Source organism: Pinus tabuliformis, chromosome 8 (assembly GCF_031772625.1).
Source record: "Pinus tabuliformis cultivar Carrire ecotype Pingquan chromosome 8, CPIR1, whole genome shotgun sequence".
Lineage (NCBI taxonomy): Eukaryota > Viridiplantae > Streptophyta > Pinopsida > Pinales > Pinaceae > Pinus > Pinus tabuliformis.
The window spans coordinates 777,651,197-777,723,285 of record NC_142294.1 but is presented as its reverse complement, the minus strand read 5'-3'; positions in this window follow the sequence as shown (position 1 = coordinate 777,723,285).

Below are 72,089 nucleotides of genomic sequence, written 5' to 3'. Positions count from 1 at the left end.
AAATTACTTTCATTTAAAAGTATGCAAAAAATAAACCAACATATACAAAAACACATACACATTATAACTAAAAACACATGTATACATAAATGCCAACATCATATTGTCTAACAAATATATCATAATATAAAAAAACACAATTATTCATACATTTATGAAATTTTATATAAATATAATTTTTATATTTAAATAAGAAAATAAATTTATTTCAGTCATTTAAATAAATAAAACAATTATATTCATAAATAAATTTGTTTGACATTTAGACAAATTTAAAGAGCATCACATTTTACCACAACGTCTATAACACCGCACCTCTATATATATATATATTCGTGGAGAGGAATCTATTTCCAAACATAAAGATTCCCTCCCTCAGTATCTCAAAAAAAGCTTAATCGACCGTTAAAGGAGCGGATCACAGCTTATCAGTAACAAAAAAGAATTCTTGAGATGTTTTTTTAAATTCTCTCCACATCAGTGCAAAGCAGTCTTAAAATGCATAACATGCTTTTCAAGAAATTCTCTCACATCCACGTCATCTATCCACGTCGGTGCGAAGTCGTTGGGTTTTCTTAAATTTGGAATGTTCATGCTTGAATTAAAGGTGGAATCTCTGATACTGGATAATAAGTACTTTATGTAATCTTGGCCCAGGCGGTCGTTTTCTAATACTCTGCTTTCGGCAATTAATATTACAAGGTTACCAGGAAAGCAGTGAATATTTCTATCTTAGCACATTCAATATAATTCACCATATTTATTCACCTTCAATATCAATAGAATTGAATTACTCTTTCGGTTATATTAAAAATGTGTTACAGAAAAATAGTAAATATTTCTATCTTAAAGGATTCATACCAAAAGAATTGAATTACTCTTCAAGTTTTAGATTTAAAATGTGTTATTTTTGAGGCATTATCATTTACTTTCAATACCAAGTTTTATATTAAAAATAGGTTACCTTTATTTTTTATATTCGTAATTTAATTTATTCATTTGTAACATTGAAATGAAATTAAAGTTATTATTTTAAAATTTTTATGGGGAATACATATTTGAAAATACATTTTAAATATTTTAAAGTTATAACCTTTTAAATATTTGAAAATACATTTTAAAGCTACCTTAATACCAAAGATTTTAAATATTTGAAAATACATTTTATAGAGAATTACTAGTGTTTATCTTTTTGGTTAATCATATGGGAAATGAGATAATTTACCTTATTTTGTTTATTGAATTTGTCAGTTTAAAAAAATTTAGTATAGAGTTTTTTCTCAAAATAGCATTCACACTTTACTTTGTATAGTTTGAAGTGTAGAAATTTTTTTGATTGTTCTTTGCTTTTTTCTTTTTCTTTTTTTGTTTAGTAATCTTAGATATATTTTCTTAATGTTTTTTAAGTTTTTGATACAATATTGAACAACTAGAATTTTATCCTAGAAGACGAGAAAGACAATTCATAGTTAAAAGAATGTATTCCTTAGACAAAACTATTTTCCAAACTTGCATCCTTGTATTTTCCAAACAACTATAATTTATTCTAGAGCACTATATGATTTAAAAGATTATTCAATGCCTTGATTTGACCATTAGTCTATGGTTGAAATGGAGTGGAAAACAAAAGCTAACAACCTTTTTGCTTCACAAATCTTTTCAAAGGTGGCTGAAAATCTGGATTCACAATATAAAATGATGGTCAATGGTAATCTAAAATGGCTCCAAACACATTGGATGAAAAGTATTGTAGTTGTAGGTGTAACAATAGTTTTGTTGAATGCTATGAAAAGTTAAAACTATCATCCTAGAAAATTTGCATATTGCCACAAATATGCAATCATGTTTCCATTGAATAACAAAATCCATGGTGAAGGAAACTTAAACCCAAATGTCAACATTTTTGGATGTAATTTTCCACTTGTTTCCACATGAAAAGCCAAGAGAAATACCTTTGCAAATGCAATAGAGTATTTTGCACACCAAAAATCCCTCTGTAAGATGAGGGTGTATAATCTTGATAATAAGATAAGAATCAAGATGACTCGGCTAGAACAATCATCTCATTAAGCTTGTAAAGAATGCCACTGTTGACTGTGTAGTCTAGGAAGAGTGATAGTTAACCATAGTAGATTATTGGGTGGATTTTATCATTGGACAAAAGCCCATTAAAAATTGGGATTTTCCATCCCCATACGCGGAAAATCTAAAGCGACATAGTTACCTTCATGTTAGAAAGCCCTAGTAAGTTGAAAGGACCTCAATATACCTAGTGTGTCATTTCTTTTTCAATCATTCAATCTTTCATTTTCCTTTTAGGTTTTGTAAATGATGGGTTTTGTCTTCCTATGGGTTCAGACTGTGATAAGATTTCAAACTTCGAAATGAAGTTAATGGACATTGACAACAAGAATCTAGGCATTCTAGTGTGAGAGTAGCATGCCATTGTGAGGATGCCATCTTAAGAATTTGCTCATATCTGCAAGGATCTTAGCTCCATTGGGGACACTGATGGGTAGCAATCATGCTACTGATTTTTTGAACAAAAAGCTCTCGTTTTGTTGATGCTACTCATTTTTTATATTGGTGCTTATTCAAATGCAACCACACTCAGTCACAAACCTAAAATGGTGGAGCAACTCAATTCCAATTATGAAGTATATTATATTCAGCATGTGTCCACTAATGGATGCATGAACCATTCTATGTATCGTGGCCAAATTCTGCATGAAAAAAGGAAAGCTTTGACTAGCTCATTCTCATGGTGGGATGTGGTGTGAACTGGGAGAACAACTTGAATGTCATAAGGAGCAAGAAAAAAAAGCCAAAACATAGGTCAAAAGAGAGTGTCCTGTAATCTGGATTCACAATAAAAAATGATGGTCAATGGCAATGTAAAATGGCTCCAAGCGCATTGGAAGAAAAGTATTGTAGTTGTAGATGCAACAATAGTTTCGTTGAATGCTATGAAAAGTTGAAACTATGCAATCATGTTTCCATTGAATAACAAAATCCACAGTGAAGGATTCTTAAGCCCAAATTTCAACATTTTTGGATGTAATTGGTCAATACCCATCTCTAAATCAGATATTATAATATCCAACAGTGAGCTCAGGAGTATGGGGTCTGGTTCCATAATTCCAATGTATTCCAGCCACTTTGCTAGAAAGCTTGACACCAATGCCACAAAAAATAGTTTCATTTTTTGTTAGATTCTCTCTCCATGATCAAGAAGCATACCAAAATACCACTCAAGGAAAAACTCATGATAAGGAGTATTCTAGCCAGCATCTCTTTTGAAAAATGGTGTGTCCTTAGGCCAATTGTTGTAGTGGCATGTGTCACTTGGGCCCCCGTTACTCCATTCCTTCTTGTCAGCAACTTCAACTACGACTTTAAGATTAGAGATCCTATACTGCAATACAAGGATATTCAAATTAGTTAATAAGGTACATTGACCCCAACAACTTTAAAAACTAATATAGCAGCTATACACATGTAGATATATAAAAAAGGTTAAATGCAGCTATGCTCTGTAGAAAGTGATTTAATTTTTTTTTTCTTTACCTTATCATAACATTGAAATGCTCCAATCCCTGGGAATCTCCACATACCATTACTCTCAGGATAAGATGGATACCTCATCTCTCCCGTAGGACCCATTCCCACTTGAATTTCCTGTATTATCATGGACAAATCACATCGATGTAGAAATATTTGTTAGAGGTATGGCTAACAAATTTGCATATAGGGTGATCGGATTTGGGTTCAGTGAAATGTGGAAATATATAGAGAAAATTGCAGTGAAAAAATTGAGTACTTCGTCTCAAAGACTCAATGGTTCTTAGAAAAAACCTCAGTCCCAAAATACCCTAAACCAACAACACATCGAGAGGATGAAGCTGCAAAAAGCAAGGGCACTAGCCAAACAGAGTATGAAAAATCAATCAGAGGGAAGCCATAGTGAAGCATAGGTCAAAATATTTTTAGAAATTGGAGGGCTTTCCAAGAAAGCCAAACGCAAAAAATGGTGCAAATGGAAAGAAGCCATGAGAATATTGGAGAGACAATATGATAATCCTAATTGAGAGGGATGAAAAGAAAAAAAGAGGATGAGAAAGCACTGACAAGGAAGCCAGAGAGAGTCACAGGTCAAAATAGGCTCAAAATCTGGAGGGTTTTTTGAGATGTCCAATTGCAGAAAACATGTAGAATTGAATGAAGTGATGAGAATGTGGGAAGATTAGAGAAAACATCTAGAATGGAAGAATATGATGAGAATGTTGGAGGATCATTCGAAGGGACACATTACATTATCCAATGAGTAGATGATAGTTTTGAATGCTATTTCAAGAGGGGAATATGTATTTCTTACAGGCTCTGCAGGCACATGCAAGAGCTATCTTCTTAATTTTGTAGTAAAAATATTGAAGAAATTGCATGGTATTGGCTCCGTCTTTGTAATAGCCTCAACAGGGATTGCAACATTCCATTTGAGATACGTGATGCTACATTCCTTTGTTGGAGCTCCACCATTTGCTGTGACTGAGCAAGGATTGTTGACACTGATTGAATAGAAAAACATAAATGTTAACAGATGGAAAAATTCCAAGGCATTGGTTATAGGTGAGATAAATATGATTGATGGAGAGTTTCTTGATCAATTGAATTATGTCACCAATAATTTGAGGCAGCCATCAAATGAGAAATGGGTGTGGGGTGGGTTGTAGCTGGGTATTGGCACAAAATTACTTCTTAGCCATTGGACCAAAACCTGTATTAATACATAGAAAAAGAAGCCCTAATCATTGAGACTCGACCAAAATAGATTATAGTCGAATAGAGCTCCTCCTTGGAATCTTCTTCATCATTCCACTTCCTAGATATTTGAACCCTCATCCTCCTGGGCACACTCCTAATTCCCCTGCTCCATACAACCTTATTAAGTTTTGCATCAAGCCTCACATCGGTGGTTCCCATAGCCTTTTGAGTAAATTTCCTGATCTCTTTAATGACCTTTGGAGCCATTTTCTTAAAAGTACAACCATGGAGGCGCTTGTGAAGATTGATGGTGTACTCCCTGGTCATGACCTCGGCCCTGTGGGTCTTTCCCTTCTCCACCATCGTGCCACCTGCTCATGGACCAAAAATTTTCCCTTCACCATCACCCTACAACTCTTGACCTTCTCCACCATCGTGCCACCTGCTTGCCATTGCACCAGAACCTTTCCCTTCTCCACCATCATGGCACCTGCTCATCATTGGACCAAAATATATATTAATACATAGAAAAAGAAGGCCCGATCATTAAGGTTGGGGCCAAAACAAATTATAGATGAATAGAGCTTCTCCTTGGAATCTTCTTCGTCATTTCACTTCCTAGATATTCGAACCCTCATCCTCCTGGGTGCACTCCTGATGCCCCTGCTCCATACATCCTTATTAAGTTTCAAATCAAGTCTCACATCGGTGGTTCCCATAGGCTTCTGGGAAAATTTCCTGATTTCTTTAATGACCTTTGGAGCCATTTTCTTAAAAATGCAGCAATGGAGGCACTTTTGAAGATTGGTGCTGTACTCCCTGGTCATGACCTCGACCTCGGCCCTGCGGCTTTTGCTCTTCTCCACCATCGTGCCACTTGATAGCCTCCACTCTACTTCGAGTCTTCTCTAGGTTCCTCTACTAAATCCTAAAATCTACAAAGAAGCATAATAGATGGTCTGAGTTTCAGTTATAATGAGAGGTTTATCTAATGGTGGAAAACATTTTAATTGTCTAACATCAAGATCAGACAAATCATAGTAAGACAGGTAAGATAAGGGGGGAGTTGATTTCAAAGGGGAAAGCCTTACGACATAATTAATAGTATATCTCCTCAATACTTTTAATGGAATTGAGAACCCTAGTTCATTTCATCCATAATATGGTATCATTTTAGTGTGTTTGACATCATTGACAACTATAGGTCATTTCATTTATAAGTCATCATATTTTGTATGCAACAAGAAACAACACAACTTCGCTAATTTGAAGAAACATAATTGCCACATATCATAATTAACATAATGACCATAGACATGTGCATACATGATTAAAACAACAAGAATAAATTCTCAATTATAGTTTGTTTATCTCTCTCTCGACAAAAAATATAGAAATAATTTAGACTTCATTGTTATCCACTAAAGATAAAGGAAAAATAGTTAATTATAAGAGTTCAATTTATGCTAAAATACACTTCCATATAGTTCAATCACAATATTTAGTCCAATAATCATGGTATTGTATTTTGAAACCATTTTTGGGCATTTTGTCTTTTCATGACCACAATCATTTGCAAATATTGTGAGAAGACAAAATGTTGAAATCCAAAATTTTGGGGTTTGATTTTTTATCATTGTGTTGGGTATTTTCTATTATTGCTAGCTCTCCTCTTTCTGTTGATTTTTCATTAAAATTAAGCCAAATTTCATGAAGTACTCGGAATCATCTAATTGTTGCTTATGGTGATAAAATAAATCTTTCATATACTTCGTTAAGGATTGAATTGTCTAGATGTTGCTTATGGTGATAAAATCACTATATCTATGTTTGGGGCTATTATAACAAAACTTCCATCCCATGTGAAGTGTGAGCCCATTCAAAATTCAAATTTGAGTGTTTTTTATACACAACATAATATGGTGGTATGAATATTTTGTTACCTACATAGATTCTAGTGTTTTTTTAATGGGATTGATTTATATATTAGCACAAATCTATGTTAGTTTAGGATTTATTAAGCATTGAGAGAGATTAAAAGAGAATGACAACACAATTTCATCAATGCATAAAATATCTCAGTTAAAGTGGATATATATTGATTTATTATTTTATTAGAGATTAGTATTAATATGTTGGGTTCTTATTTTAATTTTATTTTACATCTGTGTGGATTTGGAATTTCTTCAATTTAGTTAATTAGCATTACATGTGAGGCATTGTATTACTACATTCCAAATCTATTCCATAACTTCTTTTTCTAGTCAGGAGTTCATTGTTCTGGGATCAAGTTCTATAGCGAACCCATGCTCCTTAAAATTTTAGAATCACTTATATGTGGGCCATTAGAGTAGGTTACTTGTGTCTTGCGAGTGATAAGTATGTTTGTTTGTTTGAACATGCAAGGTTTACAAAATTTTTACATCTTTGGTGCAATAAGAAAACACAAGCTTTGGTACCCAAGTGATATGATCTATAGCAATAAGGACTATCCCTTATTTCCATCTTTTGTACTCGAGAAAGATCCATTTTTTAAGCATTTCATTGCGAGGATAAATACAATGTATATGTATATGATATTAAGATGTCATTGTTCAAAATATGGAAATTGAGATGGTTAATTTGCATATGTGTTAAATAAGAACACAAAGTTGTGTTTTCAATTCTATTAATTTCTTGTAGTACATATATTTGACATATCTTGAACGATGTTGGAGTGTTATAGCATCATGCTACTTACCTTGATTTTTTTAATAGAGAAATGAACACAAGTGGTTAGAAGTATAATTATTTACGAATTACAATTTCTATCTATGGATTTTCTTTTCTCATATTTTGTAATGAGCATTGAATAACACAACCACTTAGAGTTGTGTTTTCAATTCTCTTAGTCTCTTATAATAAACATATCCAACATATATAGAGGGATGTTGGACTGCTATAACATTGTGGTACTTATCTTGATTTTTTAACGAATAAATGAACATAGGTACTTAGAGCTATAATTATTTACATTTTCTATCTAACAATGGATTTTATTTTCCCATATTTTGTAATGAGCATTGAATTTACTATGATTAATGCAAAGAGTTTGTGAGTTTTCTCCTTACCTATTATTGTGCCAAGACTTTGTACAAAGTGATCTTTCATTTTATTTTTTAATTTCACATTGGTTCACTTTCTATACTTTGAAGTAGTTGGATTTATTAGTTTTTTTTTTAATATTGTTCTTAATAGGATTCCCATCCCACTTCAAACAATATAGTATAATTATTACACATATTGACATGTGAAAAGGATAGTCTCATAATATTTCTCATTATAAGATGCAAACCAATTATGTAGCTAATTAAAAATTCCTTTTGTACAATGTAGAGTTACATTTGGGTTACGAGAATTATGTTATATGAACAACATTAGGTTCATTTCGAGCATTATTGGACAATACTTTTTGGTTGTAGTATCAACAAACCACTCAACCATGGCCATAGATTTACTCTACCACCATAGGCATTTCTCATTGAACCCTATTGCTAACAACACAATGTATATTTAAATAATAATTTCATAGTTGAGGTTATAAAATCTTTCCATAGTTTCCATTAGAAATACTACTGGATACTATCAAGAAATTTCTTCAATGTGAATAATCAACTACTATTATTGGATTTTTTTTTTCATATTTTGACCATTAAAATGTGTTCCTCTTCAGTACCACAACATGATCATTCATTTAGTTATATTTCAGGTCAAGATGCTAAACAATATGGTAAAATTAATTCAATGTGTGGACATCTTAACCACAATTCAATAACAATTAATATCCACACATAAATCTTATCAAATCCTTTTTATTTAGAATGTTTCATTGCAATTCATTTTAATGAGATGTGTGTGTGTGTGTGTGTAACTATCATTATGCCAAATGAAAATTGTTCTATGTTCTCTTTTTATTTTAGTTTCATTCAAATATACCCATTCAAATATGACATGAGAAAATTCCAACATACCCATTCAATTTGACTGCATGTAACTAAAATAAAAAGAGATCTTAGAACAATTGTCATTTGGCATAATGATAGCTATATATACAAATCAATTCATAATAAATCAAGGGATAACATATTAATGGTTTTGCCCCTTTTTTGGCTCATTTAACAAATTAACTATAAAATATTGTTCTTGGAAGAATCATATACATTACACAAGGATTACTATTAAATAAATCAAATACAACTTTACAATTAACCAATTACAATTTATCATTTCAAGAGCATCATTTGCCAAGATTGAGATTGGAAATGTATTACCACCTCCTCTCTATAAATTGATGAAGACCTCATCATTTGTTGGAATTATTTGTGTGGTTACCAAACATTACTGACCCACCAGTAATCCTCCTTGTCTGCTCCTTGGGTACTCTTCATTCTCATGAACTCTTGATCCATGCAGGTGTTATAGGAGAGATGGATATCATAGCACTATGGAGGAGAGTTACATGAGCCCAAGAGGTTCTCACTCAACACAACCTCCATATGCACCAAACTCACAACAAAATTAACTTATTCTCTCAATATAATTATGCATTAGGACAACTATCCAACATTATGGTCTAATAACAATTGTTAACATTAGGCTTGTGTTGACGCAGGTTTTATGACCTTTTTCAACAAGGGAGAAGTGACCCTGGCCAAATCTCTTTAAATAGCCCTAGCCTTTGGATTCCTCCTCCTGTGAAGAAGAAATGAGGGGAAAACTAACTCTATCATATACTTTCTATTTAAAATATAAACTAATGTTAAATGTATCTAAAAGTAGGTGTTAATGACTAATATAGTACAAAAAAGATCAGATTAGTGATACAAATGAAATAATGGAAATAAACAGTCAAAACTTAGTGTAGTTGTTAAGAGGACAAGATTGTATATATCCTTGTGAAGGTATTATGATATAATAACAAATTTTAGTTTATATATGTTATTCATAAATAAAAATTAAACTCTGAATTAAAATATGATACAAGAATATGCTACAAGAAATATGTTACAAATTTTGGGTTGAAATCTTATAATACAGGGAATGTATAAAGTTATATTACAATGGTAAAATACTAGAAAAAACTGTAAATGGCTTCATGAAATGCAACTATATTTTCTGACAGAATATCAAAAAGGTTAAATATGAAAACTAATATTTAATCAATAAGTGCAACCATGAACTAAACTAAAAGAAAATAATCCTTAATTTGATTTAAATGAAAGATATGAAACTACGTAAAAGTAAGCTTCAACTCTCTCAAACTAAAAATGATCAAACACTGTTGGTTTCAATAATACACATCAAGAATAAAGAAAAACATATATATTATAAGAAATTATAAGCTGAGACAATTAAATGAAGGGAAAGAATGATGTTGGGCCAATTAATTATTCCTAAAAAGGACCAACTAATCTGCTACACTTTAATCTATCAACCCGAGGTTTCGTTTTGCTATTTCAAGGTCATCGACACTATTTGTGCAAGAGGAATGCAAATATGACTAGTTGTTATGGTATTATGGAAAAGCAAGACTACAATATTAAAGGAATCAATTCAAGATGCAATCTCCAATTATCACAAACTATTCAAATTATTAACTTCTACAGATCTCTAAAGGAAACAACAAAAGAAAACAAACTGAACAACAAGTTGTTTCTTAGGGAATAATAACTAAAGAGTGAAAATATAACACTCCACAATCACGCTATCTAACAATGATTGATCAATTGAAATAGAAATATAGGAAATGAAAGAAAAGAATACTACTTCTTAATGAATTGACCACAACAAATCTATTCTTATAACAATTCCAATAAACCTAATTCAAGACAGAGCATTCAATTTAACAAATCAACAATGAAAAATTAAAAACCATTACACATATGGAAATAGATGGAACAAAGAAATCAAATGCTAGTTTTAATGGTACAAGAGAAGACAATGTTGTTTCCAAGATGGGGCCCAAATCCAGAATCGAACTGCCTTGCAGGAAAATCAACACAATAGACTAATTCTTAATAATAAATACCATTCAAATTGCAGAGAAACAAGTTACAAATAATCACAAGTCTGAGTTTGCATCAAAAAATAATATTACAACTTGAGCAACCATTTTGAGGTTCAACACCAATTTTTATATCATAACAACAAAGGATAAAGACCAGAGAATCTATTTTTAATCATGAGCGATCTTAAGAATCTAAATATTCTCAGGATTTCTCGTTTAAGTTACAATGATTTTAATGCATCTAAGAAGCCAGGTCAAGAAGTCATCCTCAACTAATTTGTTCCAAACACAACGTAACAGTTTGAGGCTTGTGCAATATTCTCCGACCATTCTAGGATGTTGTCATTTTGAATTTTTGAGGTTGAGGGAGTAAACACATAGGACAACATCAAAACCACTTTGGAAGCTGGGATCTAGCCATGCCATCTTCAGAGAGGGGTCTCTCCGCAAAATTTAGCTATGTTTTAGGTGAATTTTAGGCTAGTTATTATTGTAGTGATTGTTTTTTATTGGATTTCGTGGTTGATTAAATTGGTATAATTCCATTGGGATATGGATTCTAAATATTAACTCAATCTACATCAAACTCTGAAGGAGTTTCACAGGGCAAGCTAGGTTGCACTAGTTGGATATATCATAATTTTAAATGGATTATGAAATAGAAGAAATGTAAGATTTAGTAGAATCTGAGCAATGAAGAATTCCTTAATTTGACCTCAGAAGAAAACATATAAATCACTAACATCAAGAATAGGGTGTTCCGTATAACATATCCTATTCGTCACAGTTTCTATTGTGTAATGGAGCTTTTTCAGAAATGACAGAGAAAAGAGACAATGATTAAACACAAAAACATCACCAATTTGTACACCACATGAATTGTGTGAAGAATGTCCTTGTATTATTGATGCTTCTAGCAACTAGAAAATTACAATTCACAGAGAAAATTATATTCAACAATCAACATCTATTACTTCAAACTATGAAGTATTTATACAAATTCTAAACTAAAATATCTTGAAAAAATATCAAGATTTGTTTACAAATATATCAAATTGTCTTACACAACTAGAACTAAAATATAGGACATTCAAAACTAATGAATCTACTTGGCACTATCTTTGTGGATTTCTGGTGACAAAGAAGAGCAATTCGAATTTGATAGCAACTCTTATTTGATGAGGTGGCCTCAAAGTCACTAACTATCTTTGAGCTTTTTCCTCCCAAAATTATGAAAAATAGGGTCGAGTCATACCTTTGAAGATATCAATATGAGCTAGCTGTTAGAAAACTGAGAGAGGTTATTGTAGAATAGCATATGGGGAAGAAAAAACTCCTCCAATTTACCAAAATTCAGTTATTATTATCCACAATATGCTCTTCAAAAAGGTGACCAAAACAGAACATTGCGTAGTCGGAGAAAATAGGATAAAATGATGAGAGCGAATATCCCAATACCTGATAGATATTAAAAAACTGAGAGGTTTTTCTACAAGCGGAGGTTATAAAAAAAACCTCTTTTCGTATTTGAAAATAAGTTCTCAGGGGTGTGTAAACCATGTTTTAAAGTACTGTGATGTATAGGAAAAAACATAGTTTTACTTTGCCATTGAAACATACATATGACAAGGAGGCAGGAGGTGAAATGGAGGTGGGGGATAATGTGGAGACACATGGTTGGAGGAAAGATGATTAGGTTGAAGAATAGGAGTGTAGGATGAGGAGGGACATGGCGGGTGGACGTTGGTGGTTTTCAGAGGGGGGTTACGGCGGTAAGTTGGGGGGGGGGGGGGGGGCGTGGTTGGCTCCGAAATGGTGAGGTGATGACACGTAGAGTGGGTCTGATGGGGAGGAGAACATCTTTTTGGACCCCCACCACCAATAAAGGTAGGATGGTTGGGGAGGGGCACAAAAAACGATGTTGACCATTGATCTGACAAGGTGACAATTAGGCAGCTGGATGGTGCATGGGACTTAACCACAAGCGACAAACTCCTTTTGCCGTTTTCGACCGTTATGACATGAATGAAAAACTTTGGTTATTGTTATCACCCCAAGAAACTCCCCTAGGTTGTATATCAAAGATGCTCGGGAACATTACAAACTCAACAGAATGTTGGATAAATGGTGGATGAATGAAACAAATGCTACACATTCAAGCCAGATAACCACTTCTACTATGCTTAACCCCAGACATGGGTGAACACCCCCAAACTACAAGGCTTTAGACCACCAATTACTCACAGCTTTAAGAAAATGTGATGATGGAGAATACCAATCACACTAGCAGATGCACAGGACCCTGTGATGGCCAGCTGCAACTAGTAAGAGGTCTGCAAATCTATTTCCTAATGCACAGACAGGATGACAGCTCTCTGGCATTAAAACAACAGAAACCTGCATACAGATTCAATGATACATGCCAAATTCAAACATAGAGGTGGGATGACAGCCCCTCTAATGCTAAACATCAACAACACATGAATAAATACATGACAGGCACAGCCTAGAACAAGAAGAAGAAGTGGAAAGTGAGCAATTAACAACAAAAGAAGCTTGTATTAGCTGGAAATGATGACCAGAAGTTGTAGATTACATAGTAGTTACAGTCTCCAGAAGTTGAAGCTTACAACAGAATGACATTCATCAGCCTCATTACACTGTTTTTCTGGGTATATATAGAATTTGTTTACAAAATTGCTCTGCTAGGCTATGCGTGGAGGTGTCTTAATTGACCACCAACCGCATTTACAGTTAGATATGGGTCTTCTGCTACAATCTGAATGTTTTAATGAACAAAATGGCTCTTTCTGTACTCTGGTGTACTCCTTGAACAGGTGAAGTATTATCTGCATGACTTTCAATAACTGCTGCAGTCATTTATCTGCTCAAGGTGGTCCTTTTTGTCCTTCGGAGGTACACTATGTTGAATGCAGTAGCTGAGGGCTTTAATGCACAGGTCGCTGGATTGTGGCTTCCCTCCTTCTCTACATGCACAAGACAGGCCGAAAACACTGAAAATTGCATGAAACTGGACGATGACCTGCAAATGAACACTGTCCGATGGATAGCTCAGATGGACGGCCAAGATCACTTGGCGGGCAGTGTTGGGAGAAAATAGGAGCGCGATCAAATATTAGCCGTGGATCTTACAAAATGGATGGCAGATATTGGATCTAAGGAGCTATCGGGCGTAAACAAGGATGGGTGAACGATGGTTGTTGGATCATGACGGGAATGATCCGACGACTGGCGGGAGGAGGAGATGATCAATGGTTAATGAGCAGGTGACAAGCGGTTTCGCAGGCGGGTAGTATTCCCCGCACCACTTTCAGGTTATAGTGGTTTATGTACAGGGCGGTGCGATGCAGTAGTATGATGACGCATGGCAGGCAAGAAACCACTTCCCCGCGGGCTATCAGTCGGGCATGTTCACAGAGCGGGGGAAGCGTCGATCGTTGGATTCATCAAACGGAGGATCGGATGGTCAACAGGTTAATACATACGTTTGGGGGTGACGTGACAGGTAAAGGGCGGGCTCGGGCTTTATTAAAGCTTAGGGATATGAATTTTATGATATGTGTGGTGTTATACGTTAAAACTTTAGTGCCGGGGTAAAACAAAAAACATATGTTAATATGGTTTATAAAGGGTTATCGGGGCTTAATAACGTTAAACACAAAAGTGCCTGGGGACTAAAGGGAAAAGGGGTAAACGGGTTTTTTATAGGTTTTAGACAAAAAGAAGGATAAAAGGGTTTTTAATTGAAATAAGGTGGATTTATGGGAAAGGAGGGAACAGAGGTTAGTGGGAGTTATAAGGGGCATGAAATAGAATAGTGTCCCTTTTCTTTTATTTGATAAATGATCTTGCATGTTTCAGCTACAAAGGTGTATTTCTATGTGCTACCCTTCTCCATCTCCTTCTTCATCATCATGTAATGGTGTGAGAGAGTACATGCATGTGAAACTCACTCATAACGAGATGACATCAGTCTCAAAACCCCTAGCCTAAGATAGGGAATTTGGATTCATGAACTCAGTCGGAACTGGGTAAGAGGTCGGGAGAGAAGGCCCACTGACTGCGCAATTTCATAGTACAAGTAGCCAAGGATCAAGCTTGATCATTGAGACTGTGAAGTGTGATCCTTAGGCCAGACTCAGGGAAATTTCTCCGTAGTCCTCATTGAGGCAAAAATTTTCATAATGCTCACTAAGGAAAAATAATTGCGCACTCGTTACATAGTATTTTTGCACAATTTTGGTTCACTTCATATTCCACATCCCGAAGTGCCAAAATTTTGACAACTATGAAGTTTAATCATCATCATACAAATACAAAAACATCCCTAAAGAATAGAAGAAAATCCGCCCTCAGTCAATTCTGGAGAAATTTCCCTGAAACCCTAGATTTTAGGACCCACACTCATCACTCCACTCGTATCCCATGTTAACGGAAGGTTATATAATACTAACCTAGAGCTTCCATCGCTAGTTTCGATATGAAAACCCATGTTAAACCTCTTCTGGAAGATTTTCCCAAAATGGAGGAGAAGCTTCATATGCTAGAAACTTCGAGAAAAAACGAGTTGGATGTTGTTGGGTAGAGATATGGCCAAGCTCTCGCATTTGGAGTTCTCCATCCTACCTTTAAGGGCCTTCCCCTTGAGGTTTGGACCTTCCTCCCTCTTTTGTGGATCCCTAGCTTCCTCTCCCTTCCTATAAATAGAATCCCCTCCATCCCCAAATGGTTAGTTATTGATTGATTGCTTTCTTATGTTGAGATTATGCCCAAATGTTGCCCATCTAACTTGGAGATGGAGTGCTTGAAGAGTCTTGGATTGGATTTGTAATTCCACCCAAAAGGAGGTCTCCAACATCAAGGCAGTGGTTGTATGCTTCCCTTTTTGATTCATTAATAAATACATCTAATGTTCACTTTCCATAAATGTCTAAATAAAAATGCATTTAGCTTGATACTCCTTACCTGTCAAGTAGTTTATGTTTGATATATAGTATGTATTCTCTTGTATCTCTTATTGTCTTTTAATCTCTCTTACAAGTATTCACATGCTAGGAATGGGAAGGAGCGAGCATGGAATCTAAGGGACCAAGATAATCATCAAATGATTGAGTGCTTAACATCAGAGTGAGGTATGTTTCTCTTTCTCTATATTTTTCAACATAAGCTAGGAATGTCTACATTAGTTTGTTTGGTTTGTTGCTATACCCACTCATTTGGCTAGAGAGATCGATTCTATCCACTAAAAGAATTTTTCTTCAAAACAAAATGGCGACCCCACTGGGGAAGCTATAGCCTGTTCAATCTCTATTTTTGATTTGGAATTTTGATCATTTTGAACAACCATTGAATTATCAGTTAGTGTGAGTTTGTATAGGTATGCAGAATGAATGATCACTACTTTACAATGTTAGGTTTGGACTGTTTGCTGAAATTCTTTTTATTTCTTCCCAACTTTCTTGCATAGCGCATTTTTCCCTGAAGATTCGCGCTGCCAACGCGCTTTCCCTTAAAACAGCCGTGCTGAAACCACTTTCAACATGAGTTTGGCTATAACAGCCATGCTGATCATAGAGATTTGAGAAAAAATTGGGTTTCTTCCCTATGGTCCAGTGTGTCTTGACCTCTAAGGCCTTTCCCTATCCTGTATGATTAGGTTTTTCAGTGTATTATTTAATTCTCTTGATTAATTGGCAAAAAGTTTCGCTTTGGCTTTGAAGTACTAGAAGTGGAAATTTGATTGAGTTTTAAGGTTTTTAGGTCAATTAGTTAACTCTTGTTGCTTGCTTGTTTTGCTGAGATACTAGATTACTGATTGATTGAGTGTTGTTTTATGTGGGAATCATTGAAAAAACATCATTTTGCATTTGCTTTAGCTTGTTTGTAAAAAATGTCTTTTCAATTTCATTGGGTAATTTTGCATTTAGAAACCATTTCTGTTGTTAATCAAGCATATATTACGTTGTTTGATTTTCAAGATGAAAAGAGTGCATCATTTATTTGTTCAAAAATAAAAGTGAAAATATTTTCATTTAAGTACTTTTGAATTCAATTTTGTGTTTCTTTGATTGATGCATTAGTTGTATTATACCATTTGAAATCAAAGAAAAAAAACATCATTCATATAAGTGCATCTTAGTAAAAGTGAACATCATTTTACTTCTGAAAGAGTTACATTTAAGATAGTTAAAAGTGAAAGTCATTTGTACTTTTTGGCATTACATTTTGAAAGAGAAATTAAAAGCTAGTGGACAACATTTTGTTTGATGCATTATTGATTGGAACTCCTTCCCTTGATTAGTCTATCTTTCATCGAAATGGAAAGTTTTCCTTTTCTCATATAGTTGCATCTTAAGCATTCAAGTGACATCGTTCCAAGCCAAAAATTGAAACATAATTCATGATAAACATTAAAATTTACTCAATTAACCTAAGGAGCATTTGGAACTTAACACAAACATTTAGAGGTCTAGGCTACAAACATTTTCTGTCATCTATAAACCTAGCACCTGCCATCAACTACCAACATTGTATCGCACGTGTGAAATCCCATTCCACGTATGGAAGTATATAGGATCGTTTTGCCGTACTCTCGGGTATATCGGAGGTACTCCATGTATGGCAAGCATATGGGAATGCTCTCATTGAAGGGTTATGCATTAGAAAATGCTAACACAAACTTGTGGTCCCCATACCATCACGTATATATTGGGAGACCACACTAGGTTTCTATCCTTTACCCACAGGTAACCGAGTCAGATTCCTTGTAAACGTGATACATCAAACACAACATTTGGGGATATTGGCCACCATATGTTAAGTCCTTGATTTCGGCTAAGGTGTATAAAGCAGTTCATGAATACTTGGTAAAGCCTCTTGCCTATATTACCCTTTTTTATTTATTTTTATTTTCATGTTCTAAAATTTACTACCCTCGATAACATGTCTTACCCATGAAGTTCTCCTTGGCCTTATTATGCCTTATTAATGGTAAATTTTAATTAAACCTCAAATATATCACCTCCTCTCCTTTTGATTTTGAGGAAAGGTCATCGTGGCAGAACTGTCAAGTCCACCTTACATATCCCCTTCACAATCTGACATTGAAGGGTCACCACAAGGCATCCATCCTGAGATTCCAGAGTCACTTCAAAATCAAGGTTTTGATCTTGGACTTGTCCAAAGAATTCAACCTCTTTCTTCTCATCCTCCACCTCGAGAGTCATCTTTGTCATCTCAAGAATATGATCTAGAAAGTCTCGAGGTTTCTAAATAGTTCTTGTTGTTTCCCCTAAATATTTTTTACAATCCTTTTATGATATCTCCTTAATGCCCATATAGTCTATTTGATAATCCCGGTGCACCTTTGGAACTTTCTCCTCGTTCATCGCAAGTTCTTCTTCGCCCACTGTTTCCACCCATGCAATTACAAGGTGAGATTCCAACCTCTCCTTGAGATCCTCATTCGGAAGTCTCAACCACCCATACTCCAAGTGCTTGTGATGAATCCGAATGTCACTTTCTGCCTGAAGGCTTTCCATATGTGTCCTCTCCTCATATGGGGACTGGGCTAACTCCACCACCTGAAAGTAGTCTTTACTCCCACCAGGTTATACCTCTCTTCGTCATTTGGTTTTAGGTGCTCCAAGCACATCATCACTTTATCGTCATTTGATATGGTCCTATGGCATTACGCCTACCATTGACCCATTCATTTCGAGCGTGGATTCCCAAATTCCTGTTGAAACTGCGGTTTATTCAGTTCATGTTCAACCTATAGTCACAGTTGGGACAGTTAATGTCCCTATAGGTTCTTCAAATCCTCTTGTGACCTCTACAGTGGTTACACCTCCTCTATTTATTGGAAAATATGTACCACCCCCTATGCCACTGCATGGGGGGAAACCACCTCCTCCATATTTACCTCCTGTCTCTGGTGGAACCTATGTGAGTGGATCCCAAACTCACGTTATGGGAGCAATTCAAACTATTGGTAGTATTCCTTAACCTAGTGGAACCTCTACCCCATTTGGACCTGGTCAAATTCCTTATCAACAACTTGTTTCAGCTAAAATACCTTGCCAATACTATACCCTCCATATGGTTCACAACAACCTCACAATCCACCCTTCAATCAATAGGCAGGATTCCAAATGTAGTGTGGTAGTAATCCCTCATTTGGGTTGTTTGGTCAGTTTCAGTCTACTTCTAGAACTTATCCTTTAGGAGCTAGTAATCCTTTGGAACAAGGCTCACACCAACAACAAGGAACCTATCAATATCAGCAAGGAATCTAGACCTAATGTGTAGCAAGGGTCTTATCAACAACCATTGCAACAATAAGGGAAACCATTGCAGTAGCAAGGTCAACCATTGTAGTAGCAAGGTCAACCCTTGTACCAATAGGGTAAACCATTATAGCAGCAAGGTCAACCATTGTAGTAGCAAGGTCAACCATTATATCAACAAGGTCAATCGTTGCATCAACAACCCTATACTCAATAATCCTCACAGGCTTTCTATCCCCCTTATGGTTCTCAACGGCCTATATTGGGTCAATATCAAGATTTTCTTGGTTAGAACCCACCTCTTTGGGGACAAACTCAACCTTTTTATGGTCAAAATTCCTCCCAATGGGGGCAGTATCAAAATCCCTATGGTCAAAATCTGCCACTATGGGGGAAAAGTTAGTACCAACAAAGTTGGAATACTCAACCTAGACCTTATCAAAGGCGTTTCATACCTTTTAATCATAAGTTGTCATTTTTAGCTACATTGGAGTTACCATATGTGTCGCGACTCACAAGGACCCAATACTTCATTCACCGTATTGGTCTCTGGTTCCTACCAAAATTCCTGGTGATTATCCAAAATTCGAAGGGAAGTCTAGAGAAGACACCCAAGCTCATATCATGACTTACCATTTATGGTGTTCATCCAAATCTTGGGTCGACAATTCCATTTGATTGCGTCTTTTCTAGTGAACCCTAATGACTGTTGCTGCTAATTTGTACATCAAGTTACCTCGAGGTGCCTTTCAAGATTTCAACACTTTGGCTATGGCTTTTCTTACTCACTTTCAACTACCAGTTCTATATGAAACTGGTACCCATCTCCTAATGTCTTTGAAACAAACGACTACTACTCACATCTCCAATCACATCCATGAATGGAGGCATCGACACCATCTTATTAATTTCGAAATCCATGATGATATTTTAACCGAATGGTTTACTAACTCATTCGTTAATGAAATCTCCAAAGACATTGCTATGGGTGGCTGTATGACTAAAGAAAAAGCCATCACCCTTGCTCAATATCTAGATTTTGTATATTCACAATCTGGCATGCTTTATGATCTCTTACCCAATGCTCTGCAACCTTCAACTAATCGGCATCTTCGAAACCTATGGAGACACCACCCGTTGATGGTATTATTGGGTCAGTTTCTCAAACTTCTAGTAATCTTCTTCTTCTTCTACGAAGTAGAAATCTGGTTTCGCTACTGCACCTTCTCCCCCTTCAAATACTCCGAAAAATCCTGGTAAAAATTCTGAGGTGAATGTTTTCCAATTTACCACAGCAGAAAAAGCCTTGAAAGGAAAAAGGAAGGGTAAATGTAAGGCTAAATTTGATACCCCTAAACATGATTCTCCTAAACCATCTGCTGATGATACATCCAATAGCAAGCTGAAATATCCTTGTCATATATTTGACGAAGATCATTATACCATGCTGAGGTTTGTCATCTATTAAAAGGTACCACAGGGACACCGACCATTTTGAAAGAACCCTTTACCTCATATCAGACTCAATTGGTAGATCAACCTCAATCCTCTACATCTTCAGGCTCTCAATTTTTTATGAGTGGTATGACACCTCCCTCTATTGCTACTCGATCAAAATAATATCAAACTCTTACCAATCCGATTGTGGAAAATGATGCCACCAATATGCCTTCTACTTCCACTCTTCCCAATTATGGTCCTCTTCATACTGAACGACCTAGTAATGATTCCATTATCTAACCACCTCCCAAAGGTGTTCTTCGGAATTCATTGTATAATCTGAATGTGTGAGCCACTCAACATTATAATATTATGGAAGATTTAGCTCAAGCATGTTCATCGACATAAACTTTGGAAGTCCTCCAAACTTGTCCAGCGCAAAGAAAATCATTACTATCTGCCATAGGAGGCATTGATCATATAGATTCAAATCTGATTACTTTTGATCTTGAAAACTGCATTCCTCATCTCCCGCATCAACTTGCATTTATTATACAAGTTTTTATCAAAGGGAATACTATTCATCTGACTATTATTGGTGAGGGTTCTCCTACTTGCATCATGTGCCTTTCATGTTGGAAACGTATTGTCTCTCCACTGCTCAACCAGTCCCCTAATACATTGGAAGCTTTTGATGGTAGAGGTTCTCGTCCATATGGTATTATCAATGACTTGCTAATTCAATTGGAAGGAAAAACTATTAACGTAGAAGTAGAAGTTGTCAATGCCAATCTAAATTACAATCTTCTACTCGGTCGTAGCTGGACCCATGCAATGTTCTGCGTGGTTTCTACTTTATTTCATGTGCTCTATTTCCCTCATCAAGGGAAAATAGTCATTGTTGATTTGTTCACCTTTTTCTCTTCCAACTCCTCAAATGGAAATGGGTCATATGTTGGGAATACCAATATCCTCTACGAGAGTGTTGGGGTGGGTCTTTTCAAATACTCTTCCCTTATGAGAACTTTTTCCCTTCCACCTCTGAACATCACTTCAATTAACATGCTCTTGACTCATCACGATCCTTGGGTCATTCCCCATCCTGATCAGACTGACAGTTTTGGCTATGTTATGCCACTTAGCCCTGTAGAGAAGGCATATTAAGCTATCATTTCGGCTTCTGTGGAAACTTCTAAAATTCATGATCATTTCAGTATGAATTTAGACGTATATTCACAATATACCTCACTCGGTTCTTGGGATTATCTAGATCATTTGAATGAGACATTTCTAGCTGAAGAGACTATCACAAAAGTTATGTCTCTCAAGGAAACCCCATGGAATGATGCCCATAATCATTCCTCGTTTCTCCGAATTCTTGGTAATATTTCTTCTTTGTCTAGAAACCCTTGTTTCTGACATACCGACTCATCCACTTCTGACACCTATTTTGGTTCACGAAGTATTGTCTGAAGGAAACATGGGAAACATTTCAGCTATAATTCCCATCGACATCTCTGTCAAACCAAGGATTGTCGAAAATATCCATATTGGGGTTTCTTGTTCTCCAAATGAGATCAATATTTATACTGCCCTCTTCAAAGAATTATGTGATTTCTTTTCTTGGTCATACGAAGAGATGCCTGGCATAGGTCCAAGCATAGTAGTGTAGGAGATACCTACTTATCCGAATGTGAAGCCTGTTCGTCAACGTATTCATCCCATGCACCATAGAAAGGCAACTGCCATAAAGGGAGAAGCTGAAAAAATTCTTAAAGCTGGTTTCCTTTATCATATTCCATTGACAGATTGGGTCTTGCATATTGTTCCTGTGACTAAGAAACAAGGAACTATCTGCGTTTGTGTTGACTATCGTGATATCAATCAGGCATGTCCTAAATATAATTATTTGATTCCATTTATAGATCATATCATTGAAAAACATGCCGGAGTGAGATTTTTCCTTTATGGATAATTTTTCTTGATACAACCAGATTCACATTCTTCCCACTGATCAACATGAAACTGGTTTCATTTGTCCTTGGGGAACCTTTTCTTACAAAAAACTCCCTTTTGGCCTAAATAATGCTGGTGCTACCTTCCAATGCATGATGTATTATGCCTTTCATGATATTAAGAATATCGTTCAACCATATATCGATGACTTACCAACACATTCTGCTAAGCATCATGACCATCCTGATCACCCTCGAGAGATATTTCTTTGTTGCCGAAACTACAATATTTGATTCAATCAACATAAGTGTGTCTTTTGCATCAAATATGTTCATCTCTTAGGGTTTTTCGTATCCAAGGAAGGCATCTACATCAATCCTCTTAAGGTGGAGGCCATTATGAATTTCCCCCTCCATATTCTTTACATCAGTTGCAGAGTTTACCATGGAAAGCGAATTTCCTTTGTCATTTTTTCCCAAATTACTTTGAACTTGCAAAGGGATTTACTCGTTTATTCAAGAAAGTGATCCCATTCATTTTGGATGAAGCTGCTAAAAAATTCTTCGATGCATTAAAGAATGCCCTCATTAGTGCTCTTTTACTACATCCCCCAAATTATCATCGCGATTATTTATTGTACTTGGCCGCCATTGATAGTTCTATTTCTATGGTACTTGTTTAGGACGATGATGATGGATACAAACATGTGATTTATTACTTGAGTCAAAATATTTTTGGTGCTAAAGTCGATATGCCCATGTCGAGAAATTATCTTTGTAATCCATTCACGCTATTCAACACTTTCACCACTATATTCTCTTACGTAAGACGATTGTGATTTTTGATTGTAACCCCATGCAATACATTCTGACTCGTCAGTTGCTGGGGAGAAAGTATTATAAATGGATTGTTATCCTACAAGAATTCAATTTTGAATTTGCTAAAGCTAAATCGAAGAAATCATTGGTTTTCACTAAGTTGATTTGTGACCTTCCTTCTGTAACCATGTCTACTACATTCGACGAGCTCATTCCTGATGAAACTCTCTTCCTCATTAGTACTATTGACCCATGGTATGGAGATATCATTGCCTATCTCCAAACCCAAACCTAAACATTTGGACTGAAGTTATCCAACTCAGAATGTCATCGGATTTGACATTAGTCCCCACCTTATCAAATTATTAGTGATACTTTGTACCGTGCTGGTGTCGATTCCACCCTTCATCGATGTTTAACACTTGAAGAAGCTGAGAGAGTCTTAAATCACTGTCAGTTTGGGGCCTGTTACGTTCACATGTTGGGATATGCTACGGCTCAAAACATCCTCTGCACCGATTATTTCTCACCTTCGATCTTCAAAGATTTCATTTTAGCAGTCCAAAAATGTCATTCCTACTAGATTTATAACCACAAACAACGCTCCCCACCCATACCCTTACACCTAGTTGTTACCATCAGACCCTTTCAAAAATGAGGTATTGACTTCATGACATGTAGCTCTCACTCAGTTGAGGGGCGTGGTTATATCATTGTCGTCGTTGATCATTTCACTAAATGGGCCGAGGCAATGTCCACATATACTATTGACAGTAAAAATGTGGCTCAATTCCTCCTTAATCACGTCATAACTTGATTTGGTGTCCCTCAAGCCATCGTCACTAACGATGGGTCTCAATATCTACATTATATGATCATAGAGCTTATTGCTCAGTTGGGTCTTTGTCACGACAACTCAACTCCTTACTATCCACAGGCCAATGACGAAGTTGAGGTAGTTAAAAAATTCTTAGTAACAATTATTCAACCTACTATTGGGATGCATAAATGAAAATGGCACCTTATGCTATTTTTAGCTCTGTGGGCATACCGAATCGTAGCTACGACAACAACTAGATGCACACCCTTTCAGTTGGTGTAAGGTTTGTGTTAGCGCTCGAATCTGCCTCAGGCTGAGGAAGGCAAAACTCAAGGCAACATCATACCACGCTTAGCCTCGTAGCTAACCCTACGAGGACAGGAGAGGGCTCTCTCCGGGTCTATCTCGGCAAAGGTTTTCAAAGGGGCTGAGATGACTCAAATTTAATATTGATTTTAGGCTAGTAAATAGATAGGAAGGTTTGTTTTAGATTTTTGAGGTTTTTGCTGGAGAAATGGGAAAACCAATTTTGGGTGCGGGGATTGAGGTCAGATTTTTGCAGAGATCGAGTTGGGGCGAGGTAGGCAATAGTTTTGATGCCTTTTGATCAGGTGAATGGATGGATCAGAATGACAAGAGTTGAAGAGGGCAAAAGAGAATATGGATCCTCTTCAAACTGATGAAAAACATGGAAAATCAAACAAATTTAAAGGCAGAACATAACAATCTATGGATTCTACCTTAACACTTCACTTGTTCAATTGCAGAAGATGAAAGAAGGAAATGATACACATTAACAACTTACAATTACAGAAAGAAACACATCATCAACACACAAAGCCACAAGGATCCCAATAGGTGCTGCAAAATCTCTGATCTTCCCTTAGCCAAAATATGAAAAATATGTACAATAGTGTCCAAAAGCTTCCCAAGAGTCCAACCTGTGCTACTGAATGAAAATTTACATATATAGATCAAGCTAACCTCATTCCCTAACCTCTAGGGGTCGAGCTCCTCCTTCTGAGAGTGGTTTCAACAAATTCTAAACATGGAGCAGGAATCTAGGTGACCAAAACAACCTGCTTCTAAAAAGAAGGAAACTGATTCATTACATTAATTATTTGCTAATTTGTGAATGAATCATCTAGAAGAAGGTAGATAAGTGCCATGTTACCTTACATACATCAATTTACATCATGGTGGGTCAAAAATTACATCAAGGAGTAAAACTGGTGAAAACTGGCCGAATTCCTGAGCTGGAAGGTGAAAAATTGGCCAAAATCCTCAATGCGCAGCGCTCTGATCTCTACGCGCAACACACTTTTCAGGCTGATTTTGAGGCACTTTCTGGCATCCAAATTGAGCTTAGGTTGGCTTGTTGGAAAGCCCTGGATGTCTACTTTCCAACACAAGTGGAATTTTCCCATTTGGTGTCCATTTTCCCCTCCAAAAGTTCATTTTCCCAAGACTGCTTCCTGTGTGTCCAACAAGGGGCAGTGAGGTCATTTTTTGCATGTTTTTTGACCCTTTGGGGACCCAAACCTTGATGAAATTCCTTGGCAATAGCTGATAAGGTATATTTCGTCATGAAAAATACAAAAATGCAAACCATTTGTGATTTGGACCTCCCAATCTTATGGGTAGCGCGTTGCGTGTTGAGCCAAAAAACCTGTTTTTAGAGCCAAAAAATTCAAAATTGACAAAATTTTCTCCAAATTCCTTGAAATTTGGGATGGGGGTCCCCAATCAAGTATCATGCTCAACCAAAGAGGCCTCAGCCAAAATCCGAAGAAGATCAAGCTCTTTTTGTCTTTTTTTCTTCTTGACTACTTTCTTCAATTTTGCCTTAAGACTCCTAATTCGCACCTTGCAAACTAGGTTCCGGACCTTGTAATGCATAGCCATGTGTTTCAATAATGCATTGTCTCTATTGGCCTTTTTCAGCCATTCCTCCAAGTAGATGTTAACCCTCTCGAGATTAGCCTCTCGATCCTCATTTACCTGCTGCTCCAGAGAGGTGAACTCAATTTCTCTATGTTGGGCAGCTTGACAATTCTCACAAAAGTTCTGTAGCTCTATGATCATGTGCTGGTCCTCAAGCTACTTATTCCGCTGTTCTAGATACATGATATTTGACTTTGCCATCTCCAGCTAAATTTGCAAAGCTCGAATGTCCGTACTTTGCTCTTTGATAATCCTGATATATTGGGTCTCCTCTGATTCTGAAGTTGTCTCATCATCATTAATAGTGACAAAACCTGATGGCTCACCTAAAGGCCTCTCCTCACGCTTGGGCTTCTTTCCCTTATCCTGTACCTACAGTGCTGCTATCGAAAGTGAGGCCCCTTCCACACGAGGTGGAGACAACACTCGCTGTGCTGATGAAGTCAATGAGACCCCTTCCACCTCGGGTGGAGATAGTACTCGTCGTGTAGATGCAAATAAGGCCCTGTGGCCTCGCTGGTATGTCACATATGGAGGATGAGGGACATATTACTAAACCACCCACATATTTTTAAAACAACTCAAGGGATACCTTTGTTATGAACCTAGGGTTTCATTTTCCCAAAACCCAATACATCAAATCCCATCTTTGAAACATATATCAAACACCCTAACATTACTAGGCAGCAATAACATACATATTTGCAAGTTTGGAATGAATTTTGTTGTGTTCCGGGCGCATATACCAAATTTCTATGTTGCTGATATTCAATGCGCAGTGCACAACCCCAATGCGCAGTGCACCACCCAACACGCAGCGCTTGTGTAATTTTGCACTAGCTCAAACTGCCCAATGCGCAGCGCACCACCCAACGCGCAGCGCGCACTTCCTATGTCCAGCGCACTTTTGCAGGAGGCTTTTGGAGGCCTTCCCGGCGTCCCAATTAGGTGTATGATAGCTCGTTGGAAAGGAATTTGATTCTAATTTCCAACCCAATTGGAATTTTTTAATTTGGAGTTCATTTGCCTTGTTAAAAATCAAATCTCCCAAGACTGGTCAAAATGTGCCAAATGAGGCTGCCTCAAGGAAGAGTGCTGTTGCAGTCAACTTTTGAATGCCTTTATCAACTCCAAATTGAGCTCATGATAGCTCATTGGAAAGATATTTTTGTCTAGTTATCCTTTTACTCATCAAGAAAGTTATTTGGCCAACCACACTAGGAGGAAAATTGATTTTCCCAAGGTCACTTCAGAGGTGCATCAATTCTCCCGAGGCGATTGTATTTTTGACATTTCTCCAAAACCATTATACCTGTGTAAAATGTGAAGGATTGTTTACTTCCTTAGCATGTTTTGGACAAAAACCTCTCTCAGTTTTCCAAAATTCATCTTTTATTGCTCAGAAACATCTTTTGAGTGAAACTTATCCCGATGTGTGAAACAAGGGATTTTGTCGAAATGAAGCGAAATGAAGGGGATAAGCAGATTCTAAATTCTTGGAGAAATTTTTGGAAGTAGGGAGGGATGTTAGAAAGTAGGGGAAAGTGGAATCTCAAAGATTGAGTAAGGGTAAGGGGTCCAAAAGGGCAAAACACAGGCCTAGCCTAGAAAATTGCCAAGTTGTGGCAAGAAACTAGGGTTTGTGCGAAAATAAAGAATTTGGGGGATCTCAGTGATCGGAAGTGTTTAATAAGGTACATTAAGGATAGGGGAAGGTGTATGAACATCAGGATGCAATTTTTTCTGATGATTTGGCCATTCAAGAGAAATTTCCTTCAAAACCCTAGGAGAGGGAAATGAACTTACCTAGACGCAACTGAAGCATGAACAAGGTGTAAAATGACCCAATGGAACCTGACATGATGATGAAAACCCTCTGAATGATGATAGAATCAACTGAATAGTGACATATACTGACATTTGGGCAACTTTGAAAGGAGTGAAATCAAACCCTAGACCTAATGCCTAGTGACCAAATTTTGCTTGAAGACTCTTTGAAATGACAAAATTTGACCTTGAAACCTTAAAATCACTTTGTAAGAGCATATTTGATCACTGGAGGAAGGTTGGAAAGACTGACACTAACATTGGCTCCAATGGGGATGGTAGCTCCTTGGAGGTGCCAAGAACGACAGATCTCTGGAAGAGCTAGACAGTGCCTTTGTCCATTGGGCTGTGGAGTCCATTATTTCGGAAAACGACACAAGACTTTGACTCATTTATTGACTGAAACCTGACTCAAGCCGACACAATTATGAAACCAACATGATTGAAAACTGACTCACAAATGACTCATGACTGACTTAACTAAAACAAGAACTTACAAAGCTTATTGAAGGGCAGCAGTCCATCAAGATTTGAAATCATGATGACAACCACCTGTGTTTCTTACAAGACAATATACCATAAAACTATATCAAAATGCCAATGCAACCAATCAAGCAGATGCCTTCTTGATTGATTCTCCTGATCAGATCTTCTGGTCAACAATGAATACTGGTAACTGGGCATCCAAAAATATAGTCGACCATAATCTCCTTCATCACTCAATACTGCAATAATCACCTTCACTGCTGACTGCAACAGATCTGCCATTGGATCCTGAAAAACATGAAGTATTTCCTCTTGCTGAAAGAGCAAGGTGTCATTTTCTCTTGATTCTGATCTTCCTTCATCATGTACTCCAGAAAGAGTATGTTCCTGGTCCTCAAAAAATTCTGAACAAGTAGATGAGCAGATCTCCGCTTGAAATAACATTTCAAAACATGAGACATATGAGGAAGAATCTGAAATGGAATCTTGAATGGTATGATCTTTTGTAGTTTGAATATATGGTAGGTCATCCTCATATGATATGACAGCCATATTCTCATTACATTCATTAATCATGAGAAAAGAAATTTCAGATGTTTCGTGAAACCCAACACTAACATTTCTATCATCTACCATAGATTCATCCAGAGAAACCTTTTCACTTACTTGAACAAATACCTTGTCTTGCTTTTCATGAACTGACTGAATTACCTCCTCATGCAGGCTCTGTTCTGATGGCATGAGAACATTTGGATCAAAAACTTTGTCTATGATCTCAACAACAAAACTCTCCTTTTCAGGATTCAGCACAAGGTATGCTTGGTCATTACAATTTGAATCTAGTTCTGAAAAAGCTGACTTGACTGCATCACATTCTGAAATTGAATCTTGACTACCCTGCACGTTGTCTTCTTCTGTGGGCAGATCTGAAACGACACTTTCTCTTTCATCATTTTCAGCCATATGGCCATCTTCAACCTACTGATCTTGATTCTGCTGCAAAATTGCCTGATCATCTTGATGGGTATCCACTAGTTTCTCTTCATGTTGCTGAAATGGATTCTCATACAGAGCCTCCATGATCTCATCATCCATAAAATTATCATCTTCATAATATTTCTCAAGGCTTTCAATAAAAGTAGAAGCATGTTTGCAACAATCATGAACTAAATTTAATGATGGATAAGATGCTTGATATCTTTCAATGAACAAGGCATGAAAATCCTTTAAACAGTAAATACAGGCCAGCGGCAAATTTTCATACTAGGATTGGGCTTCACCTTCCAGAGTGGCCAGGAATATCTTCATCAAGCAATCTTCAGGAAAATCCACCTTCAACTTGCGAATATGCATATGAAATCTAACTAGATGTAAAGCAGCATCCTTCTTACCATCATCGTTAAATGTAGGCAGATTCCTTGACCAATCTACCTTGGGCATCTTATTCAGAAAACCTGGAATGTGATCTCGGCTCATGGGAGCATATCTTCTTGTGATTCGGTCCATCTTGAAAATCTCACAGCCACTGATCTCCCTGTAGTGAAGTCACCATGAAGCATTGATTTCTGAATTTGTCAGTGAATGAAGTCACCAGGTGAATGATTTCAGCCTTGCCAGTGTCTGATTGTTGTCCACCATCAACAATCAGATCTGACCTTGATACATGTACTGGGGTAATTAACAAGTTAAATGTCACGTTTACAAGCTAGACCGGAGATTGACTGAAGCAGCGTTTATCTACTTCCGCTAATGCAAAGCAAAAGCGTTTCGAAGGCTACCTGGCATAACTTCAGGCTCCGTCTGTAGCTATAAAACAAATGACATCAACAAGTAAACCATTTGTTCTTCCCCAGTATGGTCGCCACTATGTTAGCGCTCGAATCTGCCTCAGGCTGAGGAAGGCAAAACTCAAGGCAACATCATACCACGCTCAGCCTCGTAGCTAGCCCTACGAGGACATGAGAGGGCTCTCTCCGAGTCTATCTCGGCAAAGGTTTTCAAAGGGGCTGAGATGACTCAAATTTAATACTGATTTTAGGCTAGTAAATAGATAGGAAGGTTTGTTTAGATTTTTGAGGTTTTTCCTGGAGAAATGGGAAAACCAATTTTGGGTGCGGGGATTGAGGTCAGATTTTTGCAGAGATCGAGTTGGGGCGAGGTAGGAAATACTTTTGATGCCTTTTGATCAGGTGAATGGATGGATCAAAATGACAAGGAGTTGAAGAGGGAAAAAGAGAATATGGATCCTCTTCAAACTGACGAAAAACATGGAAAATCAAACAAATTTAAAGGCAGAGCATAACAATCTATGGATTCTACCTTAACACTTCACTTGTTCAATTGCAGAAGATGAAAGAAGGAAATGATACACATTAACAACTTACAATTACAGAAAGAAACACATTATCAACACGCAAAGCCACAAGGATCCCAACAGGTGCTGCAAAATCTTTGATCTCCCCTTAGCCAAAATATGAAAAATATGTACAATAGTGTCCAAAAGCTTCCCAAGAGTCCAACCTGTGCTACTGAATGAAAATTTACATATATAGATCAAGCTAACCTCATTCCCTAACCTCTAGGGATCGAGATCCTCCTTCTGAGAGTGGTTTCAACAAATTCTAAACATGGAGCAGGAATCTAGGTGACCAAAACAACCTGCTTCTAAAAAGAAGGAAACTAATTCATTACATTAATTATTTGCTAATTTGTGAATGAATCATCTAGAAGAAGGTAGATAAGTGCCATGTTACCTTACATACATCAATTTACATCATGTTGGGTCAAAAATTACATCAAGGAGTAAAACTGGTGAAAATTGGCCGAATTCCTGAGCTGGAAGGTGAAAAATTGGCCGAAATCCTCAATGCGCAGCACCCTGATCTCTACGCGCAGCGCACTTTTCAGGCTGATTTTGAGGCCCTTTCCGGCATCCAAATTGAGCTCAGGCTGGCTTGTTGAAAATACCTCGATGTCTACTTTCCAACCCAAGTGGAATTTTCCCATTTGGTGTCCATTTGCCCCTCCAAAAGTTCATTTTCCCAAGACTGCTTCCTGTGTGTCCAACAAGGGGCAGTGAGGTCATTTTTTGCATGTTTTTTGACCCTTTGGGGACCCAAACCTTGATGAAATGCCTTGGAAATAGCTGAGAAGGTATATTTCATCATGAAAAATCCAAAAATGCAAACCATTTGTGATTTGGACCTCCCAATCTTATGGGTAGCGCGCTGCGCGTTGAGCCAAAAAACCTGTTTTTAGAGCCAAAAAATTCAAAATTGACAAAATTTTCTCCAAATTCCTTGAAATTTGGGCTGGGGGTCCCCAATCAAGTATCATTCTTAGCCAAAGAGGCCTCAGCCAAAATCCGAAGACGATCAAGCTCTTTTTGTCTTTTTTGCTTCTTGACCGCTTTCTTCAATTTTGCCTTAAGACTCCTAATTTGCGCCTTGCAAACTAGGTTCCGGACCTTGTAATGCATAGCCATGTGTTTCAATAATGCATTGTCTCTATTGGCATTTTTCAGTTGTTCCTCCAAGTAGATGTTAACCCTCTCGAGATTAGCCTCTCGATCCTCATTTACCTGCTGCTCTAGAGAGGTGAACTCAATTTCTCTATGTTGGGCAGCTTGACGATTCTCACAAATGTTCTGTAGCTCTATGATCATGTGCTGGTCCTCAAGCTGCTTATTCCGCTGCTCTAGATACCTGATATTTGACTTTGCCATCTCCAGCTAAATTTTCAAAGCTCGAATGTCCGTACTTTGCTCTTTTATAATCCTGATATATTGGGTCTCCTCTGATTCTGAAGCTGTCTCATCATCATTAATAGTGACAAAACCTGATGGCCTCTCCTCACGCTTGGGCTTATTGCCCTTATCATGTACCTACGGTGCTGCTGTCGAAAGCGAGGCCCCTTCCACATGAGGTGGAGATAACACTCGCTGTGCTGATGAAGTCAACGAGACCCCTTCCACCCCGGGTGGAGATAGTACTCGTTGTGTAGATGCAAATAAGGCCCTGTGGCCTCGCTGGTATGTCACATATGGAGGATGAGGGACATATTACTAAACCACCCATATATTTTTAAAACAACTCAAGGGATGCCTTTGTTATAAACCTAGGGTTTCATTTTCCCAAAACCCAATACATCAAATCCCATCTTTGAAACATATATCAAACACCCTAACATTACTAGGCAGCAATAACATACATATTTGCAAGTTTGGAATGAATTTGGTTGTGTTCGGGGCGCTATACCAACTTTCTATGTTGCTGATATTCAATGCGCAGCGCACAACCCCAATGCACAGCGCACCACCCAACGCGTAGCGCCTGTGTAATTTTGCACTCGCTCAAACTGCCCAATGCGCAGTGCACACTTCCTATGTGCAGCGCACTTTTCAGGAGGCTTTTGGAGGCCTTCCCGGGGTCCCAATTAGGCGTATGATAGCTCGTTGGAAAGGTATTTGATTCTACTTTCCAACCCAATTGGAATTTTTCAATTTGGAGTTCATTTGCCTTGTCAAAAATTAAATCTCCCAAGACTGGTCAAAATGTGCCAAATGAGGTTGCCTCAAGGCAGAGTGCTGTTGCAGTCAACTTTTGGATGCCTTTATCAACTCCAAATTGAGCTCATGATAGCTCATTGGAAAGATATTTTTGTCTAGTTATCCTCTGACTCATCAAGAAAGTTATTTGGCCAACCACACGAGGAGAAAAATTGATTTTCCCAAGGTCACTTGAGAGGTGCATTAATTCTCCCGAGGCGATTGTATTTTTGACATTTCTCCAAAACCATTATACCTGTGTAAAAAGTGAAGGAGGTTTTTCTTCCTTCATATGTTTTTGACAAAAAAATCTCTCAGTTTTCCAAAATTCATCTTTTATTGCTCATAAACATCTTTTGAGTGAAACTTATCCCGATGTGTGAAACAAGGGATTTTGTCGAAATGAAGCGAAATGAAGGGGATAAGCGGATTCTAAATTCTTGGAGAAATTTTTGGAAGTAGGGAGGGATGTTAGAAAGTAGGGGAAAGTGGAATCTCAAAGATCGAGTGAGGGTAAGGGGTCCAAAAGGACAAAACACAGGCCTAGCCTAGAAAATTGCCATGTTGTGGCAAGAAACTAGGGTTTGTGCGAAAATGAAGAATTTGGGGGATCTCAGTGATGGGAAGTTTTTAATAAGGTAAATTAAGGATAGGGGAAGGTGTATCATCAGGATGCAAGTTTTTCTGATGATTTGGCCATTCAAGAGAAATTGCCTTCAAAACCTTAGGAGAGGGAAATGAACTTACCTAGACGCAACTGAAGCATGAACAAGGTGTAAAATGACCCAACGGAACCTGACATGATGATGACAACCCTCTGAATGATGATAGACTCAGCTGAATAGTGACATAGACTGACATTTGGGCAACTTTGAAAGGAGTGAAATCAAACCCTAGACCTAATGCCTAGTGACCAAATTTTGCTTGAAGACTCTTTGAAATGACAAAATTTGACCTTGACACCTTAAAATCAATTTGTAAGAGCATATTTGATCACTGGAGGAAGGCTGGAAATACTGAAACTAACAGTCTGGAGGCAACCCTTTCAATTGAATGTGAGATTCCTTTATTCAAAAAAGATGTCGAATTACTCCCTAGCACTTCACCAGGTGAGGAATGATTACCTTACCTCGAAATGCTTGATGAAACTCACTATATTTCTATAATAGTAATTTAAGCTCAAAAGAAACGAGTTAAAGCACAATACGATAAAACTGTTACTCCCTGCATTTTTGCTAAAGGTTACTCGGTCTTGTTATACCATCAAGACAATGATAAATTGGGATCTGGGAAATTTAAACCAATGTGGCATGGGCCTTACATTGTTAAACAAGTATTGGAGAAAGGTTCCTATGAGTTGGTTGACCATGAAGGAAATCAGTTGGCTAAGCCTCGAAACAGGATTTACCTCAAGAAGTATTATGCATGATTTCATGTAAATAATTAGTACATTAGTGTGCAGTTGGTTTTGGTGTGTTTGTTTTCTTTTGCAAGCATGGTTTCCTCTACTTACCATGTGTTCTACTTGGTTTTCAAATGTCATCGAACCTTTATGTCAGTTTTACTGATGGCGCTTGTCGTAGTACATAGAATCTAGGTTCCGTCGCATGGGCAATCTATGACCTTAATGGCGAGTTAGTGAATTTACAAGGCATATGTTTAGGTCATACCACCAATAACATTTTTGAATATAGTGCAATTATTGAGCTTTTTTCAAAATCCATTTCTCTTGGCATTAGAGAGTTAGTCGTTAATATTGATTCACAACTCATTGTACTAAACCTTAATAGACAATATTCATTCAGAAACCCTCAGATTTTGAGAATGTATTTGCGAGTTCATCTCTTGGAAGCGGACTTTGATTATATCACTTACCAACATATTCCGAGATGTTTGAACACATTAACAGATACATTGGCTAATTATGTATTAGATAGACATATGTGGCATATGTAAAACAAAAACCATCAAATAGTAGAAACAGTGAATAGTAAAACCATCTATATATATAGAGAGAGAGTGTGTTTGCAAAACAAAAGTTTATTACATCAAAAAATCAAAATCTTTGTTATGAGACCCAAGGCTTCTCAAGCCCACATAAATGCAAAAATATAAAATCTAGAGATGGCTATCCACCAACATGGTGTTCATGATAGCACGACACAACTATGATGAGTCGGTTCAGCAACCGACGCAGTCTGGTGGACACCCCTACATTATGCCTATGATATCGTAGTGGCACCTCATCAATCAATGCATATTTTGAAATGCCTCTTGTCAAGACTTCCAGGTTGTGTTCCACCTCTACAATCGGGTCAACCCCCACCTCATAGGGTGCCTCATCCTTGATATGTCATGTCACCCACATGGCTATCGAAGAAATCACTTGAGGTCCCTCTGGTCCAACATCGACAAAAATCACAAGTATCAAATTTTAGTGCACATGAAACAAAAAATCAAAAACTTCAAAAATTTAAAATTAGTTTTTACCTGCATCAGTCCACAATGTACCAGGTGGAAGTGGAAGGTCAGGATCTTCTCAGAAAACCATGCCTACATATGCCCAATCATCGACCATGATTAGCTACTGATGTAGACATCAAAAGAATGCTGGAGGGAATGACATTTTCTGATCACCTCAATGTCAAGGCATCAACTCACCCTATCTCAGTAATCATGGATCTTTGGGTGCTCGGGCATCCATTCTATCCATCGATAACAAAAAAATGGTACACGTTTGTTGTTGGGAAAAGTATCCAATTCGGAATGCCCCTATCCCACTCTAAGAGGTGATAGTGCCTTAGCAACAAACAAGGAAAACTATCTGAGTATTCTTCTTTATGATATGTAAATAGAGAAAGAAGGATGTAACTAACCGGTGTCTTCCGCTAGTTTGTCGATCCAATCACTCTCTCTTTTGTTCGCTTCCCGCTGCCTGCTCTTTCACTGGTCCAGCTTCACCCAGTTCCTGCAAGATCACAAGAGAGGAAAACTACACAAAAGACATAGATTCACATTCATAACTAGTTTAGGATCAGATATAAACTAAATATGCAAATATAACAAAACATCATTGAAATACAAGCATATAGGAGAAACTCAAATAGCTTTATTGATATGATAACAAGGTTCAAGAGGAGATACAACCAAGTGGGTCCCGATCCAGCATCTACCTCCCAGCAAAGGAATCCCTTCTTCTCCTCCAACAAAGCATAAATCACCCAATGTACTAATCTCAATCTCAAACCAACAACAATTCTCTGCAAAGTACAAAATTCCAGCCTCCTGAACCTCTGGGTGAGAGCTGCATATATAGATGTAAGCAGAGAGGATGAGTCAGCTTATGTTTTGACTTGTGGCTTCCCTCTGTCAGTTCTTGCTTCCACTTGGAGGTTGAGAACCTCTTACTCATCACTAGTCGAATTCATTGAGGCAAGTGTCATTGAGGAAGATTCTGGAAGCTTCCAGGGTCTTTCCACCTCGTTGAATGAACTTGCCATTTGTCATTTCCCGCTCAGTGCACCCTGGTAGTGCTTCTACCTGCGTTGCAGTGCACCTAGCCAGTGTAATCTCTGCATTTCAGCGCAGACAACTAGTGGAGCTTCTGAATTGATCCTGAATTGACTGTTTCTGAGTGGTTTTTGGTGGAGAACTTCTGGGAGAAGCTGTCATTGGTTGACCTTGTTCTTTTAGGGGTAGGAACAACTCATTTAGGGACTTTGGATCCCTTGGATTATGGACATTTCATGCTCAATGCTGTAAGGCACAAAAATGTCTATAACAGTTGCCCCCTAAAGTATGAGGCCGTTTATCGGGTGAAATGCTTTATTAGGAGGATCCGAAGTTCTTCCAATGCTGGGAGGAGACCTGTAATAAGATACAATACAATACATTATTTTTCATACTGCTTCCATGATCTAGCTGAGGCGGGCATTCCCATGCTCAGCTTTATAAATTCATTTTTCTGTACATAGAACAGACAATCGTCTGATGGTAGAATGATGATTTTTATGAAATCATCATCCTTTTTGGTAGGATGATTATCTGCTGCAATGTTGTACATGTCAATGTCTTTATTTTTCCTGAATATATATCGCAGCCCGGATGGATGAAACTAGATCCGGGGTCTTCAATCTCGTCCGATCTTCACTCTAGGTACAAGTCGATCCATGTGAGAAATGTTCTGAAGTCGAACATGGAAAGACATCGCTTGATTACCAGTCAATGATGTAAACTGTTAACAAGCGCGAGAGGAATCACCGATAATGATAATGACCCTCAAGGTACTTCAGTACAATTCACGTGGTGTGAATAAGGGACTTGGTGTCGAACACCACGCAAAATCTTTCGGTTGAAGGTCATTGATGTATACCTGTCGCCAGAAGTGAGAAACTTGCCATTGAGGCATGCAAGCTTCAAAGTACTGAAGGGTGTGTTCCTAGATCAACTTCTTGGATAATGAGATGATGTCGACAAGAAGCGATCCGTCAAAGGAGGGCCTTAATGTATCCCACATCAGTGACACGGAACGGAGCAAATGATTTTGATGGAGGTGAAAACGATCTGATGATATATGGTTCAGGGTGGCGGTCATGAAAGGATGAAGGATAATGTATGGTAGTGGATGGGACACGGTTGACTTCTCTGGATGACTTCTCTTGAACATATCGGTGACACTTGTGTGATGGACTGGTAGCATTTACCCCAAAGATGGATGGTATGGCGAGACCATGGTGATGTGACCAGTGAATGAAACAACCCATCCCGACTCAGGCATGGAGTGGAAGTGTCATGTTCAAGAGCGACTTGCTACCAATAAAAGTTCTTTGAGTTTCTTCCCAATTTTTCCCCAGTCATTTCTGACCAGTACCTCTTTATTTTTGTCAAGCTTGAGGAGGATAACATATGCTTGTTCTATAATTTTCCCTTCGGGCAAACCCATTGCTATGTTTTAATGAGCCTAGCGATAGTGAAACTCGTTCTCGTCTAAAGACAAGTTTGTCACTATTAATGTTTTTTAACGAGTCTAACGACAAAGATAACTCGGTCCTTTTCAATTTTAGAGAGTCTGAAAAGGTACGTAAAGATAACTCCAAAGTTCCTTTTTCGTCATCTAATCCCTTAAGTCTGAAAAAGTATAAAACAATACAGAACGGATGAGTTTTCGATAGTTTTAACGAGCCGAACAAAACAAGCGCTTGATCTTTTTGTGCAATAATCCCTCAGGTCCAAAAAGATTAAAATCTAGAGGAGGGATAGCACTTCCGGTCGCTTTAACGAGCTGGAAGGCCAAAACTCGGCAATCTTTTCATATTTTACGAGTCAGAAGAAAAGAGCTTAAAGAAGACTCGTCTTTTGAGGAACGAGTGATAAAACGGGTAGCAGCTAATTCCAGGTAAGGTTTGGAATTTTCCAATCACGGCAGTGTCACAAGGATGGCTAGTGAAATCACTCTTCGCAGCTGTTCCTCAAAATGGGTAAACAATCAAATGGAGGTGAATGATCGGCCAATGGAAAAGTGGAGGTGACGGTGCAAACACGACCAAGGCTTTAATGGCTGATAATTTACATTCGCAGTGGTTATCTACCGGGTAGTTCATTTTTTAACGAGCTTAAATGCGGATTGAAACACTTGCTCGATCTTATGTTTATTTTTTAAGGAGCATGAACTATGTGCTAAAACTGCTCGATTAATCCAGTCATATGATAAGAATGTCTCATTCAAGATGCCATTTTTTATGGGGCTTGCACCTCATAAAGCTTTGCCCCGGAATCCTTTCGTTATGCAAGTTCGGAAACGACTAATCCTACGAGTTTAAAGGGTTAGACCTACAGGTTTAAAGGGAGGACCTAAAAATTTAAAAAATAAATAGTCGCCCCTTGCTTGCACTCCAAAAGGTTTGCATGCCCCCAGGTATAAAACAGAGTTTCAAAGTTACCCCTACTTTAGTCCGATAAAACATTTGTTTTGGCGAGAGAGGCCTACTTCTTACAGGTCACCCAAAGATTGTTTTATTCACACAGCAAACAAAACACTTCTTCGGCGATGTCTATCGAGATAGACAAAGGTGATTGACTCAGTTCTGTCAACTCAAATAACTTTGACAAGAGAATCTTTTTCTAGAATAACCCCTCTTCCACTGACGGACGGGGTACAGACTAGTCATATTCTCCCGCGGAAACCTACCCTATACCCAAAGTTTTCCTGCCGAAGCATACCAGGACGCATGCCCCCTAGGTTTCAGTCATATCCTTCTGAATCACTCGCGCTCATCGGGAGGACGGACCATGGGTTGAGACATTTCTTGCGCGAAGAGACCATATAGGGAAGGTATATGACTATTTGCAATGCGTGATCCAGGAAATGAAAGCTGGTCTACGAGCTTGACCACTCTTCCTTCGTGTGGAAAACACATTACTCTAAAGAGTGAGGAGACGATGGCTCCCATGCAATATATATAGTCTCGTCCAAGGAGTAGGTTATAATCCAAGGGTCCTTGAACGACCATCACATTCATTTGAACGGTCTTCCCTTTCAATGTGATAGGCACATTGGGGAGGATCCCTAAAGGTCGACTGGTTCCTTTATCGAAGCCTGTCAGATTTCTCATTTCAGGCAAAAGCGTTGGCGAACCAAGCGCTTTCCAACCAATAGAGGAAAGGATACTCACAGATTCCCCCTCATCAATGATGGTGCCAACCATGACCATTCTGTATATTTGAACGATAATTCTGAATGGTATGCTGGCTGGCAAACGGGGTCTGCCTAGTTGGTTCCAGTCGAAGGACACAACCAGGTTGCTTGGTGGTGGGACCGAATAGACGGCCGGATATCGCTCTGACGAACTTCCTTCCTGCGATAAAGGAATGGGTGCATTGCCTCCGTGTTCATCAGAGTCTGTGTTGATGAAAAGAATCTGGATGGTGTCATCCTTATCCTCTTCAGTGACTGTATCATTCGAAGATAAATCCTCTGAAGGCAAGACCGGGTCAACTGCCGCCTTGACCTTTTGACATTCATCTGGTATGGATTCAGTCGGTTTATCCTCAATGATAGACGCTTCAGCTGACCACTTGAGCAGGCCAGCTGGATTCTCAACTAACGAAGGACTTGGCAAGAGTTTTTGATATCCAGCAGGAAGTCGTAACGGTGAAACCGGACGATCTTCCAAGACTCTTTTAGCCTCGTCTAAGAAGGGACAATGGTGGAGGGCATGGTTGCCTTCGCATAGTCTACAGGGAGGTCTAGCCCTCCCTTTCTGTCCTGGAACTTCACTTTCGCTAGTTGACGGTGTACTTTCAACATGGCTATCAGAGGTTGACGACACCGGATTGTGCAAATGGGGAGACCAGTCCCTTAGTATCCGAGGGATGTAGGGACAATCTCTGTGAAAGTGGTCTCCCTTGCAGATGACACGTGGCGATTTAGGCCTGGTCAGTGCTGTGTGTGGATTTTCATCAGACGACACTTGTTTTCCCTTATTTGCCTTTGGCTCCTTCTTCTTTTTCTCTTTCTTCTTCTTTTCCTTCTTCTCCTTAGGAACTTGGTTTTTAGTCTTACCAGTTCTGTCACGCGAAGAGGAAGGAAGAGAGGAAGAATTATAGGAAGTAGAAGGTTGGTGGGAAATTCTGGACTCGTCTAAATGTTGATTCGACTGTTCAGGAATAGTGGTGTTCTGAACGACATTGGTTGAGAAGAGCCAGACCGGCAGGCCAATTGTCAGTCCTGGAAGCGACAATGTGGCCATATGGGGCGCACCAACATCTCCCCAAGAGGAGAAGGGACTAGGATTTCCACCAAGGGGAATTCCTTGGTTGGTGGGCTCCATTTTCTCAACCTAAAGATCAACGCAGGAAAAAGGGGTGATTGTTCCGTTTAAAATAAATTTTAACGACGCTTAGACACAACTTGCTTTTTCAATTTTAAAGAGTCGAGAAAAAGCTAAAGATGAATCTAGTATCCTTCGATGTTTTAACGAGCCCGAAGTGACAAATGCTCGGATGGACTTTTTCTGTTATGGAGTCTGAAAAAGGCCAAAAGGAACTGCTCTGGAGTTCTAGGCAGAGGGTGTGCCAAACTTTTCGCAAAACCGCAGAATACTTTTTAGGGTACGAGCGGTCAATCTTCTTGAATGCTGTGTTCAGTGCATTGCGATCAGTAAGGCAGCTGACACGGCTTCCTATGGATAAAGGTTATATTCCTATAGGGGTCTCCCAATATATACGCGACGGTACATGGGAGCACAATCCGTACTGGCACTTATCGTCTCTCAGGAGGAATCACCCAACCATCAGTGAGGCGACCAGTGACCAGCTTTTACGACGCCGGAACACGTCTCTAGCCTAGACCTCTATGTTGTGCGTTATGTTACAAAGCGTTGTTAAGTTCATTCAATTTATTTTAGGTTGATCTTTCTTAGAATTTTGCCTTTTTGGATCACCACGAGATGTATGATACAATTCCTAAATGCAGTCTAAAGATGATAAGCAAGCTTTTATATCTTTTCAACAATGAAAATCCTAGCTACAAGGGGAAAAGAAAGACACCATCTTTTCTCAAAGAGCATAGAGCACAGAGTAATGCACCTTTCCCTAAATCAACATACAAACTGTCAAAATGCAAATGCACATATGCATGTATTTGTTTTCACTTTCTTAATATTGATGTCTAAAAAGAAAGCTATTGTACAAATTTGAATTCGATTTCAAGTGAAAAACACAAACAAGTTCCTTTTTCGAAATCAAAAAGACGATTACGACACTTTATGATTTACTTGTTTCGACACTTGAAATGTATAAATTCAAACCAAAAGACAAAAGTAAAAGCTAAATCAACTGTGAACAACAAACAAACTCACTCCTAAGATCAAAACGACACTTACGACAGGTCTAGATCTAAGGGCGACAGTATGACTAGTTTACTTTTGTAATGGGAAACTGCAAATGATGTAACAAATACACAAAGAACAAATACAGTTTCTTTATACAGCCGAGGCGGAATTGAGGCAAAGAAAAGGGGTTTTAGATAGGTACACTGACTGATAACAGGCTGCAAAAAACAGAGATAAAATAGAGCAAAAGGAAGCAGGGAACCACAGCTGCACAAGGCAAAGACTGATCAGCGCACCCTCAACACAGAGAATCTGAAATTCAGCGCAGGTAGCCTTCACGGGACCTACGTTGAAATGCAGAACCTCTTCACAGAGTCTGCGCTGAAGCAGAAACGAGAGTTGTTTCTGGGTTCTGGGTCACGGTTTGCAGTTTATTCTACAGTTTTTGGCTGGATAAAAGCTATCGATTAGGTACAATTAGGAGGATGATTTATAGGAGGACTAAGATCTATCACAAAGGGCTGTTAGAGCACTTGTGGATCAGCTGTTCAGATCATAAACAGGCCCAGTGAGTGGACTAGAGTAGCTGATCTCTACTTTGCATTTGTAAATGGCAAATGCAGTTCGATTCGGCACTCTTGAGTTTATGAAATGAATAGAAATAGAAACACAAATAAACTAACAAGATACTCTCCCCAGCGGAGTCGCCAATTTGTTGTTGGGAAAAGTATCCAATTCGGAATGCCCCTATCCCACTCTAAGAGGTGATAGTGCCTTAGCAACAAACAAGGAAAACTATCTGAGTATTCTTCTTTATGAGATGTAAATAGAGAAAGAAGGATGTAACTAACCGGTGTCTTCCGCTAGTTTGTCGATCCAATCACTCTCTCTTTTGTTCGCTTCCCGCTGCCTGCTCTTTCACTGGTCCAGCTTCACCCAGTTCCTGCAAGATCACAAGAGAGGAAAACTACACAAAAGACATAGATTCACATTCATAACTAGTTTAGGATTAGATATAAACTAAATATGCAAATATAACAAAACATCATTGAAATACAAGCATATAGGAGAAACTCAAATAGCTTTATTGATATGATAACAAGGTTCAAGTGGAGATACAACCAAGTGGGTCCCGATCCAGCATCTACCTCCCAGCAAAGGAATCCCTTCTTCTCCTCCAACAAAGCATAAATCACCCAATGTACAAATCTCAATCTCAAACCAACAACAATTCTCTGCAAAGTACAAAATTCCAGCCTCCTGAACCTCTGGGTGAGAGATCCATATATAGATGTAAGCAGAGAGGATGAGTCAGCTTATGTTTTGACTTGTGGCTTCCCTCTGTCAGTTCTTGCTTCCACTTGGAGGTTGAGAACCTCTTACTCATCACTAGTCGAATTCATTGAGGCAAGTGTCATTGAGGAAGATTCTGGAAGCTTCCAGGGTCTTTCCACCTTGTTGAATGAACTTGCCATTTGTCATTTCCCGCTCAGCGCACCCTGGTAGTGCTTCTACCTGCGTTGCAGTGCACCTAGCCAGTGTAATCTCTGCATTTCAGCGCAGACAGCTAGTGGAGCTTCTGAATTGATCCTGAATTGACTGTTTCTGAGTGGTTTTTGGTGGAGAACTTCTAGGAGAAGCTGTCATTGGTTGACCTTGTTCTTTTAGGGGTAGGAACAACTCATTTAGGGACTTTGGATCCCTTGGATTATGGACATTTCATGCTCAATGCTGTAAGGCACAAAAATGTCTATAACAACGTTCCAGGAAGAACGTCACAAGAATGGATTTTTTGCCAAACTATTTCAGCTTCCTTGTTTCTCACTTCATAAGTTGGTCCTTCATGTTGGACAACAATCCCTCACACCAGTTGAACACTTTGGGATTTAAGTTGTCTATAACATACTAGAAATGAGATTTTGTTTCCTCATGGAAGGCCTGTGATCCAAAAACTCGAGCCATGGTATGACAAATTGTTCTTAGTGGGAGACTTGTGATGGTCTTGATATCAATCTTCCCACTCTTGGTTTTCTTAGAACCTGCGTAATGCCTTGCAATCAGTATATTCGTGCTCTCCCCAACGGGACGAGGATTGGGTAGTTGAATATGTTCTCCCCTCTTGGACAACCCTATGATGAAGTATATATCTAAGATGTCAATCTCAACCTCCTGATCCCCAATGATGAAAAATTGGCAGTTTACATCCCAACAATCAACTAGATGTTGTAGTATCTCGAGCCGGGTTCTAATCCTAAGAATTCTGAAGAATTTTAGCAAGACACATACTCGAAGGGAAATAATGCAATTTAGGTATTGGGCTGCTTCATGGGATTTGGCTTCGTGTCCTCTCTATTTCCATTCGATCACCATTTTTGGTTGATTAACCTATGGAACATCCATAAACCAACATTTCATGGGTTTCTATGGAAACAAATCATTAAACATGGAGGATTTCCAAAATATTTGTAACTATGAGCCACGCGATTGTTCCTATATTTTCTCATGCTGTCAGCACGCTACCACAGTTAGTTATAGGGTGAGCAACACAGGTCCTATGGGTAAAACCTGCACTAATCGCCCTCGACATTAAATTTTGTTAAGACATCCTTACAGCCTAACCGATGGATGAAAATGCATGAAACTACAACAAAATTGAAGGGAAGGGATAGATCTCATACATGCAGCAAAGGGATTGATGAATGGTGTCCTGAATTAATCATACTCCTCACCTCGAGATCGAGGTAAACCCTCAGAAGATACTCTCCTTAAATACATAGGTGGATTACATAGTTATTTGAGACATATTATAATTGTGTTTAATCCCACCAATCTAGATGAACTCTGTTTAGGCATCTCATTTAGAATCAAGAGGTGAGAACATTTGTCAAGAGACTAGCAAGAAACCTCCCAAATTTGGAGACAAAGGAAAGGGGAAGTTTAAAGGGAAAGGGAAAAATAATGCTACAGTAAAGAAAGAGGGAGATAAACTTATATGTAAAAATTGTTCAAAAGAAGTCCATGATGAAGACAAATGTTGCAAATTACATCTAGAAATGAGACCAAAGAAGTTTAATAACAAGGGGAAACAAAAGACTATTGTTATAACTCAACAAGATTTAGAACTTGATTGGGATGATGAAACCAAAATCACAACCATGGGAATAAATTTCATACAAAAGCTTATACATTATTTGATAGTGGATCCCAAGTCAAGATTATCTATGATGCAATTGTCAAGAAAATAAATATAGAAACTACACCTCATACTAAACCTTACCTATTGGGTGGGGTATGTGATGATGCCAAATTACAAGTCACAAGAAAATATAAACTCAAATTCACCATCACTGCTAATTTTATAGATAAGGTAGAGCTTGATGTTGTACCACTTGAGATATGTGGAATTGTTTTAGGGAGTCCATATTTGTATGACCAAAAATCCATATTCTATTGTCATGAGAACAATTTTCATCTTTCTAAAGATGGAGTTGAGTATATTGTTAGATAACATCACAAGAATATGAACTTATCTCTTGTTAGTGTTGGTTAGATGAAAAGGCTTGTAAATGCTAGCAATAATTTTGTGTTGTTGATAATGAAATCTAAAGGAACTGTTGAATCTAAATCTTTCACAAGATGTGATTCTAATCTCAAACATGAATTTGTTAAGTTTTTAACACTTATGATGATATGTTTTAGGAACCTGAAGGGTTTCCTCCTAAAAGAGGAATCCAACATGAGATTCACTTACAAAAGGATGCACCACCTCCAAATATTGGCATGTATAGAATGTCAATTTTGGAGAATGCAAAAATCAAAAAGAAAATTCAAGAGCTATTTGACAAAGGGATCATTGGGCCTAGCACATATCCTTGTGGTTCTCTTATTTCCTTAGTTCCAAATAAATATGGTACATGGCACATGTGTGTGGATTTTATACCTTTGAACACAATCACTGTAAAGAATCGTTATCCTCTTCCTCACATTGATGATTTGCTAGATCAGTTAAATGAAGTTGTTTACTTTACTTGGTAAGATTTAAGAAGCAGTTATAATCAAATAAGGATTGTTGAAGATGATATTTGGAAAATTTCTTTCAAGACAAAACAAGGTTTGTTTGAATGGTTATTTATGTCGTTTGGGCTTTGCAATGCACCAACAACATTCATGAGAGTTATGGATGATGTGTTGAGACCATTCCTTGATGATTTTGTCATAGTCTACTTAGATGATATTTTGATTTTCAGTAGGACTCGTGAAGAGCATGTTAAGAATGTGAAACAAGTTTTATATGTCTTAAAAAAATAGAAATTGTATTTGAAGATGTCTAAGTGTGAATTTTGGAAAACCTATTTGGTTTATTTGGGTCATATTGTAGTAGGGTGTGAATTGGAGATTAGTCCCTCAAAATTTGAAGTCATTGTGAATTGGCCTAAACCCAATAATGTAACAGAAGAGAGGGTTCTCTCCGAAAGAGGGAATATACTATGATTAAATATTTGCACCTGTTTCCCGTTATATAACTATTTAATCTATTGTTTCTCTAGCTATTGTTTCTATAACTATAATAGAAATTGTATTTGAAGATGTCTAAGTGTGAATTTTGGAAAACCTCTTTGGTTTATTTGGGTCATATTGTAGTAGGGTGTGAATTGGAGATTAGTCCCTCAAAATTTGAAGTCATTGTGAATTGGCCTAAACCCAATAATGTAACAGAAGTTAGAGTCTTTTTGGGAGCAACCCAATATTGGAGAAAATTTATAGCTAACTTCTCAGTCATTGCAACACCATTACATGTTTTGACAAGTTTGATAAGCTTTGTATGTGGTTCCAATATCACAAGGTAAAATTGTTGTCTTCTAAATGGTTGTATAGAATTAAACATGGTGCTGATGGTAGTATTAGAAAATATAAATCTAGATTTGTTGAGAGAGGGTTCTCTCCGAAAGAGGGAATAGACTATGATTAAATATTTGCACCTATTTCCTGTTATATAACTATTTAATCTATTGTTTCTCTAGCTACTAAACAAGTATGGTACCTTCACCAAATAGATGTGAAGGATGCTTTTTGCATGGCTTACTCAAGGAATAAGGTTTTGTGAAGAAACCCCAAGGATTTGAAGTACATGATTGAAAAAACCCATGAATAAAACCCTTTATGGTTTGAAGCAAGCTCCAAGAGTTTGGTATGGTCGCATTAATAGATTCTTGATGAAAATTGGTTTTACTAGAAGTAAAATTGATCCACTTCTTTACTTCAAGAAATTCCAAGGCGTGCCTTTGATTTTGGTATTATATTATGATGATTTATGTCTAATATATGGTGAACCTATTATCCTCTAGTGTAAGAGGGAGTTTGATTATGAATTTGAAATGAAAGATATCCATTTGATGCACTACTTTTTGGGTCTTGAAGTATGGAAGAAGCCTAGTGAAATTTTCTTTTGTTAAGGAAAATATGTTGTAAATATACTAGAAATATTTGGTATGAAAAGATGTAAGTCCATGAATACTCCAATGGAGATGGAATTCAAGAAACTGTGTGAAAAAGTTGTATGACCTAATTTTCCAAATGCTTTTGAGTATTGACAACCATTTAGGGCACTCATGTTCTCAGTGAACACTAAATTAGACATATGTTTTGTGGTCAACACTCTAAGACAATATATGATTAAACAACCTCATGCAAATTGGATTGTTGCAAAGCATGTATTAATATACCTACATGGGACCATCACTCTAGGATTGAAGTATGTCATCCATCATATAAGATTACATTGATACTCAAATTTTGATTAGGTTGGTAAATGTATTGATCGAAAAATAACATCTGGGTGCTTCCTTAGATTGGGATTAATTGTGATATCTTGAGTGAGTAGGAAGAAAAATTATGTAGCCCTGAACATGGTTGAATCTCAGTAAGTTACTGCTAGCATGGATAGTCATAAGATAATATGATAGAGGAAGCTCTTAGGAAAGGAAAGTTATTGTTTTCTAGAGAATAACTTGGACTAACATATGTCACCCTTCCTAGAGAGGGAGGTCATGGGTGACGAGTCTTAGATGTGTGATATCATTTTCATGTGTCAATAAGTGAATCCCCCTAAGTAGTCGTGAGCCTTAGATGTGCAAGATCCTTGACATGTGTTAATAAGTGTATCACCCCGAGAAGTGATAAGACTTAGATGTGTGAGATCTGTGTCATGTGTCGACAAGTGGATCCTCCTAAACATTGAAGAGTGTTGGATATATGACATCATTTCTGTGTGTCAAAGAGTGGATCCACCTAAGAACTCATGAGCCTTGGATGTATGAGATCCTTGTCGTTTGTTGACAAGTGGATCCCAAAAGTAGAGATGGATCTTGGTTGTGCAAGATCCTTATCGTGTTTCAAGAAGTGGATCCCCCATACAAGAGATAAGACTTGGTTATTTGATATCGTTGTTGTCTATCGAAAAGTAGATCCCCTAAAGCAAGGATGATGCATGGTTGTGTAATATCCTTATCTTATGTTGGCAAGTGAATCCCCCCAAGTAGTGATGAGGCTTGGATGTGTGATATCCTTGTCATGAGTTGACAAGTGGATCCTCCCAAGTAGAGATGAGAATTGGTTGCGTGAGATCCTTATCATGTGCTGGTAAGTGGATCCCCCGAGAAAATATGAGACTTAGTTATGCAACATCCTTGTAATTTGTTGACAAGTGTATCCCCTCGAGGAGAGACAAGACTTAGTTATGTGAAATCCTTGTGATAAATTTAAAAGTGGATCCACCCAACCAGATATATGACTTGGTTGTACGAGATCCTTGACAAGTGGGTTATTCCCCCAAGAAGAGATGATACTTGGTTGTGAGAGATCCTTAACAAGTAATTTATTCCCCCAACTAGACATGAGACTTAGTTGTGTGAGATCCTTGTCAATTGGGTTATCCTCCATGGAAGAGATAAGACTTGGTTGTGTGAGATCCTTGTCACATGATGACAAGTGAAAATCCCCACAAGTGAATATAGGGTGATGGATGAATCTCCCCTACGATGATTGTTCTTCATTAGGTGAGACATCATTCTTCTAGATGATACAAAGTAGAAAGATGAATTTCTAAAAATAAAAAATAAAAAATTAGAATTTATCAAGATAGTAAATAACCTTTCTTCAATTGGTAATCAATTATTGTTATAAAATATCTTCTTATCATCAATCAATCCTAATAGTTCAATCTCTACTTAATATTTAATAATAATAATAATAATAATAATAATAATAATAATTATTATTATTATTATTATTACTATTATACTATTATATTATTATTAAAATAAATTCAAGTAACTCAATGATGGATCTCAATATTGTTCTCTTACAATATCATTATTAGCATGGCATATTCCACCTACACTCTCATTAATGCTCATGCAAACTCTTACACTCAATAAATAAATTTCATAAAGGATTCCTCTTAGACACTATTTAATGCATATGTTACACTCTCTCTTAAAAGAATAAGCTGCAAAGGCATACATACCTCCTTCTTGGCATGAGTTACATTTCCTAAATGGGCATATGTCACTCTCCCTCTTGGCATGCAAGTTAGTCCTCCGTTATGGCATGCATATATATATATATATATATATATATATATATATATATATATATATATATATATATATATATATATATATATATATATATATATATATATATCTACATACATATGCGTGTGTGTGTATGTGCACCTCATTCTCTCTCCCCTCACTGCTTGTGCATTGTGAAAGAAGAATTTAATTTTGAGAGAGTTGGAGAGAGTGGAAGAAGATTATGAGAGAGAGACTTGGAGAGTAAGAGAAAACCTTGAGCTAATCTTGATTCACTGTTTTATTTTTGATTCAGTTAAGGGAATGTCGATTTAGTATGTGCATTTATTGCTACTACATGTGACCTTCCTACAACAACTTGCTAAAATTTGGGTGAACTTACTCATTCTCTTGATCTCTCTTTCTACTTTGTATCTTTATTGAACAATTGATTTCTAATAAAAGAGGAATTCAGTTGGGTTTCCCCCTTGTGGGTTTTTCCCTAGTTATTAAACCTGAATTTCACATGCCACATTTTTTTCTTCGTTGCATTCTGTTGTTCATTTGATTTATGTTCTCTATATAATTGTTTATCTAATATTGCAACATAAAAAATAAAAAAAATGTAATAAGTGATTATTACGCCATAAAACATCAAAAGTTTAACACTAGCCAAGGCTATCCTAGCCTAGAATACTCTACCATACCCAAGCCTTCCCTATCCTTGCATATTCTACCATAGCCTATCGTAACCTATCTTATCGTACTCTAATATAACATAGAATAGCCTAGACTACTCTAGCTTAGCTTAGTCTAGACTAGCCTAACCTAGTCTAGCTTAGCCTATGCTACTGTACTCTAGCATAGCCTACTCTAGCCTACCCTACTCTATCCTAGCTTCACCTAGACTATCCTAACATAGACTACTCTAAACTAGCCTGTCACTGTCTAGTATAATATATCCTAGCCTACTTTATTCTAATCTAGCATAGCCTATTCTAGGGTAATCTAGCCTAGCTTACTCTAGGGTACTCTAGCCTAGCCTACTCTATCCTAACTTAGCCTATCCCACCCAACCCTACTCTAGGCTAGCCTACTCCAACCTAGCTTAGTCTACTTTGGCCTATCCTAATCTAGTCTACCTAACATTAGCCTAGCCTAACATACTCTAGCATAACCCACTCTATCCTAGCTTAGCCTATCACATCCAACCCTACTCTAGGCTAGCCTACTCTAGCCTAGCTTAGTCTACTTTGGCCTGGACTAATCTAGTCTACCTAATATTAGCCTAGCCTAACATACTCTAGCATAGCCTATTCTAGCCTAACTAAACATAGTCTAGCATACTTTAGCATAGCTTAGCCTAACTTGACCTATCCTAGCCTACTCTAGCATATCTTCCTCTAAGATATCCTATCCTAGCCTACTGCAACCTAGCCTCCTATATCTTAGCCTAGCCTTGCATCGTCCAGCCACCTCTAGCCTATCATAGCCTATCCTAGACTACTCTACACTAACATACTTTAGAACTAGCTTAGCCTAGGCTAATTTAGAAAATAGTAGCCTAGCCTTAAATTACCTAGCATAACCTAGCCTAGCCTAGCCTACTCTAGCCTGGCCTAGCCTACTCTAGCCTTGCTAGCCTACTCTAGCATATCTTAGCCTATCCTATACTAGCCTAGCATGTTCTATCCTAGCATAGCCTATATTTACATAGCCTAGACAATCCTAGCCTATTATAGCATATCCCACCCTAGACTCACATATTCTAGCCTACTCTAACTTAGACTTCCCTACTCTAGGGTTTCCTATGTGAGGTTAGCTTACTTTAGCTGAGTCTATCCTAGTTTAGCCTACTCTAGCCTAGCTTAGCCTATTGTATCCTAGCCTTGCTTACTTAGTCCAAGCCTTCTCTATCTTGGCCTAACTTACTCTACCCTAGCCTAGTCTAGTCCAGCATACTCTAGGCTAACCTACCCTACTCTTACCTACTCTAATCTAGGATAATCTAACACATCATGTCCTAGGCTAATCCACCCTATCCTTGCTTACCATAACCTAGATTGGCGTAGCCTAGCGTATCCCACTTTATCTTAGCTTAATCTGGTCTTTCCGAGTCAAAGCTAGCCTAACCTACTATAATGTAGCCTCATCTACCATATTTTAATATACCCTAGCCTACTACAGCTTAGTCTATTATATTCTATGCTACTCTACCAAACCATACATTAGCCTACACTATCGAAGCCTACTGCAACCTAGCCTAGCCTAACCTATTCTATCCTAGCATACTCTATCATATCCTCCTTGCCTAGGTTAGTTTAGCCTACTCTAGCATAGCCTAGCCTACTATAGTTTAGCATAACCTAGCCTAGCCTAGACTATTATAGCCTAGTCTACTCTAGTGTAGTGTACTCTAGCCTAACCTAGCCTAGCCCAGACTACTTTAGCCTAGCCTAGCCTACTTTAGCCTAGCTTAGTCTAGTGTAGTGTAGCCTACTACATCCTAGCCTAGCCTGCCCTACCCTGACGTAACCTACTCTTGACTAGCTTAGCCTACTCTAGCGTAGCCTTAACTAGCCTACTCTACCCTATCCTAGACTACTCTAACCTATCCTAGCCTATCCTAGCCCACACTAGCTTAGACTACTCTAGCTTAGCATAGCCTATTATAGTCTAGCCTAAGAAACGCTAGCCTAGACTACTCACGCCAAACCTACTCCACACTAGCCTACCCTAGTGTACTCTAGCCTAGCCTATCCTAGCGCAGACTTTCCCTACACTACTTTATGCAAGCCTTACCCTATTATAGCTTAGCCTAACCCTATCGGCCTAGTCTAGCCTAGCTCTACCCTAATCCATCGTAAGCTACTCTATCTTAAACAAGCCTAATCTAGCGTACTCTAGAGACCGTAGCCTACTTTAGCCTACCCTAGCATATTCTAGCCTCACCTTGCCTACTTTAGCCTAGCCTAGACTACTCTAGCCTAGTGTGGCCTATTATAAGCTAGCCTAACTTAACCTACTATAGCCTGTAGCCTATACTACTATAGCATAGCCTACTCTACCCTACCCTATCCTACCCTAGCTGACTATGTCCTATCTTACTCCAGCCTAGCTTATCCTAATCTAACCTAGTCTATCCTAGCATACTCTAGTCTAGCCTAGAATATCATACCCTATGTTAGCCTAGCCTAGGCCTACTACAACCTAGCCTAACTTAACCTACTATAGCCTGTAGCCTATACTACTATAGCCTAGCCTACTATACCCTACCCTATCCTACCCTAGTTGACTATGTCCTATCCTACTCCAGCCTAGCTTATCCTAGTCTAACCTAATCTATCCTAGCATACTCTAGTCTAGCCTAGAATATCATACCCTATGTTAGCCTAGCCTACTTTAGCTTAAGATAGCTTACTCTAGCCTAGAATAGCCTAACCTACTATAGCCTAGCCCCTACTCTAACTTAGCATAGTCTAGCCTACTCTAACCTAGCTTGCTATTTCCTAGCCTAGCCTACTCTAGCTCTAGACTAGGCTAACGTATCCTAACCTAGTCTAATCTAGCTTACTCTAGCTTAGCCTAGCCTACTATAGCCTATCGTAGACTACTTTAGCCTAACCTACTCTACACTACCCTCACCTAGCCTAACCTACCCTACCCTACACTACGCTAGCCTAGCCTAACCTAACTAGGGAAAATTTTAAGTATATAAATTTATTTAAAGTTTAGAAACCTTTTCAAATCTTACTAGTTGCTAACATGCAAAGTATAACATTTTCAAAGATATTTGTTGGCAATTTTTAAGGTAAAATAATTTTATATTATAAATTTTGGGTGAATGATTTTTTGAATAAATATGGAAATTGGTGAATATTTTTTTAGAAGAAACATAGAAAAATAGTTCACCTATGAATATTAGCCCTAAAATTTCCCCTCGCCCTAGCCTAACCTACTCTAGCCTAGCCTAGCCAAGCCTGATCTACTCTAGCCCCACCTAGCCAAGACAGACCTACTCTAACCAAGCGTGACCTACTCTATCCTAGCCCACTCTAGCATAGTCTAGCCTACCCTAGCCTAGCCTAACTTACTCTAGCCTAGCCCAGACAACTCTAACCTATCATATAGCCCATGCAACTCTAGCATAGTGTAGCCTAGGAACCTCCAACGTAGAGTAGCCTAGCATTGCACTGCCTAACCTACTCCAACCTAGCTTATCCTACCCTAATCTAGCTTACTCTAGCTTAGCCTAGCCTAGCCTAGCCTACACTAGTTTAGCCTAGCCTACTCTACTCTACTCTAATCTACCCTACTCTACCCTACTCTAGCCTAGCCTACTCTAGCCTAACCTACCCTAGCCTACTCTACCCTACTCTAGCCTAGCATAAACTATTCTAGCGTAGCCTAATCTAGCTTAGCCTAGCCCAGCATATTCTACACTAGCCTATCCTAGATTTACTTTGCCAAATCTATCCTAATTTATTCTAGCCTTGCCTAACTTAACCTATCCTAACCTACTCCAACCTACTCTAGCCTTGACTAACCTAATCTGGCCTAGCTAATTCTGACCTACTTTAGCTTGGATTGGCCAAGCATGACCTACTCTAGCCAAGCCTAAACTACTCTAGCCTACCCTAGCCTAGCCTAACTTACTCTAGCTTATCCTAGCATACTCTATCCTAGCCTATCCTAGCCTACACTAGCCTACTCCAACTACGCCTAACCTAGCGTACTCTAACCAGGACTAGCCTAGACTAGCTAACCTAGCTTACTCTAGCCTAACCTAACCTATGCTAGAATAGCCTAGCCTAGCCTATCATAGCCTAACCTAGTCAAGCCTAGCCTATCCTATTCAAGCCTAGCCTATCCTATCCTAATCTTTCCTACTCTAACTTAGCCTTGCCTAGCCTAGACTAGCATACACTAGCCTAGCCTAACGTACTCTAGTCCTACCTATTATAGCCTACTCTAGCCTAGGCTAGATTAGCCTAGTCTACCCTACCCTACTCTAGCATAAACTAGCCTAGCCTACTCTACCCTAGCCCACCCTAGCCTAACCTAGCCTTACGTACTCTACCCTAGCCTATTGTGTCGTAGCCTACCCTAGCCTACCCTAGCCTAGCTTACTCTAGCTTAGCCAAGCCTATCCTACCTTACTCTAACCTAACCTAGCCCACTCTAGCCTTGCCTAGCCTAGCATACTCTACCCTAGCCTAGCCTACTATAGTCTACCCTAGCTTAGCCTACTCTAGGCTAGCCTAACATGGTATAACGTAGCCTACTCTAGGTTGGCCTATCCCAGACTACTCTACCCTAGCCTAGCATAGCTTAGTGTAGCCAACTCTATCCTAACCTACTCTAGACTTTCCTAACGTAACTTAGCCTAACCTAATCTAGCCTAGCCTAGCTGAACCTAGTGTAGCCTAATTTACTCTAGCCTAGCCTAACCTAATCTAGCATACGCTAACCTAGCCTAACCTAATCTAGCATACGCTAACCTAACCTAACCTACTCTATCCAAGTCTAGCCTATTCTAACCTACTATAGCCTAACCTAACTTACACTAGCCAAGCCTACTTTAGCCTAGCCTACTCTTTCCTAGCCCATCCTACTCTATCCTACTCTATCCTAGACTACTCTACCCTAACCTAGCCTAACCTACTCTCACCTAGCCTCACGTAGTCTCCCCTAGCCTAGCCTAACCTAACCTAAACTACTGTAGCCTAGCCTAACCTATTGTTGCAAGGCCTAACCTAGCGTAGCCTAGCCTATCCTCGCCTAGCCTAATCTAGCCTACTCTGTTTTAGCCTAGCCTAGCCTACTCTAGCCTAGCCTAGTCTACTCTAGCCTAGCCTACTATAGCATAGCCTACCCCAACCTAGCCTAGTCTACTTTAACCTAATAGAGCCTAGTTTATCCTAGACTACTCTAGGCTATTGTAGCCTAGCCTAGTCTAGCCTACCCAAGCCTACTATAGCCTAACCTATATTAGCTTAGCCTAGCCACCTCTATCCTAACCTACTCTAGCCCTGCCTAATGTAACTTAGCCTAGCCTACTCTAGTGTAACCTTGCCAAACCTACTATAGCCTAACCTACTCTGGCCGAGACTAACCTAATCTAGCCTAACCTAACCCAACCTAAGCTAGCCTAGCCTAACCTAACCTAGCCTAACCTAGCCTAACCTAGCCGATTCTAACCTACTATAGCCTAGCCTAACTTACTCTAGCCTAGCCTGCTTTAGCCTAGCCTACTCTTTCCTAGCCTATCCTACTCTAGCCTAGATTACTCTCACCTACTCTGCCCTAACCTAGCATAACCTACTCTCACCTAGTGTGACCGACTCTCCCCTAGCATAGCCTAATGTAACTTAACCTAGCCTAACCTAGCCTAACCTAACCTAGCCTAGCCTAACCTAGCCTAACCTACTCTAGCCAATTCTAACCTACTATAGCCTAGCCTAACTTACTCTAGCCTAGCCTACTTTAGCCTAGCCTACTCTTTCCTAGCCCATCCTACTCCAGCCTAGATTACTGTAACCTACTCTACCCTAACCTAGCCTAACCTAGCCTAACCTACTCTCACCTAGTGTGACCTACTCTTCCCTAGCCTAGCCTAATGTAACCTAATCTACTCTAGCCTTGCCTAACCTAATGTTTCCAAGCCTAGCCTAGCATAGCCTAACCTAGTGTGACCTAGCCTAGCCTAACCTAACCTACTCTTATGTTGCCTAGCCTACTTTGTCTTAGCCTAGCCTAGTCTACTCTAGCCTAGACTACTATAATGTAGCCTACTCTAGTCTAGCCTAGTCTACTCTAGCCTAGACTACTATAATGTAGCCTACTCTAGCCTAGCCTAGTCTACTCTAGCCTAATATAGCCTTAACTACTCTAGGCTATTGTAGCCTAGCCTATCGAAGCCTACTATAGCCTAGCCTACTATAGCCTCACCTACTCTAGCCTAGTCTATTCTAGCCTAGCCTACTCTAGCATACTCTACTCTAACCTACTCTAGCCTACTCTAGCCTAGCCTACTCTAGCCTACTCTAGCCTAGCCTACTCTAACCTACTCTAGCCTAGCATACTCTAATCGGCTCTAGCTTACCTTAGCATATTCTAGAGTAGCCTAGCCTGGCTTAGCCTATTCTATCATTATGTAGCCTAGTCTATTTTAGTGTATCCTAGCTGACTCTAGCTTAGCCTAGCCTATTCTAACACAATCCAAATTTATAAAAGTTTTATATATATATATATATATATATATATATAACATTTATAAAAAAACATATTCAAAATCAATCTTAATTTTTTTTTACATTAGAATTTAATTTTGTTATATAAATTTAAATATAAATTTATTATATATAAATTCAAACATTTTTTCACTATACAATATATTCTAATTAAATGAATACACCATATTACATTATATCTTTAATAAAATATATTCTAATTAAATAAATATACTATATTACATTATCTCTATAATAAAATATATAGTGTAGAACTTAATAACATATGAACCATCTAAATTTTAGAATATTAAAAAAAATTTAGATTAATAATATCAATATAAAGAAATTATTTAAAAATAAATCAAAATAAATACTATAAATAAATAAGAAAAATAAACATAATAAAATTTATTTAAATTAAATTAAATTTATAATATCTATTTTAAAAACGAAAGTATATGAAATTTAATCAAAACTACTTCTAAATCAAAAATATATCAATAAAATGTAACTGTTTCCAAATGAATTTGAGAAAGACTGTAAATCTAACATAAAAAAAAACATAATTCAAAATCAATTTTAGAAAGCCAATTTATGAAATTTTGATTAGAGAGCGGCCATGAAAACAGCAAGAGATTTTGGGGAGGCAAACCAATGACTTGTTGGATAATTCTGAAACATCAAATTTGTAGAGGGTTGGATCGTTGAACCCTTGAGAAATCCAGAGTTAGTTATTGTTGGTCAAATTGCAGCTCAAGACTGGCCGCCTGTAAACAGTAATCATGTAGCCCTAAGATTACGATATCAGGGAAAGGTCCCGAGCCATAAAGGGTGCCTCTATGACATGGATAAAATTTGAATTCTTATTAATTCAAAATTAATAAGAACATTGTATATTATGTACGATAGAACATTCTAGTTTAAATATAAATATAATGGTCTAATAATATTTTTGGAAAAATAATAATTTAAAAAATATCAAATATTAGAATATAATTATTAATTTAACTATAATTTTATCTAGTCAATTAGTTATCTACACAAATATTATTAAAATGTTTGATATAGTTAATTTAATTTATATAAAAACAAAAAAAACAAAACTAATTTATCCATTCTTGATTGAGGTTTTTGATTTGTACTTTATTGATGGAGGAATGTTCAAGGTGGGATGAATTTATGTGAAGGATAAATGGGTTAAATGAATATTTATGGATAGTAGGTTGGACAGTGGAAGTTTATTTCCAAAGATTTGTCATTAAGTTTTTAACCTAATGCATCTAATAAGAAGTAAATAGTGTGATTTATATGAGAAAAAAAAGTACAACATAGATTTTCTATCATTAAATTTATAACCCTCTAACCTGAATGCATCTAATAGGAAGTAAACAAACATATATTATACCACCCTGTACTCTGTTTCAGTTTGAAATGATACTTTGGTTTAGACAAAGGAAAAAGCAATTTCCATAGCTTATAGAAAGTGATCCTTCTTTTTAAGCAAGATACAAAAAAAAGTTCTACAATGGATTTTTCTATATTGCTAGCAAAAACTTTTACAATTCTGATGCACAAAATCTGAAACACTATTTTGAATTTTTTTTTTGCAAATTATCTTTCCGTAGGAAAATCAGTAATATTAGGGTTAGATGTCAAACGAAAAGGCCAAAAATATAAATTAGTAAATCTAAAAATCCTATAGTAAATAAATGCACAATTACATTAAAAATCTACACATAAAACTGATAAATAAATACTAACCAAAAGATGATGCAGAGCAACGATAAAGATTTAGATATTTGCAAAATTACATGAAAAATCTGCAGAGAAAAACCATGAATACTAACCAGAAGATCGAGAAAACGATAAATTTTACAATTACCTCCAAAAATGGTGAACCATGAGAGTAGTAATTCCTCCCACTGAAGCGCGACATTCATTCATCCATCAAACTGCGGGTAAATTTGTCATCTCTTAGGAGTCTTTTCTCCTCTTATCGCGACATTCATTCATGCATCAAACTGCGGGTAAATTTGTCATCTCTTAGGAGTCTTCTCTCCTCTTATCTGATAACAAGAAAATGAGCCGTGACGAAAGCAAAAAGGGGAAAAAAGCAATCACGAAATCCACATAAACATGCCCAGCTATAATAACAGAACAATAAAATACTATAACAGAAAATACATGAAAAGCCATAATAACAGAACAATACTATAACAGAAAATACGTGGAAAAGCATGAAGAAACACAGGAAAAACATGTAGAAAGAGAGAAAACAAAGAAAAAAAAGCAAATACAAAATCCACAGAAACAATGAAATACTATACGTGTAGAAAGAGATAAATAAAACATGGAAGAAACACACAAGCATTTACATGATAACACGTAGCACCAAAACGAGTTTGGAAAATTATTTGCCGGCTCAGTGAATGAAGGCCAAGGCCAAGATTATATAGGTGAGCGGCTGGATAGCGGATTTTCTGTGGTCGGTGGGATCAGATAGCTTTTAGCTTTTTTGAGTTAACGGATTGCTTTTAGTCTTTTTAGCTTTTAGTTTTTCTCTAAGAGAATCAGGATATATTGGTGAGCGGCTGGATAGAGGATTTTCTGTGGTCCGCGGGATCGGATAGCTTTTAGAGCTTTAAGGTTTTTTTTATCTAACGGTCTACTTTTAGCTTTTTTAGCTTTTAGGTTTTTTTTTAAGCGAACGACCCCTTTTAGCAATTTTATCTTTTAGGTTTTTAGCTTTTCCCATCAAGGATCAAGGACCACGGAATTGAGTGTGAGAGAAGATCTCTGACATTGGATTCCGTTAATTATGTAGTTTCACGAATTGATGTCCATAGTGGTTTCACAATTGATGCCAACAGCGAAATGGAACGGTCACACCGACGTAGTGGAAAATTTAAGAAAATTGAATTTGCATTTATTAATGGAAAAGGTATGAAAATTTCCAATAAGTACGATCGAACATGACAATAATAACGCTTATGACTAGTGGAGGTTTTATGAGGCTTTGTTTTGTTGTGTTATGTTTGTATGTTACCAGAATTTGTCTATGCGTTTCGTTTATCTTATTTTTTAAATATTTTATATAATAAATCTATTGATTTTAAATAGTTTTGAACATTAAAAATAAACATTGACTTATGTGTGATTTTTGTCAACAGTTTTTGATACTATTTATATATATATATCTATATCTATATATATATATTAAATTAAATTGTTGTTTTCATAATTACTAATTTATATTGCAAATTTCTATACATGTTATTTGTTATATTATCATGTATATATTGATATCTAAATTATCACTCTAAAGAATGAATCAATAAGTATTCTAAATAAACATAATGAAATGATATGCAATATTATAAATAAAGAGAATGAAATGATATGCAATTTTGATTTTTTTTAGGTTTTGTGACGAGGCGGAGGTGGATGCCGAGGCGGTGGTGGTAGTGGAGGAGGAGGAGGAGGAGAAGAAGAAGGAGAAGAAGGAGAAGGAGGTGGAGGTGGGGGTAGTGGTGGTGGTGGAGTAGGAGGAGGTGGTGGAGGAGGTGGAGGCGGAGGCGGAGGCGGAGGCGGAGGCCGTGGAGGAGGAGGTGGAGGAGGAGGATGTTTAGAAGGAGGTGGTGGTGGTGGTGGATGAGGAGGAAGAGGCGGAGGTGGAGGTGGAGGTGGAGGTGGAGGAAGACGAGGTGGAGGAGGAGGAGGATGTGGTGGAGGAGGAGGAGGACGAGGCGGTGGATGTGGAGGTGGTGGAGGAGGAGGAGGAGGAGGAGGAAGCGGTGGATGTGGAGGTGGTGGAGGAGGTGTTGGTGGAGGTGGAGGAGGAAGTTGTGGAGGAGCTAGAGTTGGAGGAGGAGGAGGAGGAGGAGGTGGTGGTGCTAGTGGAGGTGGAGGTGGATGAGGTGGAGGAAGAGGAGGTGGAAGTTGAGGAGGAGGTGTAGGTGAAGGACTCGGAGGATGAGGTGGAGGATAGGGAGGAGGTGGAGGACGAGGTGAAGGGAGAGGTGAAGGTGGAGGTGTTGGAGGAGGAGGTGAAGCTTGAGGTGGAGGAGGAGGGGGTGTACAGTGAGGAGGTGGAGGTGTAGGTGGTGGAGGAGAAGGGGGAAGGGGAGGTGGTGGAGGTGGAGGTTGAGGTGGAAGTAGAGGAGGTGGTGGTGGAGGTGGAGGAGGCGGAGGAGGAGGAGGACGTGGTGGTGGAGGAGGAGGCAGAGGCGGAAGAGGAGGCAGAGGGGGAGGCAAAGGTGGTGGAGGAGGTTGAGGTGTAGGTGGAGGTGTTGGAGGAGGAGGTGGAGGTGGAAATGGGGGAGGAGGAAGTAGAGGTGGAGGAGGAGGTTGTGGAGGTGGAGGAGGAGGAGGAGGTGGATGAGGGAGTGGAGGTTGAGGTGGTGGAGGTGGAGGTACAGTAGGAGGTGGTGGAGATATAGGTGGAGGTGGAGGATGTGGATGTGGAGGTGGTGGAGGAGGAGGAGGAGAAGGATTGGGATGTGGAGGGGGAGGAGGAGTAGGTGGAGGTGGAGGAAATGTGGAGGAGGAGGTAAAGGTGGAGGTGGAGGTGGAGGAAGTGGAGGAGGAGGAGGTGGTGGTGGAGGAGGAGGTGAAGGTGGAGGTGGTGGTGGATTTAGAGGTGGATGTGGAGGACAAGGCAGAGGAGGTGAAGGTGGAGGTGGAGGTGGTGGTGGAGGTGGATGGAGGTGGGGGAAGAGGAGGTGGTGGATGAAGAGGTGGAGGTGGACGAGGAGAAATATGAGGAGGAGGAGGTGGTGGAGGAGGATTTGGTGGTGGATAACATGGTGGGGGATGTGGAGGTGTTGGAGGAGGAGGAGGAGGAGAAGGTGGTGGAGGTGGAGGAGGAGAGGAGGAGTAGGTGGATTTGGAGGAGGAGGAGGAGTTGGAGGTGGACGTTGAGATGGAGGTGGAGGTGGAGATATGCAAGTTAATTTAAGATTCATGACTTAAGTTCAAATATTAAATTGTCACTCTCTTCTCCACAGTTGGAAATAAAAGCTACAGTCTCATGAATCCAAAACATATCTCTTCACATACATAATATCCTACTATTAAATGATAAGTAATACATTTAGGAGTATTTCCTCCATGCACAAATATAGTCATTCAAGTACATGAAATTTATTTAATGTTTAGATCTGATACCTTGGCCAATAATTTGAAGCATTTTTAAAGATTAAAATTTTGTGTTTATTTCGTTTAAAACTTTTATTAGTCCCTTAAACACTTATAGTTCTCATTTTATTGTTCAATGAACCATTTTTTTGGGAATGACTGGTTTCATCTAATTATCATTGATTTAAAAAGTGGTGGGTTAAATTTAACGTTGTTTCTTGATTAAGAATCCTTATGTTCTTTTTTTTTATGTTTACTTGAGAAACATAGGATATTAGGAATCATATATGGCTTTGCTTATTCTTTGGGTATTCCACATATTTTGCGTAGTTAATATTATTTATATATCTAATGGTTTAAGGAAAAAAAAAATTTACAATTCACTTTTTAGCATGACCTAAGCTTCTTCACTTTTTAGAGAATCCACTCTTTATCTTGTATTTTATTTCAAAATATTTATTATGAAAGGGAAATATGTTCTACTTGGATATTTGTATGGAAAAATTACCTATGCTTTAGCTTCCTATGTTCATTGTATGGGATCTATTATCATGGGAAAAACATTCTTTTAATTAAATTATACTTTTGAGGGAAAGGATAAAGGAGCAATACATGAAATTAGTGGAGGATGAGACACTATTTAGTGTATTATCACTTTTGAAGTGGAAATCCTTTGATGAAACTTATTCTGTAACATTTTATACTAAGTACTGAAATTTTTTCTTCATGGGCTATATTTTTGAACTCAAAAATTGTGGCTTTATATGAGTTTGTGTTAATTGATTTTTTTATCATATAGGAAATTAACTTTCATTATATATTTTGTCTTTTAGTCAATCTCATTGGGGATTTTTTGTAATTTCAAAAAATTGTGTATTGATCAACAATTATTAGAGTTTTGATTGAAGAAGGAAGCACAATAGTTACTATAATAGTTACACACCAAGGAGTTGAAAAACTTATAGATGGTGATGAACCACAAAATCCTAAAGATGTTGGTTTATTTGAAGTGAAGTAAATGGATAACTATTTTTCTATTAGAGAATCAATGTATAAGAAGGAAAAGTAACTTGATGTAAAGATTAAATGAGGGATTCACCAATAATTTACAAGATTTTATAATTAAGTGAATGATTCACTAATATTTTACAAGATTTTAGGATTCATTGAAAGATCCACAAATATTTTATATTTTAGTAAAATATTCCAAAAAAATTGATATATACTTGTTGTAATGTAGTAGACAATGACCATTGGTTACTAGTATAAAGGAAAACAAGAAATCACATGAAGATAAGGAACATAGGAATGGAAGAAGAGAAACGATGTAGCATAGAACCAACAAAGGAGTTTTGAACCAACAAGTGTGGTTCATCATGAGGACCAGATTAAGAGGAAGACCATGGAAAAGGCTTAAATAGAGAGAAATGTAGAGACATAATTTCAAGTAATGACTATATTTAACAATAAAATTAAATTATGATATCAATTTATTAATATATTAAAAACAAATATTATTAACGGCTATATTAAACGACTATTTTTTGAAAAATAATATTTAAATAATGATATTAGTTTATTAATTTATTAAAAACTATTAATAAGTAACGGCTGTATTAAACGGCTAATTTTTGGAAAATAATATTTAAATAATGATATTAGTTTATTAATTTATTAAAAACTATTAATAAGTAAGGACTATATTAAATGACTAGTTTTTGAAAAATGATATTTAAATTAATTTATTAAAACCAAATATTACTAGTTTTTGAAAAATAATATTTAAATTAATTTATTAAAAATCAAACTTTAAACAAAGAGGGAAGTCAAGAATTATAAAAAGGAGTCAAGACCCTAATCGAGGGAAGATCCTTTAATAAATAAAATAATTAATGGAAATAAAATAAACTAATTTAAAAAATAATGGAGAAAATAAATATAATAAAACAAAAATAAAGTCAAAAGATATATATATATATATAATATAATATATATATATATATATATAATATATATATATAATATATATATATATATATATATATATATATATATATATATATATATATATATATATATATATATATATATATATATATATTCAAAGAAAAGTAATCAATAAATAAAGCAGGGTCAACAATAAATCATAAAAGACATAAAAAAAATGAAGCATCGAGAAAATAAACTATAATGAAGAATAAATCAACAACAAATACTATAAAATGGACACCAATAACTACATAGATAAACAAACCAACAAAATAAATCTAAAAAAGAAGCCTAAAAAAAACTAGGAGAGGACAGGGACCTAACCTCCTCTCCTCCTATAGATGATGCTAGAAATTGTTGCAATTCTACACTTCTTTGCTATTTTACCCTTTTCTTGGGTATGCTCCAACACTTCTCACGAAATTGAGTCTAAATTTTGTAGGTATTGTTGGCCTTGTAGTTAAATACCCATCAAAATTTCTTGTCAATTGGTATTATATGTTGATGTCTGAATCTGTTTCGAACACTGTGAGTCTTAACTTGCAATTTTCTTAGGAGATTCTATGATAGGTACTTAGATGTAAAATTTAAATGGCCTTGTGTATAATTTTTCTTTCCTTTCTTCTTCTTTTTCAGTGTCTAAAAAGGGTAAAATTATATCCCCCGACCCTTCTCAAGCTTGTGGTGGAATTGGGAATATTTTGTTAGCCTATTGACTTAGTTCTATAAACATATGGTCAATTGTAGTCTAATAGCAAATATCTTGTGGATCTATATATAAAGAGTTTGTTGAGATTTAGTAGCTAGGGAAGTACTTGAAGCCCTAGTAATTGGTGTTTGGATGAAGAAGCACAAAAAAAGTGATGTGGAATTGGAACCCAAGCTTGGGGCTTTTCACGTAAATGAATTGGGAAATAAACAATTGGACTTTGACTGATTTGACACTTGGAGGTGTTAGAGGACACTTAGAGGAGAAAAGGGTAGTGAAAGTCACTCAAAATAGAGGTCTCTAATAAGAGATATTAATTTTTATATGTGGTTGGTGGTTAATTTGTCTTGTTGGGCTAAAGTATGTCCCAAGGAAAAATTCGTGGAGCCACATGTGTGCATATAAATAGAAGTTAATTGTTGGAGGTTTAGAGCACATCCAAAGTGAAAATCAAATTAGGTATACCTTTGAGATAGATAGTGAACTTGAGGCAACTCGCAAGCTAGAAAGTAAGATGACTTTGGCACAAGATGTGGAGGAGTTTCTCTTATGTTTCGGTGTTGATATCCTTGATGAAAAATGTCGAAGTTCTAAGGTAAGTTTGGGTGATTTTTTGTGCTATGTTTGTGTGGTGTTTGGATCTCTATTCAGGCCATAGGGAAGTGTTGCTACAACATCAAGCTGGAGACATAATTTGGAGGGTTGAGAGGGCTTGTAAAATATCTCTAGCTTAGCCATAGTTACTCCAAGGAGAAACTTAGCTAAACACTGGTGTCTTCCCTTCTAGAGAGTTCAGATCACTTGTTGTTGTGAGACAGAGCATTGTAGGGTATTTTTAGGAGGTTCCTTATGCCCAAAATAATGCTTTGGAAGTCTAGAAAGGAAATCAAAGAAGAGCATGTGTTTGGAGAAGGGAAACATAGTTGGGAGTAGCTATTTAGGGTTGTTGGTGTGCCCTAACTAGATCTCAAGAAGCTTAGATCTTGAGGACAAGAGGACCAGGAGTGTGGTGGAAAGAAAGGTATGTGTATCCTCTTGTTGATGTTGATTTTCTAGTCGAATCAGAGGTCCAGGTTGCAAAGTTTGGTATTGGAGACATGTGGACTATTGGAGGGAAGCATGAGATTGGACCAAGTTGGCCCTAAATACATCACCATTGAAGGACTAAGGTGACTGCTACATGAGGCATAGATTAAAGGAGCTTAAGGTTTGATCAATGAGGAAGAGAAGTTGTACAACCCAAGTTCATTGTGGGATAAGGAAGTTCAATTTAATTATTTATTTATTTTGTTTAAAGTTTCATTGTTCATTCATTACCAATATCAATTTATTTAGACAAATTATCACCATTTTATAATTTTTACTACATTTCATTAAAATAGCTTTCACCTAATATTTATAGAGATCTTAAATTGAAAATGTAAATAGAAAGATTCTACAAATTTAAAAATAAACCCAAATAAACTTTAACCAGACTATGAAATTAATTTTCTTAAACCCTTTTATTAAAATTAAAATATAATATGAAATGTACAAACAAAGAAAGAAATAATAAGCAATTATTGACCTAATATCATTAAATCCACCAAAGAAGTTATTATAATGTGATCCCTGAAAATGATTATTAATATGACATTTAATAAAACAAAAAGAACAATAATAATTAATGGAAAACAATAAGCAATTATTAATCTAATATCATTAAATCCACCAAAGAAGTTATTATAATGTGATCCCTGAAACATATTATTAATATGACATTTAATAAAACAAAAAGAACAATAATAATTAATGGAAAACTCATTTGCAATTGTGGAATTTCTCAGAAATATGGAACCCATCCTCTAATAATGGCCAATGGCAAGTAGACGAAATTGAAAGTGGCAAATTCCAATTCCTTCAGCCTCATTTCTTATAGTGCATGCACAACCCAATCACCATCTCTTATGTTCTTCATTCCACCAGCCACCATCCCTTATATTCTTCATTCCATTGAAGCAAAGGGGAAAATGCATATCTAGTATTAAGTAGAAAATATCTCCCAGGCCCAGAATTCTTAGGAAATATTATTGAGCACACATGTCATATTTAATAGATAGGAGATTATATGAAGTTTTATTTAATTGTTAAATCCACACATCATAGTCCCATTACGTGTGCGAGTTGTGGAGCTTTTGAATTTTCTGATGACTGGGAGGCTTTGAGTGACGACTAACATTGTTGAAATCATATGGCTCTGGTGGTAGCTAGGGCTAGAGTAATTCAATTCAGGAATTTAGAAAAAGTTATGATAATGATGTTGTGGTCCTCACTCCATTGGGAAATAGCTAAGATAATGATGTTGTGGACCTTACTCCATCCGTTGGGAGAGTGTGGAGTAGATTATACATTTATTTACGCTACAGTAAAAGTTTAGAAGATATATTATTGTAGAGTAAACATTTGTTTACACCTCCGTAAAAGTCCACTAGACATATTGTACCTCACCTTGTTGGTTATTGTTGGAAACATGAATTTATTTTAACATCTAATTAATTAATTTTATAGAGTTGTTGTATAAAATGTTCTATATTGCCTATTTTGTGTGTGTGTGTGTGTGTGTATATATATATATATATATTCTCGTCAATTTAGCTCTCATATCTATATTTTGCAATATTTTATTTCTTTTAAAAGTTTTATTTAAATTTTAAGAAATAATTTTCCATTATTGTAAATGTTTTTTTAATTATAATTTAGTAATAAATAACTAATTTTAAATTTAATGTTACAAATACTAATATTTAAAAAAAACTCATATATATATATATATATATATATATATATATATATATATATATATATATATATATATATATATATATATATATATATATATATATATATATATTTAAATGATGCATTCTAAAATTTTATTGTAATTAACTTCAAATTTTAATATAAAAACATTTCTGTGTTTTCTTTTCTTGGGAAGTAAAATTTTCTATTGTTTGGATTTATAAATTTACACTCATTGCACAAGAAGTGTGTTGGACTGCCACTAGGGAAACCTGACCAAACAGGTAGCCTCAAATGTTTCAAAATATGAAAAGACAAATAGCTAAGACAAGAAAACATAAATGAAAACTAAATATACATAGGAAGATAGGCATTCATGCATATTTCCCAGGATCAATAGCCTTTATTGGGATGGGATGCTTACTTCTCCTAGGAGTGCACCAAGGATTCGGAGGAGGCCCCTTTTGCCATTAAATTCTCGCAAGGACACCCCTTGTATGACCAACATCAACAATTCAATCTTCCACCTCTGAAAACACCTACATGTTTGTTAGGAGTATGTTTCTCATCCGAAAGTTCCCTTTCCACCTAAGTGATCTCTTCTTGAATTGTTTAAGTAGTCAAATCCTAGTAACAATTCGTTGAGCTCTCAAGTCACATTTGAGCTCTAGGACAACCTCTCTCTTGGTAGTAATAGGCTCCTCACGTGACATTAGCTATTTATCCAGGCATCAAAACCAACCAAAAATATGAGAGGCCTACATCACACTCGAATGGTTCAACAAGAGTGGAGAAACCCAAACACAACCCCCTATCCTTCCCAAGACCTTCTAGTGGAAGAGCCATCTTGAGGCCTAAAACTTCTACAAGAGAAGAACATGGAAAAAACCAAGGATTAGGAATAAAAATGTATGAATAAAGAGTCTTAACATACTTAGGCCTAATGGCTCTATTAGGTTCCTCGGGGGTGAGCTCTCCTAAGGGACATCATTGGAATTTTCCACTTTCTTCATCCAACAAAGAGAAGTAGGATAGTCATCTTCACCATTGGCCATTCTTGGAGGATGGGATAAGTAATTTGAATAGTTCCATTGTTGCAAGTGAGTTTTTAATTAATCATTATTATTTTATTTTTTTGTTTTATTAAATTCCTTATTAATAAATCACATTTATGGAAGAGAATAACAACTTCGTGGGTATATTGAATGATATTAGGTTGATAGATGTGTGTTATTTCTTTAATTTTAGATTTATACTTTAGTTTTAATTTTAATGAAATGGTTTAAGAAAATTTAATAGTCTCGTTAAATTTTATTTAGGTTTCTTTTTAATTTTTGGAATCTCTTATATTTAATTTTCAATTTAAGATCTCCATAAATATTAGGTGAAACCCATTTTAATCCTTCTCACTGCATATAATAAAGTGATAGATTTTATTTTATTTTTTTCCTCATTTTATTGTAAATCATTTTTCAAAATTTTAACAATATAATTATTTTCCTCCATATATTATTATTAATATATATTTTCTAATGTTATTGCGAGGAAATGGAGAATGGAGAATGAAGATGATTCAGATTGCAATTTATTTATTTATTTGTAAATTATATTATTATTTGTAAAAGCTGAAACCCCATATTAATAAAATTTGTATTTATTTTGAGGGAGGGGCTTTCTCTCTCTATCTAAGTCCTCAAGTTAACTATGGTCATGACTATCTGTGAGGAATGTCTGTAGTGATTATGATTATTGTGGATATTTCTTTTTTAATATTTCCTGACTATCTGTGAGGAATGTCTGTAGTGATTATGATTATTGTGGATATTTCTTTTTTATTATGTCTTTTTATTTTTCTCTTCTTCAAAGAAATTTATAATTTAATAATTTGTTTAAATAAAACGATATTAATCATGAATGAACAACGCCACTTTAAACAAAATCAATAACTAATTTATTAGTTAAATAATTTGTTATGGTACAGAATGGGTGGAGTTTATAACTTGTTATAATATCACAAAAATCTATGGCTATGGATTTTCTTTGTAAGAATTAGCACCATTTTTTATGTTTGAAAATCACTTGTTTTCATGATTTCTTTTAATCAATATATACTTTTCAAGAATACAAATAATCACAACATCAAAAGTGACTATGACAACGATTTTTTTTGTAACCACAATCATTCAATATATATTTAAAAATATATCAAAAGTCCCTCTTGATGATGATAAAACACAAACAAAATAAACATAGAATTTAAAAATTAATTTACAAATTGATATTTTATTATCATAGAATTTTTAATGTATGTGGTTTTAGTTTATGATATGTATTTTCTTGTTGTTCTCTTCTTTTCCACTGTTTGTTTATGTTTGTATGTGTATAATCTTTTTACACATATGTAATATCATATACCATAATTACTTTTCCAATGTGTAGAATTTTTATATTAAAGTATTAATGTTTAAATTGTAGTTTAATTTAATAAAATCTTGTTTTTTCTGCAAATGACCACAACATCATGAATGAATTTGAATTTTCATAAGCACCACTATTCAATGAACATTGTTTTTTAATTGATCATTTTTTATAATTAGTTACATGTTTATGCTTTATGATGATAGAATTTTAAATGTTTGTGTTTTTATTTTATGTAATGTATGTGTTTTTTTGTTTATGCTCTTGTTTCTATATAAACTTTAGAACATGAGAAAGGCTTTCATTAGAATATGCCATATGGATGGTCATTTAACAAATTGTCTATTGACTTGATACAAGTAAAATTTGTGATGATGTTTCACACATAAAATATAATATCCAAGAATTACACTTCAGATTAATTGAATGTGTATTAAACTATATACGTTCACATTAGCATTTAGTTTAACAAAATTCCATTTATTTTTGTAGATTACCATGGATTTTTTTTGTAATTATCATTATTCAATGCATCTTTGAGAATCAAATTATTCTATAAGTATTTTTAATTAATATATATTTATAATTAGTTACAAATGGGTGTTTCATGATGATAGGATTTTAAATGTTTGTGTTTTTATTTTATGTAATGTATTTACTTGTTTGTGTCTCTATGTCTATCACTTCCATAACACACAAAAAAAAATCATTATAAAATACCATATGGAAGGTCACTAAACAAATTGTCTATAAACTTGATACAAATAACTTCTATGATGATTTTAAGCATGCATAATATCCAATGCAAGAGATACACTTCAAATGAATTGAATGCTTGCATTAACTCATCCATGTTCAATTTAATAAAATTTCAATTATTTTGGTAATTGACCATGACATCATGAATGAAAAAGCTTTTTTTTTTTGTAACAACCACTATACTATTCAATGTGTATTTGAAAATCAGATTCTTTTATAATTATTTTTAATTAATACATTCTTTTTTCCTAAGGAAAAATAGTAATTTTATTAATGAAAACAAAATTACATGTTGTAGATGCTGACAATGCATTCAATCATGCCAATCGAAACTGGTGATCACAGAGACCAAATATACAACTCCAAAATGGTGGTAAATAGGTCACCCTTTTCTCCATTTATTCTTTTTAACCTTTCGCCATTCTCCCTTGGAAGGAGTGGTCGTTACAAGCGCTAGCTGGGTCCCTTCATTCATTCTTGGATCTTCCTTATCTTAATCAGAAATTTCATATACATGATGACATTTTGAGCCCCCTGTCTCCATTGCTATAGGGATCATCTCCTGCCTCGATGTGCATGCTAGAGTTCTTGAAACTTCATGATTAACACTCCCCTTTTCCACATTTTCTTGTGGATTTTAGGCTTCTTCATTGGTAGGAGGATCCATTTCTTCATCATCCTCTTCTTCGTGAGGCAACTGCTATGGGAATATCCATCCCTTGGGTTTATTTCCTATTTTTTGCTTCCTTTCAGGTGGTTTCTTGGCACCAAGACATGAATTTTGTATATGTCCCATTTTTCAGCATATTTGGCATCTAAATGTTGTGTTCTCAAAATCTAGGAACTGTGTCGAGTACTTCTTATTGTGTGTCAAGAATATAGGATCCGGGAATCCTCTGTTGAGGTCTACCTCCACACAAATTTTGGCGATTGTGTAGATTTGTTCCTCAAATATTTGTGTATATTTCTTTATGTATTGCCCTAATATGTTCCCAATGGATTCTAACACTTTATGGATCTACAAATGTAGGGGTAGATTATGCAATCTAACCCAAACCGACATTCTAGATACTACCATTGTATTGGCGTCGAAATATGGGAACCAAGGGGTGACAAAAAGTGTCGTAGAGCCCCAAAACCATGGACCCTCTTACAATATATATTCACAATCCTCTCATGATGAAAATTGTATTATGAAAAATCCCATGGAGCAAAGGTGAATCTCACAATTTATTGTCCAATTTGTGAATATCCAATGGAAAAGATCCACTGGTTTTGGCCAAAAATTGTTGAATCTACATAGTACTTCTCGAGATTCATATGTTGTGCATAGATCATTTGTTTATGGTAGATCTACAGTCATTACTGAGATTTGATTGAGTTGTTCAACTATGTAGGGGTTGGGTATATTGTGTGTCTGATCTAGTGTTGTTGAGGCAAAAAATTTGCCTTTGAGGATAGCTTTGAACAAAAATCCTCCATTTACTTTCCCTTGATTTGATTATGTTCCTTTGGGAATACTAGATCCAGACGCTCCCCCTGTGCCCTTTGAATTTCTTGTTTGAGGGTATCCTCCCCGAAGCCTCAAGTTTAAAATGATGGTGGATGATGGGAGGATGTTATAATCTTGTAACATCAAATCTTCCTGCATGGATTTTCCTCCAAAGATCAGACTTTGTAGGAGCATCAGGATACCCAGAGTGTGCA